Consider the following 72,089-nt stretch of genomic DNA (forward strand, 5'->3'; position numbering starts at 1 on the left):
TAAAATGGTTATGCACTGCTATGCATGCTCCCCCTGGGAATATTCCCACCACCAGGAAAATATTGCTCATACCTGTTCCAAAACATTCACCCATACGTGTATTTATGGCAGGTAGAGCCATTCATTTTGCTGCTTTCTTCTGAATTTCACGGCCATAAACAGCTTCTATGCAATACGCCCGTGGCCTGACACTGTCCAGCTTCGCTTTCCACATCGCTCCTGCACGTTTCCATTGCAATTTGTTTGGGTTTTGACATGCAAGTGCAATCCAGCTGAACCACTGGCAAAGAGGGCCAGGTACAATGTTCCTCTCTGCACAGGAAAAGAGCACGTCTCACTGCTGTGGGAGCGGTAAATGGTGAATGAAATGAAAGAGAGTGATTAAAACTGGCATTTCTGAAAATCCTGCAGCTCCCAGGCACCGTGCTGCTACAGGAAAGGGCAACGTCTGTGACTGTCAGAGATCACAGACCTGCTTTCATGCCTCTTTTGACTATCAGAACAATTTCCCTGTTTAAACATTAAACATCTAGCTTAAATATTAAACAGCCAGGCATCTTTCTTAAACCAATTTTGAAGCAGAATGGGACTGAGTTAATCACTACTGACAGCTCCCAAAGAAGCGAGCTGTTGCCATCGTTAAAAAGGATGAAACACCGTGGAAACACCTCTTTTCACTGGGAATGGAGTGGAGATCTCACCAGGCCAAGGGATGGGAAAGTCTTTGACAACCCTTTGAGGCTGGGGGTGCTTTGGGCACCATTTGTTGGAGGAAGAGCCCTGCACCCCAGTGGCAGATGTGAGGGATGCTCTGTCTTCTCTGAGCGAAGGGTGAGATGGGAGAGACAGGCAAAGATGGGGCAGCCAAGGTGCACACCAAGCACACCAAGTACCTAAATTGCATTTGCACATTTCTAAGGGCACAAGAACCCCCAGTTTGGGTGTCAGTCTCCAGCTCTCCCATGCAAGCCACCAGCCACCTCTTGCTGCTCACCTCCTTTCAGTCCTGCTCCTCTTGGCTGCAGCTCCTGCCTGTGCAGGGTGGCCTTGCCATCCCCTCCCTGGCTGCCACCAACCAGCCCCATGAGGCTGGGGAGCTCCGAGCAGGATGGGCTGGCAACTCAGACCCGTGAGGCTGGAATCCCACCATGTGAGAGGTCTGAGAAGGTGCCAGCTTCACAAGGATGAAGCACTGGATTGCAGGGGCTGTGTGCTTCAGCTCGGGGGATGTGAACCTCCCACCAGTGTGAGCAGCATCCCTCTAGCCGTGCTCATTGTACGGGGCAAAGAGGAGGTCAGCCCACCTTCACCCAGGATGCTAAACGCAGCACATCCAGGTCTAAAATCCAGGCTGGACAAGCAAGTGCTTGCAGCCTTCAGCCTGGTCTCTTTGATAGTCATTCATCAGAGAGACTTTCCAGTTCGTGTTTGATCCAGTCTCCAGTTTCATGCTGTTTGATCTTTCTTCCCCAGATCAAACACACCTCCAACTGTAGGCACGAATTACCATTATATATTTGAACAAAAATACTGCCCAGAGGGCTGTGCCCAATGTTACCCACTTATAACATGCAGGTTTCTGGCCACTCTGTTCCTGTGCCCTATTGATCAGGTTTGCTGCTTAACACCAAGTGCTTTCCTCTGGCTACAAACCATGCGATGGGCAAGCTGGATGCTGGTTATGTGTGCTTTATACAGAACACAGCTCTAATTTCCTAACTGCAGCACCAACAAATAGAAAAATGTACAAATCCAGAGAGTCCTTTTCTGTGAAAAAATAATCTATGTTGGTTTTTCACTTTTTCCTTTTGGACTGTTTCTCTTCCACAAAGCTGTTTGAAACAACCAATTTTGCTTGTAAATGTTCCTTGCAAGAGTCACTTTCCACATACACACACAGAGAAAGCAAATTTCATCTTGGTGAAAATCCAGAAGGGGAAATTAAATATGCTCGCTGTTAGTGAACTGTAACTTTTTATTTTCCCACTCAGCCCCTGCACTTGGCAATCAATGTTTTCAGCTCCAGTTGTATTTGCGGTTCTGCTTTTTTTTTTTTTTTTTTTTTTGGTAGCTCTTGGCTTCTGAGTTTCTGTTCTCTGTCTGCCTCTTTTTACATTTTTAAAAATTTTCTTTTGGCTTTTTCTTACATAGTAGAGACAGACTAGCCTGGGACATGTAGGAGTAGCAAGGAAAAAAGTGTTTCCCTCGGAAGAACACATGACTTAGGAAAGGAAAAAGCTCCACCACCATGTGCAGTGCAGCAGGACAGGTAGCTCATCCTCCCTCTAGGACTGACAAGGAAGCAAAAGATGTAATTACTGCTTGTGCTGGGGTTTGGCCTTCCACGTCCAGACCATTCACTCGAAAACTCCTTCAATTATAGCCTGAACGCCATCATTTTCATCCAAATATGAGCTAAATCCGGTGAATGAGAGGAGGCAGAGCCTGGCGTTTGAGGGGGACAGCTCCTGATGAGCACCAGCTGCAGACAGCTGTGCTGAAAGCTGGCCGCCGCCGAGGCTGAAATCAAGGCTGCCATCTGGTGGCTGCATAACCCCATCGGTTTGTCACCTCACAGGAAAATCTGGGAGCTTTGCTTAGCAGAAAGGTCTCAGTGGGTGTTTCTGTGCATGTTCTCACAAGTCCTGTTGGGTAACCAAAAACTCTGGAATCAAAACACTGAAGGAAAGGGATGCAAGTGGTCCCCAGCTTCAAGGCTTCCCCAGAAGGGGCCGCTTATGTCTTTGCGGCTGCTCATCAGCGTGAAGGAGCTGGAATAAAAGCATGAGCACGGATCTAAATGTATCTGAACACTCCCCTCCTCTGAGAAGGGATCACTTCGGGGCAGTGCACTTTATCAGGATAGACAGAGACAGTGGCTCAAATATGCCACCTCTGGAAAGCACTCTGGCCAAGCTCCAGCTCATAAAGAAGTGATTGGGAAATAACACACTTTCTAATTTAGTTTAATATTCTCATTCTGTTTGAGGGTGCCCAGGCTGGAGCAATGTCTCTCCTTGATTTTGATGAGGTGCAAGCACGCATTTCAATTGTTTCAGATAATGACTGCGCAGCCCAATGGAGCTCGGATCTGGAATAGTAGTTTCCACATCTGAAATTATAATGTAATTTCTGCTAAATGCAACACTGCTGTTCAAAGTGTTTTCTTACAACTTGGAGCATATGCAAATTGTTAGTGAACAGCCTGAGAGCTGACAAGGATGCCTTAGTGCATTATTAATACCTTTCCTTTTCTCCCTTCATTCCCACCTAAGCATCGGAGCATATTTGATTGCAGTGTTGAATGCCATTAGACAGCAGCCATTTGACAAACCCAATGAGCCCAAGGCTGCTGTTTCTGCTGGGTACCTTGTCCTCAAGCACTTCTTCAAGTCTCTTCTGTGCTACAGAAATGGCACCAGCGAGACCCTGAAAAGTTACCATTGGCTTTCAATGACAATATGGCCACGTGCAGAAGAGGCTGGGCTGCATTTGCTCTGCCCCACTCTGCCAGAGGTCAAATAAACAGATTACTTGGACTCAGATGAAATTTTTTCCCCTGCAAAGATGGGGCTGGAGCCTGCAGAACCTGATGACACCAGATGAAATAGAGCTGGATGAGTAGTAATTATTTCACTAGGGCAGTTCCACTACAGAGTGACTGTAAAAATTCCTAACAGAAAATTCCATGTGCACAGCAAAAAACAAACCTGAGTAAAAGCTAACAGCTCATCACTTCTAAAACAGAAAAGGTCTCTCTCACATTCTGTCAAAACACAGCAAGACTGATGTTAACCTACAGTGGATACAAAAGCTCAAAACAATTGTTTACCTTTTTCAGCAGTGCCAGGAAGAATGGAAAGCTGGGATGAGCTAGCATGATGCCAAGTAAAGACCCAATGGCCAAGATCTTTAATGTATGTTTTACAATTTATCAGAGCTATTTAAAATTCTTTTTTGAGCTTTTCTTAGTCCAGCTGCAGAATAGGTTATTGCTGCTGTCTGTATAAATCATGCAAATGGAAATCAGTTACAAATCCTGTTACATGGTTGTATTTTTTTACAGCTTATCTTAGCACTTAGCTACTGATGGCTTTTCTAGCAAGCACCACAAACACCCTAGCTTACTGGAATACCATGCCTTTATTTTTCTTTCCAATGACCAACTAAATCATTGTATAACCTTTCTACAGAGGGTAGCTATGTGTTAACATCCTGCATATGCAGCTACCTCTTAACATTCAGTTCATTAACTGGGATCACAGAAGCTTCACAGCACCTACATTATTCCTGTTTGCATTTCTCCCAAGCTAAATATCCCAACAAAGCATTTAAGTGCCTAATTGTCATCAGCATTTGGTGGAACGTAGAAGCTGCCTTACTTTATATCCACAGCACATCTGTGCCACCTACACATGGCTGGTTGATGGCACAAGGCCTCAGGAAGACCTGCAGCCTTTTGAGGAAGCAGCTGGAGGCCAGAAAAGGTGCCCTCAGATGTCTGAACATCACCAGGCAACTGTTTCGGCTCCTGAATTGCTCACTAGGTGAGTAGTTATCACATATTCCTTGAAAATAACTAAATCTGTTATTAATATCTTTGCAGAGCAAGTGAAACACACATATTGGGTATAAAATCCTTCTCCTATACTGATTTCATTCCATGTTCCCATGTATTTGAAGTGCAGAACCAAGATACTGAAGCTGGAAACTTGGTCCATTTAGGTGTCCTCCACCGAGAGCAAGAACAGGATGTGTTCATAGGCCTCCTCCAGGCTTGCATGGGCTGAGCTGCCAGGCAAGGAGTCCATCTCTCCCCTTCACATGCAGAGAATGCCCACCAAGACCAAACCTCAATTCTCATACTAAAAGTAAGTTTTGGATGGTTTGGTAAAATCATTTTCAAACATGTAGCTGTTCTATCCTCTCCTAAGCAATGAGAGAGATTTTAAATTGGTTTCTCAGGAAACCATATTAGTATCTGCCATAGATGTTACAAAAAATGTATTTTTGTATTAATCTGGATACATTTGAGCAAAGAGTTAAAGAAGGAGTTTAAATTTGACCCAAGGCAGCGATGTTGTAGAGTCACAACCATTTGCTAACCATTTTGAGGGCCCATGAAATGCATTGTTGGTTCTGATGCATTTATTTGCAGACATTTGCTTTATAAAGCATACAGTGGATTAGTGCAGGACATTTGCTTTCATGGTGTTCCTATATAACTTGTCAGTAATACTGACAGTTCAGCCCATACACAGAGCACTGCATGCTTTCAATGTGTTTTTCATGTGGATGGTTAAGCTTTTCCCAGTATTCATAGACAACCTTTTGGTGAAGCACAGGTCTCTTCCCAAGGCCATCTTTGTTCCTCGGTTACAGCTGTGTACCTCCCACCCTTGACTCCTATCATCAGCTACAAAATGTGCCCCTCCTCATTTGTGTCCTGGTAAATGAAGAGCTGTACTGCAGCTGGGAAGAGATTCTCTCTCTAGCACTGATACTGAGCTGCTGGATGAAATTAAGGCAATGTTTTTTGCCTGTCTTTCCTTCCATTTTTTTTACATTTACACCACATAGTATTTGGTACAAGGTCTGTTTCTCCCCATGTTCAGATGGAGACACTCCAAACCCACCTATAGCAATAAAAAATACTTCTTCAGTGTAAGACTGTTGGCCACCTATATGTTAAGAAGAATTACTGCCAAATGTTGTTTTCCTTCTTCACAGAGTTAAAGATATCTCACTGTCTTCGGCATGAAATGTGAAATGCTGTTTTACTAAATAATACTCAACATCACAACCAAATCGATAGGGAGGTTCTGTGTCCACAACATAAACACCTCAAACAGTAAAGTGACATGACAATATTTATTGATTCTAATTAAGGTTAAAAAAAGGTTCACAGCTGTCAGATAAAAATATCTGCAGATACAATTGAAAAGGGAACTTAAGATGTAACCCAATAGAGACAGTCACCACAGAGGCACTTGAGAAAATGCTACAGTTATAAAAGGCACAAATTCATCACACACACAGCATATATATTCCTGCAAAGCAAAGTCACTTTTTTTTTCTTTTTTTCCCAAAACACAGAGGCAGGCATCACTTAACACTGACCCGCACACGGTCACACGAGACACACTATAAGAAGCAGTCTATAACAACGCCTAAACGATTTGACTGTAGAGTTACTTTGAAAACAAGACTGCTTTGGCCATCTCGTTTTTATCTCTAAGAATGGACTGTGAGATCAAGGTGATCTTAAGGTGGAGATGTGAGAGAGAATGTTAGTCTCTTTAAACACAGGTCAGGCTTATTCCTGAGCATTGGTAATCTGTAATTTAAGTGGGTCTGCTCCTTGCCTGAGAGCAGTAGCAGTTCTGTTGTCATTTAATTCTGGCTCCCTTTTGCATCCAAGCACTTCTGTAGCACACACAATTCCTTCTTCCACAAAAAGAGTTTTCTTTCATGTCTCAAAAGAAAAATCTTACAATTTCTGCACTTCTGTGAATTCAATGTAAGTGAAAAATAGTCCCACCGAGGAAATGGGAAGATTATTTTAATAGAAGTCCCTAGCTGCTCCACCAGATCTTGGGTTCCAATTTGGACAATGCTTAGACACTTACTTAAGTGATTAATGTCATTGTCTTATTGACAGCAGATATGCTATCTGGAATCGAGAGTTGCATGAGAAGAAAAATGTACTGGTTAAAGGAAGGACGAGGGGCTACCTTACAGTGCTCATTTCCTTGCTAGTGTTCAGTAGTTTGTAAAATTAACTTTCAAGTATTTTGTTTAACACAGATTTTCCTTCCATGACTTGACATCCTTTGCAGTATACAGTTACTGCTGCAGCAGCATATAAGCAAGTAAACCTCTTTTTGTAGCAAACTCTTAAGACCCTTAAAAATATATGTGATAACAAAAATTAGTTTGTAAGAGACAAATACAATTATTTCCATAGTTGGGCCTACTATACATTTTACTAATCTGGTAAACTCATTTCTCATCAAATGTGTTAAAAAGTTAAAATATAGCACTACTGGTTACCCGTTAAGCGACTTCATCCTTCTCTTTAAAGGGCTGGCACGACGGAATTTTAAAGTATAAGCCAATACTAGCAATTCCCTCTCTTCATGGGAAAGCAGCTTCATTCTCTACCTACCTTTGTCAATCTTCTCATCACACTGGCATACACATATTCAGCATGCCACATACTCATTTTGTTTAGAAGATGTTGAGAAAACAATAGCAAACATATATATATTTTTAATCACACCATGGTCACAAGCTCCACAGCACAATGTAGAGATGTGGCTGTGGAGACAAAGAGACCAATCCTAACACTTAGGTACTCTGGAATGAAGAAGTCAAAGACTTCTGAGTGCTAATACAAATGTTGCAATTCAGACCTCTTAGCTCCATAAGTATAGGTTAGAAACCTCAGGGAATCCAAATTTAATTTGGGATTCCATGTCACCCCTACATTTAGTAGTGGCAAAATAACTTGAAAAATGTTTTGTTTTTTTTTTTTCCTCTTTCCATTTTTGTTTCATTTTGAAACTAAAAACAAGAAAGGCTTATAGCTATACACTCATTAAAAAAAAAAAAAAAAGGAAGACCAACCTCATAAAACATAACATAAATCATAACAACCTCATGTTGTTATGATTCAATCCAGTTCTAACTACACCTAAATTCTTCTTTTCCTTGCATTTTCTGTTCCTATGACATGCAGCTTTTTATTGTTAGACTAGGAAAACACTTTGTCAGATTCAGGAGCAAAAAAGAAGATACCTTTTGGACATGAACAAAACAAATTTATCCTCTTCAGTCTCATGGATTTGCTACCCTTTCCAGACCTGCAGAGTATTTCTGGGGCAGAAGTGGGACTTGAATTCCAACCACTGTTGGCAGGGAAATTATTTGCAAAGGCAGCTGTACTTTATATGTTAAGTATTCATTAACTGTCTAACACTTAGAAATACCAGAGCAAGACTCCCAAATTTAGGCTCCTACACTCATCTTCAGCCTGAGAATTGTCTGAGTTGCAAAAGCTCTGAACTCACAGAGTTCCCGTTCAGCTCTGGGTTTTTAATTCATTTAGTAAATAAATCACGGAGAAAAAAAGCCCACGTAGAAGCACTCTGTAGTAGGCAAATGTCCCGGCCAATTAGTGCTCAATGTGATACAATGAGAAAGGCCATATGTACAGTGCTGCACTGTTCTTCTGACTTAAAGATCTTTATGTCTGAAAAGTTCCCCCATGCATTTTAAAAGGCTGTTATGAGAATATTCATTTGTGATAAAATCCAAGCTGCTGCTACAAGAAGATTTTTAACTGGCACATCAAGTTAAAAAGAATGAAACCTAAGGGCCAGAAACTGATGCGCTGCTCACAAATATTACAACTTTATAGGCAGTTCAGTGGATTTCCATGGGACTATCTGGAGAGTAAAGTACTACTCAGCACAAGCAAGGAGATCAGATGCTAGCCCAGAAAGTCTGCATGAGACTGATGGTAAAGTTCCTCTGCCGTCTGCTCACCCCTATACTTATTATGTTTCCCTCCACACCTTTTTACTGAAATGCTATTTTTTACATATAAATCACAGCTGGTTGAAGACAGAAGTGTAGCAAACGGGGTCCAAAAAATTCCATCCAGGTAACTTTCCTCAAACCACGTGCACTGGGCCTCATCCTGTTCCCAGTTACACCTGTGACTTCCTTTTTTTGTGCTGCACAGATGTTAAACAGCAGAAATACCTAGCTGACAGCTGGGCACCTACGGTATGGGTGGTTTGGTGGTTTTTTTTTTGGCTGCTGTTTTTGTGTGTGTATGTGTTTCTGCTCTCTGCCCTCTCCCCCCTCCTTTTTTTTTTTTTTTTTCTGGTTAACGTTGTTTGAAAGGTTCTGAACTAGGGAGGGCAGAAGCACTGGTATGTGAGTCTCCTATCCCCAGTTACCTTTGATCTCTTCATTATTAAGATCCTTGATTAGTCACCAAAAGTGCACAGTCAGTACAACACCACACAGCAGGCAGAAGTGGCAGTGCAAATCACATCAATATGGTTGTTAGGAGAGACTGGAGCTCTGAATCAGCTGAGCTGTGTTCAGCATGAAGTAAGCGTTGAGAGACAGATAAGGGTATTATTTACTATGCTAAAGGTACATTTCCAAGCCTGTTGTGCCCTACTAGGCAACAGACACCCTCAAGGTGTTCAAAGTATAAACATAAGCAGATAAAAGAAAGGAAGAAGATAAGAAAATGGTGTAAAACAGTTTGTATGGGCAGCTCTACAGCTTCCTGGGATAAGCAGAGGTTAATTTGTTCACTTGTTATCTTACAGCTCCCTTTAGGGATCTAAAGGTGAACCCTGGAGGCAAAGAGATGTCAGAGAAGATGACAAAAATTCAGAAGTCTTTATCTGTATCATCACATTTACACAAAGTTCCCAGTTCACACTCAGGCCCAACAGCCTGGCCAGCCATGCTGCTCTACATACTGGCTGTCCTCTGTAGCCTGCTGGCTGTGAAGACCTGATCCCTCACAAGAACGAACTCGGAGACATGAGGTCTGCCATTCCAGGCAGTGTGAACATAGCCAGGGAGCCTGAATTGCAACTCCTTTGTCAGAGGCAGTAAAAATGTTGTCTTTTAACTCACTGACAAATGACAGATGTGACTTGCAATGACAAATATGCCATAGGAAATACTAACAACCTATGGCCATTTCAGGTGGTAGCCTGACTTGTTCTTTAAGTGCTGCCTGGGCTCTGGACATCTGGGAGAGAGAAAAAAAAAATCATTAAAAAGGTCCTTAGCAGCAATTTGTGTGAACTAATCAATTACACTTTAAGTTAAATTTCTTTTTTCAGTCACACATGAGGGCAGAAATGCTTTGTTTCCAGCTAGGTATGAAGTACTAAGAAGACTTGGAGTTCAGGGCCTGGTTCAGAAGTGTAAAAAACACTGGAAAACTCATTAGAACAGGCTTTATTGAGGCATTTTGTCACCTGTGTTCTGAAATCTGGATAAAAATCTCAAGGTGATAATTCTTGGCAGGGTTTCCTAGAAATTCAACAACAAAAAAAGTTACTGATAGAAGGAGGCCTGGATTCAAAGGATATGAATCCTTTGAATATGGATCTCCATTTATCTCTCCACTTTAGTGTCTTCTCTCTACTCTTTTCTCCTCTTCCCCAGTCCTGATCTGTTTTTGGAGATAGGGAAGTACATGCCAAAAAAACCTCTGACAAAAACAAAACTGTGAGGCTTTGTGTTGGCACCTTATTCAGTTTCGAACCAGAAGTCCTTTTTTGTAAGCAAATAACCCTGCCACAGCCACAGAGGTGAATACAGTGGAAAATCCAATCAGCTTTAGCAGTCCTGGCACAGATGGCAAGTTCCTCTCCCAAAAGGTTGTAGTGATGGGCAAAGCTGGAACATCCTGTGGAGAGAGCAAGCATTACCATCATAACATCTCCACAGTGAGAGGCAGAATGTTAATCAAAAGATTCTTGAGCAGAGAAAGAACTGGGTTGAAGCAGTTCGTGTTACCAAGAAGTACAGGGCATCAAAGTTTTCTACTCAGTTAAGAGGAATAGGAAGAGATACATGAAAAGGATTCATAGCCTAGTTTAAAAGTGCAATTCTTTCTAATCCCATATTACAGAGTTGTCACATTGGTACCCTCTCTTGGTTTCTGTTATGTTCCTGTTTGTTTAGGGATGGATAGTTTTGCTAAGTAAGAAAAAGATTATTTTAATTTAAATAATTTAAAATAAATAAATAAATAATTTTAACTCATCGACAACACCACAGAAAAGATAGTAATCCACTTAACAGAAAAACTTACAATTGACTCAGGTTCTGGCTTCCAAATTTCACTTTCTGGGATTTTCCTCATAGCAAACAGTATCTGAAAATAAATAAAATTTTCTAGTAAGCACCACTCATTTTTTGAAAGGGAAAAGGCCTTGTTTTCAATTTTTGTTTTAAAATAGCATGATTAAGATAACAATTCAGCATATAAATCTTTCTGTATCCAAACTTTAAAGAAAATGCAATCTTTGTACAACACATTTCCAGAGAGACTTGATATTTAAGAAGACACTGCTCCTAGAAGAAAATAGAAACAGTAACAGAAAAAGCTTTCTATGTTTAATTGTTCCATGTGATATCAGAATTTGACTAGTCTCATGTGAATAGGGTAATATGAATACAACTAAGAGTTAAGTATCCACTCATGGCAAAGAGAGGTATGCATAAACCAGCTACTACAAGAGCAACCAATATATCCAGTAGTGGTTTGTTTTCCAAGTTTTACCATGATGTAGGATGTAGAATCCTGTGCGTAATGACAGACCACCACTTTCAGCCAGAGAAAAGCAAGATTAAAAAGGAAACCTTCACAATGGAAAACTGACCATTTATAGTACCAAACACACCAGAGATGAGTGGGAAAGCAAATTATCTGAAATGACAGTAATGAAAGACAGAAAGATGAACTTCTATAGTAAAATAAAATGGAGGTGGTGATATAAAAGTTTCTCCTATTCCACTAGAAGATTTAAAAAGATCTGCCATCTTTTACAATGGGCTTTTATTCTAGACAAGATTCAGGAACAATTATCAACTTTTCAATAAAAGAGAGTGAGAAACGTCTCTGTACTGGATTTTACACATATTTTCTCTCCACTAGCAAGTGAGGGAAAGAAAGATAATGTATTTTTACCAGTCAAGCTCACTTGCCAAATTCCCTGGTGACATCCATGAAGATTGTGCTGCAATGTATATTCTTATATCAGAGAGGTCATAAAGCACTACCTCTGGAGATTTTCAAGAAAATTTTTTTCCAAGAACAGGTATAACCTTCACAAATGGGACAGTTTAGGGACAGATGATCCCTGTCTTGATGGTAGTTTTTAGCCATAAGGTCCCCTTCACCTCATAAAACAAAGATGAAATTCCTTTTGCTGCTCTACACACCTAATGTTTATTAAAATATTTGAGGAATTGGCTTTTTTTCAGAAGTGACGTATTAAAATTCTGGCTTAAGGACTATATGTAAGGTTATATTGATGGTATTTCACTACATAAATGCCGATGTTGTAAACAGTTGAAGGGACTGGCTTGGTCTGCAAACCTGCAGAACTGAGCTGTTCCCAGTGAGGCTAACAGCCGTGATCTCTCAGTATGGTGACTAACATGAAGTGCCCATCTGAGGGAATGATAACTAGATGAGAATCTTGGATTTCTGTTAAAGAAGAATAATGGATTTTGTTGCTGGAAATAGAATAGAGTTTGATCAAACGGACAGAGTTCCTCCTAAGCACTCCAAGTCTAAGGGTTCTTCACTCTTCACCCTTTTCCAGAATGCCTGAAGATGTCAACACGAAGGTCTCATTTTGCCTCCAACCAGAAGAAGATCTTTCATTTTCCATCAGATATTTGACAGTGTTGCCTGCTTTGGGTTTGCGCCTGTACCTCTCTGGCTGCTCTTTCTCCAGCCTGTATGGCCCCCTCCATGTATCCGCTCCACTCTGTGGCTGTCTCTGTGCCAGCAAAGTAGATCCTGCCAATGGGCTGCCGAAGAATCCTTAAGGGGGAAGAAGCATTAAGTCATGTCAGCCAGATCAGGAAAGAAAATTAAATCCTTGGGTGAACACTGGAATAGAAGTTTTTAAAATAACAATGGGTACTTAAAGATATTAACTTTGGATGAGTTGAGATGGATGGGTAGGCTGTCTGCATTACATAGCATTTCTTACAGTAAGTGCAACAGTGTTGGTATTTTCTAAACATTTACACTGCACTTCTTGCAGTGCTATTTCTGGATGTGAATTTAATGTTCATGTAGGTGTAAAAGACAATTAGGTTGAGAGGAGACTTTTTATATCTCAAGACTTTAGCCAGTGTCTTAAATACCGGTGCTAGGTATTACTCGTTCTTCATACTTTTCAGTGAAACATTCTAAATATATACATTCTAAATGTAAAAATATTCTAAAACATATACCCATAATATCTAAGCAACAACCAAAAAAAAAAAAAAAGCTTTTTTTTTTTTGAGCATTCACAATTAGTGTCATTAAAATTACCTTAAAAACTAAGGCCTCCATATATTCTTCATTACAACTGTTTTATTGATCTAAATTCATTTTGAATTGTGAAAACTTGTATTTCAAGTAGGCATTACAAAATACATATCTGAAAGCCAATCACTGGTCTGAGCAGTAAGTCTTTTTCTTCTTGGTAAATCTTATTTCCATGCAAAAATTTATGCCTGAGAGGACTGTAAACAATGGCACACTGATTGCTGTATTAAGCCTTGTCTGCTAAAAGAACAGGCCAAAGAAATCACTTGACTGTCAATGTTGACAGGAATTAACTCTCCACCAGTATTTACAAAACACCAGTTAAAGATGTGCTGGAAATGGTAACACTGATCTCAAATACCCAAAGGTTGTTTTGTAAACAGATTATGAAAACTTCCCAGTTCCTTTCCAAAAGCCTACTAAGTTGTATTCATGAAATAACAAAAAGGAAAAAAAAAAAAAAAGAAAGAAAAAAAAAGAACCCTAATGATACTGTACTCATCCATCATAAAGCCCAACTGAGACAAGTGGAAGGTTATAATATCTGTTTAAAATATTCTCTAGCAATCTCAAAGGTATAAAGCCAACAGAATGACAGAGGATTTATGACCCTTTCTGAGATTATTTATTAACTTGGTCTTATCTTGCTACTCCGAAATCCACTATAAATAGACACCATACCTTCCATACTGAGTCATTATGCCTGGTGGGAAGTAGGCTGTGTAGCATCCTCCAGAATACTGCTCTTCACACCAGTTCTTCTCTTCATAATGTACTGGCTGTAAAACAGACATTAATTCACTCAAGGAAAGGACAAAGTCCTAAGGAAGCTAATAAAAGAACTGAGGAGACAGCAGTGAAGAACAGTTTATGATTTGTTGCATGACGATGCCTGACATAATGAGCACATTTAACAAGTCTCTTAATGCAGCACAGATCGGAAACAATAAAATAAACCTTAATTTTAGACACTGCTAGCTGATGTTTTTATTTATTTATTTATTTATTTTAAAGCTAATCTGGGCACTGTAGAACATAATCCTCTTAATCTGTCAATGTAAATTTACACTTTGAGCACAAATTTATGCTTTGGGCCATGCAAAGAAAAATTAACCTCTGCTGTAAACAGGTGTAATACTTGTAATATATGCACAGGATACAAACACATACTGTTGAAAATGTGACGTGGTGCTTGCATGGTTCTGTGTACAATTATCATTGTGTTTAAAATGATGCAATCTTGAGATTGGTGTCTATAACATTTAACTCACATAGAATTTCCCTTAAACGATATAGGGCTTTGATCACACAATCTAAGTGTGAGTTCACACAAATCCTATCAGTTATTTACCATTACAGGGAAGAGAAGACAAGGGAAAGTCAAAAAGAAAAACAGATGCAGCAATGGATCTTAGCAACTGCTAAGACAGAAGAAACATGTTCAATATGGACTATGAGAGAATTTTGAAACAGTTGAGATTTATGGTGGTAACCATAATGAATGCCACCCTCATCAAGGCAGAGAATGAGGATAGATTTGCCTTTTTAACAGGTTCATAAGCTCTTTCTTATCTTCACTGTTGAATACAAAGCAAGGCTTGCTGTAACGTTCTCTCCACTCCAGAGGAGCAGGTACTTCTGTAGCAAAATGCTACACAGTGCTGTGCCAGAGCACTTCTGCATTCCAGTTTCTTTCTCCCCTTTGCCTCTGTAACACAACTGATGAGAGACACCATGATTTAGACTGTGTGCTTACATGTAAAGCTTCCTCTGATCCCAGAACCTTTGCATAGAGCTCACACAGCCTCGTCTTCCTGCAAGAGAAAAGCAACAGAAGACCTATGTGTAAGGAAAGAGAAAATACACTGCCTCTAATGTTCCAGTTTCAAGAGGACAAGCATTAGTATCTGCTCAAACTTGAGGTTCCAGCTTTTGAGGATCTAATTGTTCAGACTCTGGAGCAGATGACTTCAGAGATCTTTCAGTCAAACTTCTATGCTGCGTAAGTGCCAGTTTCACCAGCAGTTATGCAAGCAGTTCCTTTAAGACATCTCTAGCAGACCAAGTTCATATACTGCACAAAGATTCTCTAATCTGTCGGGAAAATAAGGAAGACGTCGCACTTTTTTTTGGTCTTGGCACATAGTCTAAATTATAATTTGTTCCTACAACGATGCAGGTATTGGTAGCCTGAGGCTCAGAGAATCAGTACTTTATTTCTGTATCTATAAAATCTCCTCCTGTTTTAGTTTATGAGTCTATAAATCCATGAATATACTTCATGCTGTAGTAAGCCCCAAGTGCAATGAAGTTCATTCCTATGAGCTTTTGGGTCTTACTGCTAGTTGTACCGCACCAATTTCCAAATAGAAGATCAAGATGAAATAATGATGAACAATTATGAAAACCAAGCAAACACATAAACACAACACTGGAAAGACATTTATTTGGTTTACTTCTAGAAGCAAATTCTGCCCTCCACAGAGGGCCATGCTGGGCACAAGGGACAGCAATACAGCAGTCCCAGCTCTGCAGGGACCATACTTCCAGCTCTATAAGCCTATGAGGAAACCGTATTTATGCTGACATACAACACAGCCCAGCTATACCCATAAGCAGCTGAGCTCAAAGAATGCTATGGAAAGAAGATGAGAAAAAGAATAGGAAGGTCTGAAGGCCCTTAATGAAGGTGTCCTTCTGTGCAGGCTGGGGCTGGAGCAGCAAACATGGAGGCTGCTGCTGTTTGGGAAGAGCTGTGGGCCTGGCGTGGTGTTGTTGCTGGCACGTGACAGGCCCAGCGGCAGTGTTGAAGGGAAGCAGCCCCTTCCTGTAGCCCCAGGACAGAAGCAGAAATGTGTGGTGACACATAAATTGGCTAGGGGGCTCAGAGAGCTGCAGGATCTAACTATGAACATCTCTCTGCAGTCAGGGGTTGGCAGGGATCCAGCAACAACCATAATGGAAGGGCCCATTTCCTCCACCTCTGTCTCTCTCTCCCCAAGTGAAGTGACCACCTTGCCCTGCAGAGCGCCAGCACCCCCACAGCGTCTGAACCAAATGAAGCCATTTTAACAGCAAAGCCCCCTGCCAGGGTCTGCCCACTGCCCCTCACAAATGCTCACCAGCTACTGCTTTCAAGGCAGCTCAGTAACACCACAGGGCTTCATGGCAAAGTGAGCATCACCTTGGGACCTATCTGCTTCTGCTCCTCCCAGCACCATGACAGGGATGAGGAGCATCCCTCCAGGTCTGCCTGTGCCCTGCCCCTTTTCCACGTATGGGTTGCAGACCCTCCAGGGAGCCTGGAAATGGCACAGCAGAAACTGGTAGGGATTCTCATGTATGGACACAAGCAGGGCTCCAAGACACTGCAAGCCCTCTGCTGTTTGCCAACTATGTTGCAAACACGCATAAATTTAGTTTAAGATAGTTGTGTAAAAGAAAATATTAAGCTTCAGGTCAAGGGCATCTTCAGACTACAAAGAAACTTCAACCCTGGAAGGAATTATTTTTCAATAACGAGGTATTACTTGAAAGAAAACAACAACAGTGCACACAGAAAAGCAGTTTCCAAAGGACTAAATTGTACCAACAATAAGCCTTCACTGAGGACATCCCCCTTAATAGAAGCAATCCTTGCAGATGCAGTGGCCTCTCTGCACCATCAGCACCTTTTGTCTTGGAGCAGTTTAAATAAATTCATATTTATAAATTTGTGGCTAATGCCCATATGGAATATATGGCATATGCAGCAAGTAAAATCCTTATTTCTGGGCCTTGAACTCAGCTGTGAAATTACCACCAGAACTAAATAGGCGGAGTGTTATGCCTGGAGCTACCAAGGTAGGATCCTGTTGAGACCGACACCATGCCCAGTGCTTCCTCCCTGCAGTGAGGATGAAGTGCACATGCAGGCACTCATCTCTCCTCCCTGTTCTTTCATGCCAAGGCTGTGTGTGATGCCTTTGTTGCACAGTTGCGAAAGGTAGGGCACAATTTAAACACTGTAATTAGTCATTGGCACCTGGCCTGGGAACGCCAGCTGGAAGGCAGTGGTCGGCTTCACTCCTTTGGATCTGGCTTAAGCTGTAAAGCAGTTCCCATCCCCTCCCACCACTGCTGTTCAGCCAGGAATTAAAATAGCTTCCATGGACTCTACATCCAACTCCTCATATGCAGTACTGAAAACCTAACCCTATTGTCCATGCCATGATAAAGGGAGAGCCCAGCTATTGCTGATAAGAGAGCACTGTCTCAGGAAGGCAGCTAGTCCACCCTGCTCCTGCAGTCTCTCCTTGCAAACACCAAAGCCCCATCTAAATGACACAAACCATTTGCTTCCTGAACTTACAGTGGGAGAAGACCCAGCTTTGCACTCTGTCTTCTCCTGAAGATTGGTTTCCAGTGAAGAAGCCTTGTATTGATGTTCAGGGGAGGAGCTGCAGTTCAGGAGGCTCCTGCCTTGTCTGACTGTGACCAGGATTGCAGGGGTCAGAGAGGCACCCCCAGCCCTGGCACCAGGGTGCATCTACCAACCGTCGCACATTTCATGTCCATTCTTTACCAAAATGAAGTCCTTCCTATTCTAAGATTTATTGCACAAAAGACAAGAGTTCTAAATCCTTTTGTTTAAAGCTTGACCATAGGCAGCAGTGGTCAGCTGGTCATGCTAACACTTTTAATGCCCAGGGAAGAGTAGCCTTTCTTCAACAGTGCCTCACAAATGGCTAGGACAGCCCTTCATTTCACAGAAATAGAAGCTCTTCTCAAGTACAGCAAATGCTCAGTAATATCTTGTATGTTGACACACAGTGTAAGATGCCATTTGGTGTTTATGATGGCTTAAAATGCAAGGCATGCTGGATTTCAGAATACCTACACTGCTTTTATCGTCAGTCACCTGCTGGGGGTCTATTTCAAAGCCTGAGTGCTGAGGAAAAGAGAGCCTTGTCCATTCCTGCCAAAATTAAGGGAGCTCTGTGGTACCTGGCTGTCATTTCAAAAGCCTGGGATATTAACAGGCCCATCTAGACCCATTATCCACAGACAGCTAGACTACCTGCAAAGCTAATCTGAGATGACTACATCTTCTCTAGTTAGGCTGGCTATTACCGTAAAAATGTTTACTTGGACACAGTATTCCTTGTGGCATGCTTGAAATACAAATGCATTTTTTTCCATGTCAAAATAAGGCTCTTCTTACATCCATACTCTATATGTAGCTTTTAATTTGATCAGATACTGTGAAACCGTGTGATGGAAAAAAAAAAAAAAAAAACTCATTACTTTGTAAATTCTAATTTAATAACAGACAAAAGAGGAGTACAGTATGCACAGATTTGTTTTAACAAGACAGTAAAAAAAACACTGCCTGATAGGCTTTTTTTTTTTCTGCAGCTGAGGATGGAGAGCTAGAAGCAGCTTTTTGAACCCATCATGATACTGAGATCTCATTCACAGCAGCTACAGAAGTGCAAGGGTTGTGCTAAATTACAGATGCTGAAATGACCCACCAGGGTGACTAGCAAAATCAAGCAGAGTGGACAAACCTAACTCTTCTGACAAGCTTTGTAATTGCACAGTGCGGTTGCATTAAGCCAGAGAGGCAGCAGTGGGGATGAGGCTACCCTGGCCCTTCCCAGTGAGGGCAGCAGGATATCTACACTACATCTATAGTCAGCAGCTTAGAGCAGTTCATCTGTTGGACAAGGACTGGCTGCCACATCTGCTGCCATTTTGGATGAAGACCTTACAGAGTTCTCAAAAAAAAAATAATAAAAAAAAAGCCCACCGCAAATAAGAGGACTACTTCCTTTAAGTGACACATCCACCTACAGTCACAAGGTTACAGCTTCCTTCAGATTAGGGCACTTTTTCCTGCTCTGGTTGTTTATAACAGAAGTTTGAGTCTAATAAAATCTCTATCATTTGTGCTTACCTTTCTTCTTTTGTGAGATTTGTCAGTCTTCTACACTTTCGAGCAAGAATGAAACTGTAAAAAAAAGAAGACCACAAAACATTTTGTTTCCATTATGTTACTATGTTCCCTGCATTATTTAAAATGCCAAAACCTTTTGATGAGATGATGTAATCATTATTATTAGTTCTTGGGTCGCTATCCAAACTATCCATTTTATCTTGTTGTGTAACATTATATGCTATACTCACTATGGAAAAAAACTATCTGGAAGAACCCACTCTAAAGTTCAGAGCTCATTTGTATGAGCTAAGTTATTAGGTCCCAGTGACCTAAATTTTATACAAGAGTGTGTGCAGGCATATAATAACAAGAGGTTAAACCTGGGATTGCTTGCTGGGATTGACATGGAAATTAATAACTTTCTAAGATCGATCAAGCAGTTTTTTAATAAAAATAATGTAATGCTAGAAAACAAATTTTCATTTAAAGAACTGCAAGTTTTGGGGAGGCAAAATATTTAGAGAAAGCTGTAAATTTGTGCATTAACCTCATTTTTTCTTTCTCATTTCATTCTGTTTCTCCATTTTTATATTTTGGCGCATGGCAAGGCAAAATATGACAGGCGGAAAAAGAGAAGAAGCAATAGAATTTCATCATTTAAAATTTCCTGTTAAATCATAGTGAGGATTTTTTGGAAAGAAAATTTCATTAAAAAAATCACTATACACTGAGAAATAACCCTTTAACTATCAGAATATTCTGAGTTTTAAGTGATTCACATGATCTGTGGAGTGTTATTTTATTAAAGGATTTTCCTTCAAAAGTAGCAGGTTTTCTGCTTCAGTTGTTGCCTCTAAGACAAAATAAAGAGGTATTAAGTAGATATCTTTTCTCTTACCCTATTATGGCAGGAAAGCTACCATCAGGCTTAGTATCATCAAGTGTTAAACCAATTGCAGCATCCTCGTCCTCAATCATCATGGTACCACAATACCCTGTAAGCACAAGGAGGAAAAGAATTTAGGATCCATGTATTTGGACACATGTGTGAGCTGTGAAATATTCAAAATTTGACCGGAAAATGCCCTAAACAACCTGATCCAAAGGTACCCTGCTCTGAGCAAGGAATTGGACTAGATGACATCCAGAAGTCCCTCCCAATCCATATTGTTCTCTGACTCTGTGTTTCTAATATAAGGAGATATGAAAATGAAAGAAAGAAGAAGGAAACAAAACAAAACCAAACAAACACAGAAAGTGATCCTAACCAAGTGACAAAAATTAGCACATAACCTTCACCAATCTGCAAGGCAGCACACATTGGCTCACAGAAGTGTTAGATCCTATCTTGAAGAGAAACTTTGCATCTGAGATGTGCTGACAATTAGCAGTCTTTTTGAAACAGAAAAGCTTCTGTCTTCTTCTTTAAAGCAGAAAGACAGTAAAGGAATCTATTGTTGAATTCACAATACAAAAATAAACTCCAACCCAGTTAGCAAGATTGCACAGAAATTGCAGAGAAACAGATTGTTCTCAGATACTGAAGATGTTCAAGTGCCTCTAGCACAATTGTTTCCATATGTGACATTTATGTCAGACAAAGGAAGAGATATTTGTAAATTGTTCTGAAAATGCAATTGTTCTTAAAAGAAGAATTTGAAGAAAATAAATTCTTCTTAAAAGAAGAAAAACTGTGCTATCAAAGCACAGTATACAAACTATAGGTTGTACCAGGAAATGAGAGTTACCTTTTGCCAATCCATCCCAAAACTTAATGGCCAGTATATGCCAAAATCCAGAGCTCTTAAAATCATTCACAGAGATGAAGGGTGTGTGACACTTGTAGACAAATAGGTGTGGACTCATTATAACCACAGAAGAGAAATGGGTGCTATTACATCACAGTTTGTCTGAGACTAAGTTATAAAAGAGATCTGAGGAAACATAATGGAAGTATTCAGCATATAAAGGGTGCAGGTGGAGATGTCCACTGGAAGACAAGGAAGACAACCTAACTGAATCCTGCCCAACACAATCAGAAGGCAGAGGTTTTGCAGGCTGACAGCTGATGGGATAAAACCTCTCTCCATCATACGTTTCTTGTACCTTTAGATTAGTGTATGAGTGGGAGAAACTCATAAACAGGTATCTCCAACGGAAAAGGAGAGGACAACAAAGAACAACCAAAGCAATAAGCAACAAGCGTGACTGTACCTTGCCCTCTCCCTTCATGCCTACCCCTTTCTTTTTCTTCTCCCAGTCTTCCAAAACTCTCCCTCAAGTTTCTCAAGGAATGGCATGGGAGTATATGGAATCTCCTTCTAAGAACCACCATTCTCTAAACTCAAAGTCCACTCTGTTACTATGTACTTTCTCCCTCTCTATTCCACTGCTACTACTGCTACTATTCCCTTTAATTAAAATGTAATACCCTTCTTCCTCCAGAAGGTTTCCTTGTAGTACACAATGCATTTGATGACTGAGCCCATTGGGATTCGGTTGATGAGCTGGTTTCTCATTGGGGGCAAAGGTGGGTTGAAATGAATCTTCAAACCAAGAGCTGGGGGAATGGCACTGATCACATATTTGCCCTGCAGAAGAAATTATACATAAGCCAACAACATTCTCCACTACGTCAACCTAACTATATTGCTCTAATGATTTCAGCAGACATCTGGAGAGGTTGCAGGGTGTATCTTCTAAAGCAATTTTGGCATTTAGTACAAGAATTGCGAAACTGAACCCTCACAAAATCCTGGTTGTTAAAACAACAAACAAGCATTATGTAAACAGCCATCTGTTCCAATGATGGGCAGCTGCTCTTTTCCCAGCACTTGAAAAAATCCAGTGGGGAGATTTTCTGTGTTATAGGAGTCCGTTGGTCGTCTTTCCATCTGGACTCCTCTGTTACAACTTGGAAGCAAAGCCTGATTTTTTTTTTTTTCACAGGAAGTTTATTACTAAGCTATAGTATCATGTTCACCTTACCACTACCATTTAATTCTGAAGGTAACTGAACACAAAGAAAATATGGTAGTGAACGATGACTTTCAACAGACACTTTGCTTTTCAGATATCATTTTACAGTTCCGTCAGTGCTATTACGCAGGAACAGTCAGAAAACGCAACCCTCTGTCGTAGTCGCTTTGGTCTCTGCTACATTTTTTTACAGGATTTTGGAAAAGACAAAAAGGAAAAACTGAAAGTTTTCTATCTGTCCCAATACAAATGGTTGTTTAGATGTATGAGGTTTCATCACCTCATATAATTCATGATCTAAGGTTTCCACTACGACGTTTTCACCCGACTGGTCAATGCGGACTACTGGCTTCCTCAGCTTCACTCGGCTTCCCAGGCGCTCCATTATTTTCTCACTGATCTGTCCAGAGCCTCCAACAAACTTTCTCTCCTGAAAGACACAAAATGACAACTCAGCACAGAGGAATCAGCAAAGCTGTGCATGCAGAGCTCATATAATGACAAATATTTTGCTTGGGGTTCAAAACAAACTTCATTCTTCTGTTGTTAACAAAGTTTCTTCAGGAAGATTAGCAGTCTTGGAAAAAGTCTCCACATTATTTTCTCTTTCAGTGAACTCCTGCACTTCCCATGTCTGACCACCAGCCAAAACTAGAAGTATCTGTAACCTCATGAGAAAAAAAAAAAAACACACTCTCATGTGATCTTCAAATGGATTCCACAAACCTGTGTGCATCAGCAACACTGATCACATATCCTGAAGTATGTAATCCAACTTAACTTAAACAACCTCCAACTTACTGGAGGATTCAAATAATATTTTATGCATTGTATTTACAATTAAATTATCTATAATTACTGATGTATCTATGCATGTTTATCTGCATTTTTATGTGTTGTAATTTTTATCTTTGTATTTTTTATCTTTTTTTTATCTTTTTTTTTTTTTTGTCTTTGGGTATTTATTTGTGATTAAATAACTTACATTGGTAAAAATATAATTATTTCAAACATATTCACTAAAATTTGCATTTCTAAAGTAGAAGACCATTAACAGAGTCTTTAGTTTTTTGAAATGTAGAAGCAGCACCAAGGTACCAGTTTTGCAGTCATTTTAGAGCAATACTATACTTAAGCAGGGCTCTTCATTTTCTTCAGTCTGATTTTAAAATCTTTACAGTTTTAATTCTTGGAAGCTTGAGTCTTTAGGAACCCAGCTCCAGGCTACAATTCCAGTATTGATTTGAAGTGCTCTGCACGCTGATGCAGCTAGCATTACCATCCTCATGAAGTATTTCTGAAGCAGTAAGCCTGTCTTCAGCCTTATACCAGAAGGAAACATGATATTTTCCTTTGTTTAAAAAATGAATAAACAAAATATGTATTCCAACCAGAGCCCAAAAGGAAGACAGTCGGGAACTGTTACAAATCTACTGACCCTTAGGCCAATGCCTTCAGCACAGGAACAGCCTTCAACACGAGTTTAGCAAGAGTTTGATTAATGTGTAAATGCGTGCAACTAGTTACCAATGTGCTACTAGGTCAAAGTCATGGGTGTATCCGTTCACCCTCTGAACTTAAATAAACAAGCAGAAGAATGAAGCTAAACAAGGGTTCATTGCAAGCCGCAGAAGGTGATGGCTGACAATACCTGCCCTCCATTGGTTGTTGAGAAGATCCTGGCTGTCCCCCCACACTGCTTCACATACCACAAAAACCAGAGGGCAGAGACCTCGTGGGGTTCAGAAGTGACATCCACGTTCACAAACAGAGTTGCAAAACTCTTGGCAGCACTGCAGCAAAGACAAGAAAGTAAGTAAATGTAAAGTTTGGAAAAGGGTGACAATCTCATTCTTTAGTAGGGCAGAGACTGTCTTTGGCAATCTCTTCTTCCACTGAAGATAAGGGCAAAGGCTTCCTTGATTTCAGTGGAAACAGGAAAAAATATCAATTGCTTTTATGGAACATTTTTCAACGAACCCTGTAAAAAAATGTTAATTAAGTGCTGCTGTAGACCAGCCAAATTAGGGCTCCAGGAAACACAAAGGCCAATGAAAGCTTATAGCATTTTTATGCTACCAATACAAAATTAGTTTATCATTCCAGACTCAGGATTAAGGGAAGCAGTCTCTGATGTCTTCACTGGACTGCAAAACCAATGCGTCCTCCCATGGCTCCTGGGTGATATTCAAGATCTGCTGTTCTGTTTGCACTTCCTGAATACCTGTCCCTCAAGCACTCAGCATATGAATTATTCAACATTTGCCATTGAAAAAAGTTAAGCATATTATCTAAGCTAATTATCTAAACTCTCTAGTTAGTCAGCACCCCTTACTGCTCTCTCCTCTGCTGTGCTCTGGGAGGGTGCTGCAGCAAGAACAAACCAAGGAAAGAAGAGGAGTAGAAAGCCATAAGTGAGGCTGCAGTTTATACAGATTAACGCATAAATTTGGCAAAAAAAAAAAAAAAAAAGAAAAAAAAAAAAAACGAAAGGATACTTTTGGTCCCACAACTCAGTATTTTAAATGGTGGTCTGGTACCCAGTGGTGATGAACACAGAAGTGGAAAAGTGACCTGTGTCTGAAGAAGAATCACTGCTTTATGTTCTCCAGTTGGTGCTTTCATTACAGGAATAAGCAAAATGGCAGCTTTACTGGAAATTATTGTATAAACCTGTACAATATTTTAAGGTGAACTAAGACAGTTAATTAAGGCTCAGGCAAATATTCCTCCTGTGAAAAGTAAACACTTCCTCTGCCCTCACTCTGAGAAAGATTTAAGAGTGACATGGAGAACATGACCAGGAGATGCTCAGCTGAACTGCATTGTGAACTACAGTGACTGAGTACCTATAGGTATTTCATATGCCAAGCACTAGGTAATCAATAACTTCTAAAGCCAGTACAGAATTCACTTTCAGTTGTTTCTTCCTTTTTTCAGTCTTTGAACTTCCAAAAAAAAAAAAAAAAAAGAGAAAAGCATAACTCAAACATAATATTTCAAACTCAGCTGTAGTTCTACACATAAAAAAGGGTTTAATGTCCTTGCTAAAAATGTACAAAGCCCTGCTGTAGTAAAATGCTGCCTCATTTTCTAAAATATGGGTTCATTCTGGCTTCATTCTTGACAGCCAAAAATAATACAGAAAATATTTATCATTTTTATCTATATAAACACATACTGAAAAATATGATCAGCTCTGAAAGATGGGAGAATTAGTGTATGTACTTATTAATATTTCATAGACGGAAGGTACTAGGCAGTGGTTAAATCTTCATTGTTTCTGCTGCCTTCTCCCACTGCTTTTCAGTATTTCAGTTTCCCAGTTTCTTCTGGTGTTTTACCTAGTAATGGCAGAATGATTTCAACAGGGCATTTCCAGCATGCAAGTCTAGCCAAAAGCAAATCTGTACAGCCTGAGAGATGAGAGGAAATAGTAGAAGATTACCCTTCTGGATGACTACCTTCTGGGGTGGGAAGTTTCTACACAACGTTATCTACATCTTGAGCAAACTGGGCAAATCAAGCTGAGATGCACATATGAAATTTGAAAAGCATCTTGGAATTAAGGGAAGCTGACAGTTATGCCAATATTGAGGTAAAATGTCAAGTCTTATTCCATCAGAGAGTCTGAAAAAATATGACTGTAGTCCTGTGACCTATTGGATATTGAATAGCTACCAGCGTGCAGTGTTCTGCTAACCCGCATAGTTCCTTACCAAATCAGAGGTTAAAAAGGCCAGCAAGATGGACAGTATACATTTCTATTTCCTTTCACTGAATATGCATGGTGGCATAAATGAGAAATGTTTGTGTACAGCTATAACTTTTGTTGCAAATGAAAGCAAAATGACCAGAAGACTGAATGCTTTTGCACAAGAGCCTCCTGTTCTTTAGCAATGCCCATGTTCCTCTCTAAAGGCTGGCTGAAACCATAAACATGCCCCCCAATACCGCTGGCAGTGTCATTCTGAGAGGGTGCTGTCAGGCTTTTGCACTAAGGTTGTGCCTGCTCCCTGCAGCAGGGTGTTTGATGCTTAGAAATTCTAACACTGTTGCTGTAGAAATCAATCTGCTTTACAGCAAGGCTGAATTCATGTTTTTTTGCTTCAGTGTGAAGAAAACCAATCAAACTGCTCTTGAATGGCAAGTAAAGAAAAATTGCTTTGATGTATACATAAAAACAGGAAGCATTCTCAGTTTCCCTGGGTGGTATATAGTGCAGCAGTTAAACAATAGAACAATGGATGTTAGAGTGATTTATTGCCATTTCAAGACAAATGTTATAGTACTTTGGAAAAATCAGCTGGTCCATTACAGAATAGATGTATGCTGTTCCATCAAAAATATAATTCAAAAACCTTCTGTAGCCAGAGCATTTTTCCTTGAATACTTAAACACATAGTAATATGTAACAGACGAAGGTATTACCCAAGTATTCAGAAGTAACCTCTCCCACAAAACCCATTTTCCTTGTATCTTTGTATTAGTCTAAAAAGTTACGGATATGTAACAGAAACTATTGCGTGTGCTGATAGGTGTTGTGTTCTACTGTAAAAATATTTTCTCATCACATTTCTTCAAAAAGCTGTATCCTAGTGGTAATTATACCTGTTTGCCAAGTAGTAATGTCTACGTGGAGTTCTAAGGTATATAAATATAAGCTTTTGTATCTACTTCCATATTAATGAGTTTCTTACTTTGTCCAGCAAATTTTGTCTATGAAATCTTGCATAGTCATTTTGTCCCATTCTTCTGCATGTGGAGCCTTCCACGGAGCTTCATTAGGAATCTAAGGTAACATAAAATAGTATTCATCAGCAAATGAATGAGTGGCATAAGAAAAAGACAACAAAATGAACAGGTTGATTTCAGGTTAAAATAAGAGGTCAGGACTGTTGTTTAGGTCTATTGTCAAAATAACCTTGATATAGTGTTTTAATATTTTTTTTTAATAACTCATTCTGAATGTGTTATTTTCATAAGAAATGGTTACCTCTTTGGGTTAGAATTAAAAGTTCAAGCAAAGAAAAAAAGGAGAGAATTAACATTAGAAGCTGAATGACTGCATGAAAGAGAAATATGCAACACAAGAGGCAGCAAACAGAATTTATGCTTTATCCTCAGTATCTGCAACACTGCAGACATAATCTCATCTTTACATGATAACTCTGCCTGCAAATTCCTGACAGGTAGTACAGTGAACTTAACAGAAGATGCTTTTAAGGATTGTTCTTTTTCATATATGTATTTTTAGGTATAAGAATAGAGAATAATTTTAGAGTTAAGAGCTACAAAGATAAAACACAGTGCTGAGGAATGGTTCTGGGTTGTTCTATAGCTCTCTTGTTCATCTGTGCCAGTAACAGCCACCTCTTTTTAAAATCTTGTAGCTCAATGGAAAATATGCACTAATGGTAACAAAAATGGTTGGTATGAATTTGAGGGTGGAGAAGGACATATTTTACAGGCCTACAAGCCTCTTAAAATGCTGCTTACTCAATTTAGCATAATGCTAAAATCACAAGCAAAAACCCTGATGCTCGTTAAAATAAAATTAAAAAAAAAAAAGAGAGAGGTAGGACTGCAGACAGGCTTAGCAGCATGGCTTTCAGAATGAGAATGCCAGGATGCCATTTATAAATGTGCTCTGACTACCAATGTATACCAAATTACATGTTTTAATACTGTTCATGGGAAGAGCTAGGCATGTTCAAGCTAGACCAGCTTTGCCTGTCTACATCCTAGTCCCATCTGCACTCTGCCCCACTGATCAGCTTCACACGGAGACAAAGCTGAGCTGAAATGGTCAGCTGCAATTCCTCCTGCCATACCTCCTTTCCCATTTCATCCATAGTCCTCCACAGGTTGTTGTAGTCCAGGTAGGCCAAAGGATTCCACAGAGGAGGAAATGCACCTTTGAAGGGGTAAGATTTACCCTACAAGATGAAAATAAATAAATAAATACATAAATAAATAAATAATAAAATACAATCACTGTACTGATAGTTTCTATGTGCGGGAAACCACACCAAATGGTTAAGTTCTGACTAGACAAAAGCAAAAATTGAATCAATACATGTAATGGCTTCTGACAGATGATGTCTGTGGGCCCACACTGAGCCACAGGAGGCTCCATCTGAACACCAGGCAGCACTTCTGTGCCGTGCAGGTCATGGAGCAATCTCCCAGGTTATCTAGGGAGGTTGTGTAATCTTGGAGATCTCCAAAAGCTGCCTGGACATGGTCCAGGGCAGCCTGCTCTGGGTGGCCCTGCTTGAGCAGGGGATGGAGTAGGTGGCCTCCCTTCCCACCTCAGCCGTTCTGGGATTGTATGTATGCAACTTAAACTTGACACACAGTTAAGTCAGTTGTGTGCAAAACCGGTAGTGCCTTGTATCTTGAAAGTTTTAAATTGGATACTTCTGGGCAATAAAACTAATATCCTGCAGGAGAGTCACTAATATCGGAGGAAAAAATGAGACAGAACAGTATTGCTCAACTGAGATGAAAAAACAGCTATTTTTTTTCCTGAAAACAAGAAACATATGTTACATATTTTCCTAATTGTTCGTGAAAAAACTTAATTGGTAATTGCATTTAGTGACTTTTTTTTTTTCTTTCAAAATCAGACCAAAGCAGCTGTGATGAGCTTTATTATACACTAAAATCATAGCTCAGAGACCTTCCTGGAACAAACTCTTTCCAGCTAACATGCACATCCCCAGCCCTATAGAAAATGTAGTATTTACTAATGATCACTATTTCTCCCATTCAACAACCATACCTCTGGCCATACATTCTCGATAATGACAGTCTGGCCAACATGAATGTCCTAATTTCATCATTATATATTTAATAGTTAGGTTTTAATACATTCAATAAATGTCGCCACTACTATCAGTCCAGAAAGTCCAGTTTAATTAAGGGCAAAAGACAACAGTTAATTTGTAAAGCTTTTTTATTTGCAAGGGATTTCCTTGGCTTACTATATGTATGGCAACATAACAGATATAAAAAATCACAATTAAATGCACATTAGCATTGTATGGCTACTCATTTCTTCACAACACATTCTGGACTCCATAAAATTGATGACCAATAAAGGCCATATTGTGTTCCATCGTTGATTTTTCAAAACTTAAATTACCTATTTAAGAGGGCACTGCATCAGTATGAACGCCAATTGGTAGAATCATTAACTTTTAATAGATATTGATACAGTGCCACACCAACTGATCACTCTGGCTTCAGAAGAAATGCTGCATCAGGATTAAATATTTGGAGCCAGGTTACAACAAACAAAAAACACTGTGTCTCATTGAAGATAAGTATACAAATACCGTTTACATGAAGAAGCATCAAGCTTGGTTTGATTTAGCCACTTAATTAATAATGTGAAAGAAGGGACAGAAAGTACATTATTCAAACCTGCAGGTGTTGCAAACACCAGAAGAGAGAGTAAAAGGATCTTGAGAGACTAAAAACTTGGTCTGGAAATAACAAAAATATACACAACCTTATAAAATGCTGACTTATAATTTTGAGGACTTCTAATTCAAAGAGAGAGAAACTTAAAAAGCAGAAATTCCAGAAATGAAACCTCGGGATAAGAGTAAGAGCAACTTAGAAACTAATTTACAAAACAAAACAAAACAAAACAAAACAAAAAAAAAAAAAAACACAGCAAGTTAGAGTAAATTAAGAAGAAGCTTTTTTTTTTTCATGTAGTCTTTGTAAGGCCATGAGACTGTTATGAAATTCTTGTAAGAAACACTAAGGTAATGAAAGTTTGGAAGAAAGCAAAGTGAAGGAACAAAGGAATTAATTCTTCAGAACATGTGAAGAAGTAGCTGCAAAACAACAATTCCATTTTGCAGTGCTTTTGAGGAGAGATTATGGTTTGTAACATGCCAAAATGTCAATTTTAAAAAAGTTTTCAATCCGCAGTTTCATAATAGTTGGATTTGATCCCCAGTCACTCTGTGAAGCAGAGGTACCAAGGCTGAAAACCTTGCATTTCCAATCTTGGAATGCACATTACAGCACATGTTCAGAAATACTGCAGAAAATGTCAGGAAAGGTTTGCTTTCATTCAATATGGAACAAAGTGTATCTATACAGCTCTTGTGCTCAGCCATATGAAAATACATCTTATTGGAGTCAAGCCTATAGATGGAGATCATGAACCGCAGCAAGTTTATCCTTCACTTGGTCCTGAAATAGACATTTTGGTACTATTACGGAATCTCTTAAAATGAAAATAATTTGAACTGAGATACATCTTCATGGTCTACTGTCAAGGGGCTTTGAAAGAGCAATAGGTCACAGACTAAATAACCTCCTACCCCAACGAGTGAAATCTGAACCATGTTGGTAATTACCAACACCAACTACCAATGAGCTTTTTTGGGCACATACAGATTTCATAGCAGCCAGACGTCAGTTTTGCTGTGCCTTGTTCTGAGCACTGGAGCTACCCTTCACACGCATACAAACCTGCATAGGTATTCCAAAGAAAGAATATATTGGTTTGGTTTTTAATACCTAACATTTCCCAGATTCAGGTTTATGAAACATGTATACTGCTGTGCCCACAAAAACCAGGACAGCATCAGAATGGGTTATTCCAATTATTGATTTTGTTCTGAGCTTCCTGCTCTGCCAGAGGCAATCCTACCTGAGTTATCCCCTCTGAGTTAACTCAAGTCTTATGAATTCCCTGTGGTGTTTTTTCATGAGTGCACGACTAAGAGACACATAAAACACATCTTTGTTTTAGTATTCTTCTATTTCACTGCATTTGAACTGCTGAAAGGGAAAACTTGGGTATGTCTCTTGTGCAGAAATCTGGGGCAACAATACTCATAAAGCACAAGAACAAATCTCAACCTGGAAAAACAAAAATAATCACTAAAGTGAGGGAGTCTCCTGTGAATGTTACATTTAAGAGCTCCTAAGACATTATGTAAGGCCTGATCCTTATTTCCTATGTAGACAAAACTCCAGGAGCTGCCAGGCAGAACTCAGTCTGAGAGTGTAAGACTACGATCTATACAGAAACAAAAAGAACACAACCAAAGAAAGACAACATATTTCTGAGTAATTTCAAAGAAAACAAAACATTTCAGCTTTGCTGATGAATTTGTACTTTTGCAGGTACAACAAGCTTTTTGATACTTAGGCAAAATTTGCCAATTTCTATCATATTGCTGGGAATAGCAGTCTCCAAAACTATTGGTGCTGCATAATCTCTAATGAAAAACAAAACATGTATATGAAAAACATGCTCAAAAATGCACAAAACATTTACTCTTCAAATGTTTTTAATACCCAAATCAGAGCAGTATATAAACCGTAATAATAACCATCCCATCTAAACATTTTGATAAAACATTCTAATGCCAATACTGTTTGTGCACTCGGTGGCATTTAATAGAAGGCATATATAGTTTTTAGAAACTGATTCATAATGCCACGTGCAATGCTTCCAAAAGCAGAACACCAGCACTGGCAGCTGGAGGTCTACCCGCTATTGCACGAGTCACTTGCTGCTTAAGAAGATTGTTGCCGCAGTATGGGCTAAAGCATGCTAAAGGAGCTGAAACAATAGGGAGCAAATTCTAGTAACCTAGCTGTCTCAGGAATAAACAAACAGGGAAATGAGGAATCCAATGTAAGATGTCACAAATATTACAATTCCTGAAAGATTTTTCTCATTTATCTGTTTTGAAGAATGTCACGTCAACGAGTGTTTGGCTTAGTTACACTAGACCCATGTAATCCAAGTGGTATGGAAATAAATTCTCTACAGACATCAGCTCTGCCTCAGGGCAAACAGACAACATAACTAGAAATGGCTTACTACTACAGAGCTGGGAAAATATACAGCATGGTAACTGAGTACCAGCAGCCCCTTGAGTATCAGCCCCAGCACCTGGGAGGTCATAGGGACGGGTCCCACACACCTCCTCCTGGGAGAGTGGGAGTGAGAGAATGGTTAGGGGAGAAAGGACATCCTCTGACAGAAAGTGTCATCAGTATCTCACTGCACATTGAGATCTCAGAAGAAAGACTGGTTTTGCAGGCACAAGACCACTTTGTGCTCCCCTAAATGTTGCGTACCCAGGCAGTATCCAAGCTGTATTCCACATCATGACTTGCAGCCCCTCATGCCAATGATCCGTGAAGTTTTTAGAGCTGAACATGAATATAGCCAGATTTCAGTGTAGGAAATAAGACCACATGATGCAATCCCTGCACCGGTGAGTGAGCACAGATACCCCCTCAGCTAAGCTCTCTAAGCCTTGGAGTAGCAGCTTCTAACTTCACCAGTATGTCAGTCTGCATGTTAATCTGTGGTTACACAGCTTCACGGGCATGTAGTGCCATCTGCTGATTCATAAGCATCACACACCTTGTTTTCTCAGCTTAAAATCCTGTCATTCATGTAAAGTGCAGAAATGGTAAGATACGAAGTCACGAGAACAAAAAAGAGAAATAGCAAGGAGTCACATCAGGCTGGAATTCAGGACCTTCTCACGCTCAGTTTGTCATCTGCTGCACCATGGAAAACTGTCCCCCCTTTTTTTTTTTTTTTTAATCCATACTATCTATAACATGTCCTTGGGGCTCAGCCTTTGATTAATCATAATTCTCAGTAAAACGTGGCAACTAGCTGGAACAAATGAAATCTCCAGCAGCTGAGACAGGTAAATAGCTTCCCGTTAGTAATAGGTAAATAGTTCCCTTCTCTGAGAAACTGTTCTGTTCATAAACTTAGCTGATTACTATGCTGGCAGGTATCACAAAAATAAAAAGATACAAAGATGAGAAAATATAAATGCAGTGCAAGAAAATCCAGATAACTAATAGTGCAAATATGCAATATTAAGACGTGCCAAAATACCCTCTAAATATATTTCAGTATTTAATTCTGGATCATCGGCTCTGGATGCCAGTGTGTTTTGTGAAATTTGATCATCAAAAGTAATTTCATTTTAAGAGTAGCATAGCCAGACACATTGGTCTGAAACATGCCTCTTGAAAAGGAAAGGAGCTAATTGGGAACAATGTATTTCCTCTGTATTATGAAGTCCATCTTCAATCTGCCACCACATAAGTCAAAAACTCGAATACGTCTTGTCTGAAAAAAGGCAGAATAAGGAAAACAAATTGCAATGAGGTATTTTAGAAAGAAAACTTGAGGTTCTGCTCTGAATTTAAAACAGAATATAATCCTTTGATCCAACCAGCTGAGAAAAAAAGTTGACTAGAACCAGACTTCTTATTTACAGATTTAAGACACACTTTTACAAAAAGTGCTCAAGTGTCTTATGAAGTACATATTTCAAAGGACTAAAGTACATATTTCAAAAGTTCTAAATGCTCTTTGAAAGTGGACCTGCACAAGACTTTCAACACCTGAATTAAACCTCCCAACAAAGTGGATAAAATCAATAGAAACCTTTCCTGAGTATTTCTAGAGTTTGTCTTTAAAAAACCACAGCTCCTTCCCCTCCCAAAAGCAGATAAGTGCACAAAAATACATAAGAATAGGAGAAAAGAGGAGTTTTATTTTGGAGAAAACAATGAAGCCAGCTCTCTGCCTGCCCACAGATAACATAACTGAGCACAAATTCTCAAAATGAGAATGCTGTAAGAATGCTGTATTTAACACAGGAGAAAATATTGGACTCACTGGTTTTGTTTCTGAGATATTCCAGGTTCTAAAATTTCTTACCTAAAAAATGAAACCTTCCATAAAATTTTACAGACATATGAAACCCAGCAGTGTCAGCCAGTTCTTTCAGTATGAAATACACATGTATTCTGTATTTCTGTAGACCTCAATCAGCTTCCCAAGGGAAACAAAAATCAGTTCTTGTAATCAAATGCAATTGAAGCTTTTCTCCCAGCAGCCTGAATTAAATAAGCTAGGTGGAAGCAGAGCTCCTTTTCCTTATCTCCTAGGAAACAGACCCTGTGGTCTGGGAGGGCTGAAACTGAGGAAGTTTCTTTGCATTCAGTTTTAATTAAGAAATGCATACTTTATTTCCAGTTCATTTTGCCTTACTGCTTTCATCCTCACGCTGCCATGAGGTCACAGCTGTCAGCCTTCCAGCCAATTTTCCTGATCAATAAACATCTCTTGTAAGACCCTTTTTTATGGTCCCCTTTGGCAGAGATTGCTTTGCAGATTTGCTGTACGTTATCTTGACCCTTTTAGGCTGCTGTAATACAAATATTAACCATTTTTAATTAGAAAAAGGCCTAATTACAAACTAAGTTATTGCAATTACTGCCAGGTGGCTGGCACAAAAAAAGGGAAAATGTCCCTTTACGTACAGGGCAGGTCCAAGAAGACCAGCCATTTCTATATTCCTGCTGATGATCGCTTTCATTCACAGCATGGAGGACATGCCTTGTGAGTCTAGCACATACTCTCACCTACCTCAGCCTAGTCAATGCTCAGATCGTCTCCTGAGGCTATCAGTGAGTGAATAATGGCATGGTGTTTTGTGACAGGAATGCCTGCATACTTATATCTATGAAAGAGTTTAAGCAGTGCAGACCCATATTCCAGCAAGTACACATGAACGTGCCAAAGCCCAGTAGTAATTTCAGTGTCTTCAAATTTACTTAGCTTCCTTTTCAAGACACTGAATGGCCAGCTTCTTCATGATTGAGATGATTCTCCCTAGTTCCCTGAGTTCTTGCTTACAAATTGTCAGGGAAAAAAGAAAAAAAAAAAAAAGATATGATGACACTTCACCTCACTTAAACTGATGGTAACTCAGTCTCTCATACTTTTTCTTCTCTGAATGCACTCTAATTAAGATACACAAAAGAAAAATGAAAGAGCTTTTATGCAGTTATTCAAAATCCATTTAAGCTGTTACAGTATGTATTATATACTATACCAAGAGATGCTTTGCAAAGAAGCAGGGCTGAAGCTTAAATAAATCATGTTGCCTAGCTTTAATGCATGTATCAGTGATATCACAGAAGAAACCTCAGTAAATTCTCTAACTTTAGATACAGCAATCACTTATCCTGCTGCTAATTAAATCCCAATACAACAGGGCCATCACATTTTTATTCATGAATGAGACCACAGCAAACTGCATTTTAATAAACACAATAGCGCTGAAAATGAATGACACCCAAGAGGGCTGTAAATTTTTTCTTCTGCATATCTTTGTAGATCAGTATGTAGCCTGCTAACATTAGAGCAGATTTGTGGTCCTAGTTAAAAGTATTGTGTGTATAAGACTAAACATTCATCTCCAGTGATATCCTGCAGACTGAGTTCACCTTAGCAATCTCCTCAGAGTTGCCAGGTTGTATTTACATGCATGAAGGTTGCGCTAACCTTGGAGAGGGCATGACATGCATTCAGATACCTCTAGCCAGTGCTGCTGGCAGAGGAACATGACGAAAGTCCATCCTCATACGAAAACTGAACTGTGGTAATGAGGGACCAGCAACTCTCTGCCAAGATCCTGTCTGCTGACTAGAGAGGGGATGTTTAATGTTTCACCCAGCATTTTGGCTTGAAAGATCTCCCTGGACATACACAGTATTTACGTCTGCCTTTCGATACTAAGGAAAAAACTAGCAGGGCTTGTATCAATTATCATCACGTGATGAATGTTCCACCTGCAATGTACTGTCCAAATAACTAGCCACCTAGCTAGCTGTTAGCACTACCTGCACTGAGAAAACACATAGACTTTCTAAAAACAATGCTGCTGTCTGGGGAAATTCCAGAAAAGATCACGGTATTACCCCATGGACAGTTGTGGTGGAAGAAAGATCTGGAAAAAACAAACGACAATGAGCATCAATGGCAGTGGGGGATCTACCACAGACTAATGATCAGATTTTGAGAAACAGGTTTTGTTGGTCTCACATAGGCAGTAAGAGGAGTCTCGTCCTTCTGTGTTGCCGAGTTTTCATGCAAGCTCTCCATCAGTGAAAATGGGATCAGAGTGTGCTCAGCTAGCATCACAGCAGGACAAAAGGCAGAGCAACCTTACTGTATATGAAGGAATCAAGCTCTAAAAAGATTAATTCAGCAATCCAGTCATACAAACAAATGTTTCTGTACACAGAGTTTTGGTAGCAGAGCAAACCACTTCCATAGTTACCTTGCTTTGCAAAGGAACCTGTGTCACATTTGATAACACAAGGTCTGTGCTTTAAAGTGCAGTAAATTTGCATAGCTATTTGGACTGCACAAAAGTGAAGTGCAATTTGGATTAACCAAGTAAATCTGTTCTCAATTAAACCTATACAATGATTTGATATGCTTTCATATTTTAACACCTCTTTCCAGAGACTTTTACATAGCAAAGGTAAAAGTTACCTGGACTGCATGAAGTTTAGTTTGGTTTTCGAAGACATTTTGGAGAGGGAAATAAAAAGTGCTCAAAAGCTGCAGATCTACCTATCTAAGGTAGGGCCTTGAATCCTCTCCTAGGTAGATAAGGAAAAATTATCTGATTTAAGGAGCATTTCATATCTGCTTACCAGTCCGGTGAGATCACTGTTAGGAGATGCTGACAACTCAGATACTTCTGCTTTTACTTCTTTAATCTGGATTTACAAACTTAACTTCAGTCATGCTATCAAAAAGCAATGGTGTTCAGACAGCAATTTGCCTACCAAATACAACTTGCAGAGCCATCCTAATTTTCTCACCGAGGCTGATGAACCAGCACTTACACAAATGAAAAGAACATACTAATCTCCTTTCAAAGACCATGAAAAAGGCCATTTAACCAGTGGAGGGAATGAAAAAAAAAAAAGGCAAGAAATATAATTTTGAGTTTCTGTGAAGATATCAAACACAACATAAGCAAGGCCAAAAATATTCTAGCAAAAGAACCTGGCATTAAAAAGGATTAAAGGGGAAGAAAATACACAACCTAATCAAGTTGGTAAAGCCTAATTAGCAGAGACCCTCCCAGAGATCAACAAAATGCACTCTTTTCATTTTGTAGTACAAAGAAGCTGCATATATTACTTGTATTAAAAAGCCTCTAAAATGAATTTAATTAACTATGAAAGGCTTGATTTTGCCTTGGGGTATATGTAAAAACAGCAGCTGATTTTACAAGATGCACTGTGTTGCCTGATAGTGTAGTTAGAGGAGAATTAATACCTTTAGGTTTCATTGCCTTTTTGGATTCAGAGAGATTTTTTTGGTCCAGAATTTAATTAAATTTGACCCTAGTCATAAAGCTTGGGTCAGCAGGTGAATTCAAATTCATGCCAGAGTGACAGACCATTATATATTTTGGAATCTGTTTTATAAGGTATGACTTAAGAGTACCGTTAGGATTTCAGGGAGCACATAAGAGTACTGTCCATATGCAGGGAAAGCAAGGGCAGGCCACATGGCTGAAAGTGAAAGACCTGCAAGGAATGGATTACAGTAACATGAAATGCAGACGTTTGAAGGTTATTACACTCATTTGGCCACACAATGATGCATATATTTACTGTATAGTGTTTGTCTTCTAATTCTTTAACTGCAATTCTTTAACTATTATAATACTTTCCCCACAGTTGTGTAAACATAGTAGCAAAAATGAAATAGATTAAAAATGAATGGAATTAGGAGATTCCAATGAGTAGCTACTGACTGTGTAGTATGTCCTCTTTCACTCCTTCTTGGCTACCAGGGAGTCTTGGCACACACTCCTCTTTCTGACCACTTCTCTCTTGCCTCCCCTCAGGAGTTCTCCCACAAGCAGCCACCACCAAAAGGTGAGACGTCTCTCCTTGGAGATTTTCAGTACTTGACTGGGCACAGTTTCAAGAAACCTGCCTAATTGTGAGGTAGACCTTGATCCAAGCCCAAGTTGGAATGGAAACCTTGAAGGTTTTCTTGTGTCTGTGTAGCCATGGTGCCAATCTCACACATACCTGCCAGGACTCTGCCAAGCTACTTGCCTATACCAAGTTATCACAGATGCCCCATCGCCCTGTTATACCTAAGGACATCACCCATGTCCTACCAGCATCTACCTGCAGGTCTCAGCACAAGCACATGGGTGTCTGTGTGAGTCCAGGCCCTCCTCATACATCCTCCAGAAACTGCTTGCAGCTATAACTCACAGATGCAGGCATCAGTCAAAGTGACAAATATCCCATACCCCAGGCTTGGATGACTTTAATGCCTCCTGGAGCAGTCTTCTCTCAACTCTGGATTTCCAGACAGGATTTGTACTGATGCATAGGTTCTCTTGACTTGAGTCCTAAGGCCTGTAAGGACACTGCTGACTCAGTCCTCAGCTGGGGATAAGCCTTAGTGCAGCAGTGCAAAGCCCTTTCTCTGCCCAACACACAGAAAAAGCCAAGGCATATCCTCCTCTGCCAGCCTGGATATATCCCCCAATGCCAGCAAGTTCTGTCAGTGCTGGGTAGAGAGGAAGGCTGAGAGCCTTGACTCACTCCAGAACTCCCAGCCCTAGGCTAAAAGGTGTCCACAGATGATGGCAAAAGGCTACGCACAACCTGACCTGCCTCTGGCAATTCATGTAATAAGACAATTGTGATCAAGCAAAAGACAGATTATCCTTGACAAGAGCCCAAACTCCTACTTTTGTGCTATTCTCTGTTTTCCTCACTCTAAAAGCCTGTTGGAAAACAAAACATCATTTCAACCAGCATGCTAATACCAGTATCCCTCCTAAAAACCTACTTCCTAGAGACCCAAAGAGGAAATGGGGTCTGAATTACAAAACTAGCAGCCATGCTTGTGCTTGCTGCTGACAACAGATGAGGCCCACAAGTCAGCTTCAGAGTTGGCAGTACCAAGTATGCTTCAGTGACTTAATGGCATGGAGCTGGGACAGGGGAGGGTCACGCTGGGTGCTAGGAAAAGGTTCTTCACCAAGAAGGTGGTCTGGCACTTGGACAGGCTCTCCAGGGAAGTTGTCACAGCACCAAGCTTGCCGCAGTTCAAGAAGTATTTGGACAATGCTCTCAGACAGGATTTGATTTTTGGGTGGTCCTATGTGGAGCCAATGATCCTTGGACTCAATGATCCTTGTGGGTCCTTTCCAACCCAGGTGATTCTGTGATTCTCTGACTTCTGGTAGTATTTTGGAAAACCCCATGCTAGGACAGCAAGGTTGTCCTAAGAGATGGTCATCCAAACTGGCCATGTCAGTTGTCTTCTATCATTAATTTTCCCTTCATGGCACAACTTCCTGCTGGAGGAGACTCTGAAGGCTAAATAGTGTGAACAAGCAGAAAAATTGTCTTTGAGGATGATACCAGAAGCACACTTAACAGAACAGTGAGGATGTACCCATCAGTTCTACCACACCAGGAGTAATTTTTGGTAGTCATCGTACCAAAGTGCTTTGAGAACATACTTCTTTTTTTTTTTTTATACATATAAAAACTGAGAGGGAAAAGTTCTTGAAAACAGGTGGTAAAACACCTTTTCTCTATCACTGTCAGTTTAAATATGTCAACATTTTCCTTAACCTTTGATCAAATACCAACTACCATCTGACAAATATTTTGCCAGTCATTGCACAATGTCTTTTCATAAGGATATAATGAAACTCAATGTTAACTTCCTCAGAACTAACATAGAAAGTATCTTTTCTATGGAAGTGCAACACTGCTCTGTAACAGAAAAGGAGGAAGAATCCACTTTTGGATAAAACATAGGATGAAGACTAAGAAAATGTAGGCTTTTTATCAGCCTTACTGTAGCTTCCTGTCCCAGACTGTTTGGATCTGCCCACACAAGAACACTGGATTGCCAGAGACATTCACTATTCCAATTGCAATGCCTTTTGCTACTCTGGACTTTAGTTTCCCCATCCACAAAACAGATTTATCCTGACATGTTTATTTCAGTCAGGATAATAGCTGCCCTTGATTTAGAAAGCCTACCCTCAGAAACTTTCAGCCTGATTCCAGATACTCTCATTTCCCAGACTTGTGAAAGGACCTTTCAGATACCTTGTGCATGTTATATGAAAGCTGGCATGTACACAACAGTCACAGTTGTACTGTTCAGAAACACTGAAGATTTTTGATAGCTTTTAACTAATAGCTCAGACTTGAACCAAAACATCAGTTACCAGGATGCATATACATCCAGATGTGCATGCATATAGTAATTTGTAGGAGTTCTTCCTTACCAGCACACTTATTTTTCTCCAAGAAACTCAGAAGATGCATACTGAAACTGGTATACTCCAATGTAGCACAGCTGGTAAATGATGAGAAAGGGGATCACTACAACTTGTCTGTCTACAGCAGCAGGCTTGAGAGCATCTTACCTTGACATGGTGTATCAGGTGCTCAACTTCATTCACTTTATATGTCTCTATTCCCAACTCCTTAGATAACCGCAGGAGACGATTCTGTGTTGGCCCCACATAGGCTCCTCCAAGGTCCACATATTTAACTTGCTTATTCTAGTTTATCACACACAACACACAAAAGGAAAAAAAAAAAAAAAAAAAAAAAAAAGATTAGAAAAATAAGCCTTTTGCAAACACCAGACAAATTAAAAGAGCATTCCAGAAGAATTACTCAATGGAAACATTCCTAGAGCATTTTGGCAAAGATTCCTCTCCCCATGGAAAACTCCATTTTCTTGTTAAGGGTTCAGGAGTGGCAATTACCAAGAATCTCAGACATGGAGCTCATAACCAGCTGTTATAAGACTGTAATGTAAAATTGGGTTATTCAACAAAAATGAGAAGACCCTGGCAGGCAGACAAAGAAAGAGTTAGAGAGGTTTGTGCAGTTCTTCCTTGGTCTCACCAGCGACTAGTTCAAACAGACTATACTGGTGAACAGCAAAGCTGAGGCTTTCTGGCAAGCAGAATGGGAAGGGATCTCCTGAGTCCAGGTAGGGCACACGGTAAAGGAGTGAAGGAGACAGGTTGGTTCTAATCACCAGCTACCTCTGCCATGCCTTTAACCAACATTGCTCCCCACAGGGTGTGTTACAGTTCAGCTTGAGTATCTTCATGGCACAGTTGGCTTTAAAGGTGTCTTTTCATAAGGATTTCACCTGAATCTCTCCCTGGGAGAGGATTCTGAAACTTAGCTAATCATGTTCTTCTTCCCAGAGGAACAGAGTGATGAATCCAGAGCCTGCAGATCACATGGGAACAGTCTGTCCCATCACTCTGCTTCTCTTTTTCTACTCTTGCTTGTACAGTATCAGGAAATTTCCCACCTGCTAGTGCTCTGGCAATTTTCCCTTAAGTAGGACCACTAGCAGGGAAGTTAAATAAATGAATGAATAAAATTATATACACTATTCACATAGCATATTTATAATATACAGATATATATCATACGTGTGCATAATTTTTCATTATACATGTGTATAGTATACACTATGTGTGTATAAATAGAGCACAAATGGGTTTGGAGATAATTACCCTTACAGTGAAAGTTCTTCCCCCAACCCTGTCATTGGCTTCCAGCAGTACCACATTCAAGCCTGACTCAGTCAGCAGTTTGGCTGCCGAGAGACCTGAAAGAAAAGAAACGATTAAAAATTGGGCTAGGAACTGGTTTCATTCCTTATCAATTTTCTCCACACATTTTTCTTTCATCTTGTTATTCCTGATGCTGAGACACCAAAAAAAGAAGCAAAGGAAATACAGGAGGGAACATCTCATTTTAGTTTTGATGGCATAAATCCTTACAATTGCAGAGAAAATATCAGTCAGGCCCTCCAGAAACGGAGTCGAGACACTATGGGAATGATGGGAACTACACAGGATGTATAACACGGAGGGAATGCAACTTGCCATCTCTCAGCTCCATAAGATCACCTCTGTCTTCCACTTCATCACAAATAAACAGTGATTTGTATCAACCAAGGTTCTCATTTTGGTCACATGTAGATGACTTTCTGGTGGGACAGCAAGAGATGCATTCTGAAAGGTAGTGTGGTCCTCTTGCACTGGTAGGATACGTTGAATAAAGTTGAGCACAGACCAGGCTAGAAGCCACACTAACACAGCATAATTTATTTATCCCTTCTGGGTCTCTGCTTCGTCACCATCAGAAGGCAATTGGTTTCCTCTTGATGTCCTAGTACATGTAGTTTTTGAGGAGGTGGAGGTAAAAGTGGAGTCAAAGGAGATTGTTCTAAGCATAAGGCAGCCACGGAAGAAACAGCAAAAGCACTGGCAGGAAAAACAGATGGGCAAAGCTAGCATGGCACAACTGAATGAAATGGCATGACGATGATACAGCCTTTATATAGCAACCCTAGATAGACTGAGTATTAATGAGAGCTACTAAAGGTGCTAGAGAACATCCTGGTGGTCAGACAGTGGCTTGGGACCAGGAGACCCAGGTCCTGTTCCCAGCACTTGCAGTGAACCAACCAAGCTAAGCTGGTTAAATCACTTAAGCTCTTCGCTTCCCCACCTGTAAAGAAAGACAATGTTGTACACCTATCTTTTTAAAGGACTTCAGCATTTTCTGGGGAAAAAAAATAAATAAAGGCAGTAGATGTTTCCATTAAAAGATTATTTTATCCTGCTTTTATTTCCAGCTTCATGAACTTATTTATCTTAGGTTTTCACAGAAGTCCTAGTGAGTAGAGAAAATCAATAATGACACTGCTATCAAGGTCTTTCCATACTTCCTTATTGAGGAAATTATATTATAAAAACATCTGGCTGAATCAGTAGTCTTGACGACCCTCACAAATATTTGAGGATGCCAAGGAAGAACAACATACAGTTAAAATAGTCATGGTGTGCAAACATGGGAAAGATCTCCTATCAACTTTTGAGAAGAGATTGGTTCTAGAAGGAAAAATAGACAACAAAACTCCTAAATAATATTGCTTACTATGCAAAGAAAGAAGTAAAAATGTTGCTTTTTAGAAAAGACAAATATTTGATCAGCCAGGACAAGACCAATAGTATTTATTAATAATTTACAGAATGAATACATAATTTGAAGGCTGCTATCAGGAAAGGCTTCTGCTGGCTTATCACGCTAACTGATATTGACTAATCAATTAATAATAGTCAGTGACCAACACTGATTAAGCAGAATAAGATTTGACTTTCTTTATGAAAATCTAATGAATAAACATATCAGTACAGCTGGGAACAGAGCAAGATTATTCCCAGGAGCTGAACAGAGAAGCATGTGAAAGGAGAGTTGGCTAGACTCAAGTGGATGTTTGCACAGGTAACTGCTGCCAAAGGCAGGGGACACAGCCACCCTCCAGCTCCTTTCCCACAGCACTAACAGAAATGCCAAACACATAACACCAGGGATAAAGGGGGAAGAAGTGAAGGCAGGGGCTCCGGAGGTCCCGATGGCACTACAAAGAACCAGATCAGACCTTGTGGCATGTGCAGGACAAGACTGAATAAGGCAAGACTGCTCTTGCAAATACATTTCAGCACAGTATCAATAGCTAGGTATCTTGCTGTTTTTCATATCTCATACATTTGTCATCCTGGTATTGCCAAGGTACAGCCACATTGCCCCTTCACTCTTTCTCATGGAGCTGGACCATAGACCCCCAAAGGGGCTGTTGGGTGTTTCTGAAGTAACAGCGAGAGGGCTGGGTGCTGCAGAGAGAGAGCTCTCAGCCACAGCGATACAAGGACAGATAAGGTGGCAGAAGAGAAAAAAAAAAAAAGCTTATTAAAATGGAGATGAATACTGGTGGACAAGCATCAGGCACGTGGCTGGGGCTCGCTCCTCAGAAATTAAGAATTGCTGTGGGAAACTCCTTACAAACTACAATCTCTTTTCTGGCCAAGAGCCAGAGGCTGGGCGAGAGGCTTCTCTCTGCTCAATACTCCAGTAACCATAAAGCATGCACCGAGCCTGTCAGGAAGTCTGGAAAAATCTGTCACACAACTGTCCTGTAGGTAAGGTCTCATCCTGAGAAGTTTAACCCTGCACATCTTTCAGATGTTTCAGTGCTGTCCCCGGCTCACCTGTCACTCTCCATCACTAGCAAGAGGAAGATTAAATTTATTTATATACTTTATATTGTCCACATTGCTAAAAAGGGATGAAACCAACCACATCTGAATGCTAAGCTTATCCGAAAATGTGACTAGTGTTGTTGTTACTCCCATTTCTTATACAATGTTTTGCCACACAGTGACACCATGCTCTCCTCCCCGGGAACATTTCTACCAAACCTGATCTGAATTGCAATGTAAGCCTGGACCACTTCTGCCACTTGGCCGAGGACAGGAATTTGGTCCAGCATCTATGGCAGGACAGCTCACAGAAGTGCAACATAACCTCATATACAGAATACATATATGGTATGTGGTTATGGTATATGGTTAAGCAGCCCCAGCTGCAGCTCCGCTCAGAGAAGCAACATGCAGGCAATTAATGCAGACAATGAAGAAGCAAGGATGCACGGTCCTATTTGAAGCCTCAGACTATGTTAAAGCAGGGAAGCCTTCGTCAGCTACCATGGCAATCCGGTATCTAAATGCTCCCACTGGAGATACTGGTAAGCGATTGCCTTCCAGAGGATGTTATAACGTAAGTTCAAGCTATGAAAATTGTTTCTCCATCACGCAGCACTTAGCATTCACGCAGATCTTACCCAGATGTAATAATCGCTAGGATTATTTCATCTCCACTTCCAACTTCTTTCTTTCCCCTCTGGTATCTCTGTGCCTACTCAGCACCCTAACTGCACCGTTGGATTAGACGGCTTCATTACCACCTCACTTCCTAACCTTCACACCTTCCTTACAGTAAGAGAGCAATTAATTTGTATTTGGTCTTTTAAATGGTAATCTTGAATTTCTGTACTGGGGCAGAATCCATACTCAGATTTGGACTGACAAGTGTGACAAGAGTCACATTTTTCCTCTGGACCTCACGAATTATGGACTGCAATGAAGTCCTAGAGTCAAACAGATCTATTTAAAAGCATTTCTAAGCACATGTTTAAAAAATGGATCCGAATCTTGTATCACTGCTGTGATTCTGCTTGGAATCAGCAAATTTACTGAAATACCTTTTAAACCTTAGCATTTCCACAAAATAAAATAAAATAAAATAAAATAAAATAAAATAAAATAAAATAAAATAAAATAAAATAAAATAAAATAAAATAAAATAAAATAAAATAAAATGAAAAGAAAAGGACAATGTCAGAAGTTGCATCTCTGATACTTCTCCAAATTACATTTGCTTTTTCCTCCATTATTTTTTTTCATAAGATGAAAAATCATCCTATGAGAGATCATATTATCTCTCTTCTAGGAACAAAGCATCTATCTTCTCTCATATACATAATCGTAAAAATCACCCACAAATTCTTAATTTTTATTCCGGGTGTGGAGACATTAAAAAAAAAAGTCTCTAAACCAATGGCATTCACTTAATACTTTCCAACATGACTGTCAGAAAGTTGTTTATTTTTATAACCTTAAAAATTTCTCTCTCCAACTAAAACTATAGGTTGAGAATGAAGAACAGCTGCCATCATATTTGTACTGTACTTGCTTGGAAAATTTGTAACGCTGATTTTGCATAGTCACCTACACAACTCACACCTGGATTTCCCTGAATTCATAAATATCGCTGACATTCCTTTCTCTTTATTTACTTATTTATTTTGGCATCAAAGGTATGTTTACACACTACTGGCCAGGGGAGTTTTAAAATTTGTAACACATACCAGACATTTGCCACTGCATACAAGCATTATCTGTACAGGTAAGCTAGAAATTTTCACCGCCTCCAGAAAAGGCAAGGAGCTGATTTTTACCTTTGTTGAGCCCCCACAACTTGGATATACATAGTGAACAAGCTCTACGCTAGCTCAGCTCGTTGTTGACAGTGTACCTACTCCTTGACAATGGGTGTTTTAACATGGGCCAAATTCTAATTTTTCCACTGTGTTTTTGCAGGTGTGCCCGCACTGCAAGTCATCCTCCAGTCCAAAGCTGAAGATATGTTTCTTTAAGTCCTCTTCTTCATGAGACCAACAGAAAACAAAAAAATAAAAAATAAAAAAATACCATAACTGATTATATATAAACTAGTAAAAGTTGAGTTCAGGGTTGCTACGGTCAATGAACTCAAGTATTTCTTAACAGAGACATTCAAAAATATTAGTCAGACCACCTTGGTCCATGGACATTCAAAATCTGCTACATTAGAAACCTCAAAATTTGCACTTGTCTTATTGATTTGAAGTCTTATTTTGAGCAGAGACACAGAAATTTTATTTTCCTAATGAAAGCAATGAGTTTCAGATCATCATGAAAACTGAAGTAGGAGCAATAGGACAGCAGGAAACAGCCTCTAGTTGCACGAGGGGTGGTTTTACTTGGATATTAGGAAGAATTTTCTTCTCAGAAAGAGTGAAAGTAGTGAGTAGACATTGGAATGGGCTGCCCAGAAAAGTGCTGGAGTTGCCATCCGTGGGGGTATTTAAGAGTACAGGATGTTTAGGGACATGGTTTCATGGTGGGCTTGGGACTGTTAGGTTCATGGTCATACTTGATGATCTTAAGGGTCCCTTCCAATCTAAATGATTCTATGATTCTAGCTGAAATGTTAACAAAAACAAACAAACAAACAAACAAACAAACAAAACATCAAATCTGTCAAAACCTCCACAAAGTTACAAAGGTAGCAACAGTGCTGTGGGATGAAATGGGAAACAACTGCTCTGCTTCTAGATGTCTTCACACAGTAACCCTTATCTACCTGGTCTGGTGTTGTATTTCTCAGGAATACATACAAAATGCACATGGCAAATAAATGAGTTTGACCAAAATGGTGCTCTGTGTCCAGTAAAACAAAACACACCTGACTATCAAAATACACCACAGAAGACATTTCAAGGAGAACCCCTTTGTTGGTGGTTAGCATAATTGCCATGTTTGACTACAGGCAATAGGAAGAAATAAAGAAGAATATGCCCTAAGCGGTTAGGGTAAATCCTGGGGGAAGAAGAGAAACACTCCTTCAACCAGAAAATCTCCTGTGTTAAGTTCCTAGCATCTAAAAATTAGATCAGTTAATGGAAAAATTCTGTTTGCTGCTGCTTAGACCTAATTACTCTAAAATTCAAATTAAAAAAAGCCTCCTTGCTTATCCTTAGGGTTCTCTGACCTCCTTTTAAGAGTTGTCCCCAATTCATCCTGTATTTTCAGTGCCATTAGCAGGACACAGTTTGCATGTCACTGCGATACTGAAGTAAAAGAAGGGATGGAGACTACAACCGGAGGAGAGACGTGTTCTTATCTGCATCCAAGCAGCCATTTTGCACCAGTGGCTTTTCTCCTTGAAACCTTCTATGGCTTCTTTATTGCATTAGTGTGTCAGAAACTGCAATTTAATAGCATTGTTTTTGTTTGTGTTGACCACTCTAATGAGCACAATCTGATTACTGCTCCGCTGCTGAGAGATTGAACCTGGCACTGGTCACCTTTAACTCCGTCACTCATCATTAGTCAGCTAAAATATTTTAATTGAAATAATGGCTTCAGACAATGTAATGCCTGTAAGGCAGTATAGGTAAAGACTGTAAGGGAAAAAAAAAAAAGACTTTGGTCCGGGTCTCGGTGAGATAAGGTGATACAGGCGTTTTTTGCAGCTTTCCTCGCCTCACAGAAAGGTCAAGGGATTTTTGCTTTTGTGAAAAATACTTTCCCTTTATAAATTCAAGGGACATGCTCAGAATCCTAATGGGAGGTCTACAGAGACAGCTAAGAGCACAATGCTTGAAACTCAGTTCACATCAGACCGACAAAGTGCTTTCAGAAACAGTGAGAATGCACAAGAGTGAGCTTTCCTTCTTCATTGCAACCTTAATCCTTAGTGCAGACAAGGTCTGCAGTATCCAGATCCCTCTAGAAGTTCTTGATGGTAATCCTTCTGAAAAGCAAAGGGCAACAAGGATAATGAGGTACCGCAACCCAACAGTACCTTTTATTAACTTAGTTTTTCTCTTCGATCACGTATGCTTTCAGGGTGAAGGTACCCTTTTCACCTCTCCAATTTGGGCTATATCTACAAAGGTGTTTTAGATATTTTACTCAATCTCATGGAAGAAAGAGACAAAATCATAGTTCAGAACCTCTGCACAAGGTAGAGCTGGGTCTCTGTAAATTGTCAACTTGGTTATTCTCAATACCTTACCTCCGTGCACTGAACAGCACAGTGAAAGGTATCAAAGCAACTCTTCTGCTGCAAGTAGTTGTAGTGTGGGGAGAGATACTCTGTCTTCCTAAGCTTTATCACTGTGTAGTAATGCTTGATAGCATTAACATGAATATCATTCACCTACAACACTGAAGATCTTAAAGCAACAGTTTCTGAAATCCCAACGAGCAAAAAAAAAAAAAGATATTATCCATCTGCCTATCTGTTTAAAACGTACATTTACTTAAAATATTTGTACACAGGACATAACATTTCTGACTAGGATACAGAACTCCATGAATAAATATAATTTACTTTTGTTAGCATTTCATTGTTGAGCTGAGGCTATGAGATTTTCCATTTGAGAGCTGGCTCTGTAACCTGTCACTGAGGTCAGAATGAGCATCCCATTGAGTTAATGCGACTTTACGTGAGCATCAATTCTAGTCCCAGCCCTCAGCTTTCTGTGATCTTTTCCTTCTGGCAGTGCTTCTAGATGATTCATATCCATAGTGCAGGGAGCTGTGTTTATTAAGTAGAGTTCTTTAACATTAAAATCATTCTATACAAACTTGTTCCAGGCATCACACCTTGGAAGTGATACAGAGCCCAGCCAGCGATGAGTGAGACAAGCCAAGTGGTAGCCCCTTGAGCTCAAACACTGCCATATGAGGACAGTTCATGGCATTTGTGTGGAAACCCAGTGCCTTTGGTGCACTTCTGCCTCAGCTCAAACACTGAAACCATATCTGTCCTGCCCTTGACCAGGAATTCTCTTAAGCTCCTGTTATATTTTTACACTCAAAGTTTTCAGTGAAATTTTAGTTTGACAAAACTGGGCACTCCAGCATTTCAAAGGATGAATATTTCTAGGATGAATAATCATATACTCAGTATTTTGTTCATATTATGGGCTATAAATATAAATATTCTGCATGTCCTTTGTTACGGCCCCAAGATATGCTGAAGAGCTCATGTCAATTGCATTATTATTATTATTATATTACTATTACTATTATTATTATCTGTAGTGCAGTATTATCTCACAATTTCAACGCCAGGACCTCCTTCAGCTTAAATCATCCCTTATCCTACTACTTTACAACTTAGGTTGCTTCTGAACACAACAGGCAGAGGAAAGAAGCAAAGCAGACGCAGATAACTGAAAGACAAGGTAGTACTACATCAAACATATCCTAGCATTAGAACAAACAAAGCTTAGCACAATGACCGGGGCATAACTCAGTCCCTTCCTGGCTGAGGCACTACAAAGATAGTTTACTAAAAGTACCCTTTTAGGTATTACTGTTACAAAAAGATATAAAAGCAAATAAAATACCAGCCAAATTTACTCTGGAGAAGACGTCTTCCTTCCATACACAGGAAAATGGGGAAAAAAAAAAAAGACTAACCTAAGTTTGGAAAATTCTGCAAAATTATGAGCAGCTGCCTCAAAAGAGAAATGCTTTTTTGTTAAATCTTGCATGTTCTCAAGCAAAGAATTCTTCTCTATTTTTTTTTCAGTCTCCTAAGGAAAAATATAAATGCTCAAAACACTTGATCAAATAGATTTGAATTTAGATGTTAAAAAAAAAAAATAAGAAAGAAAAAAACAGACTACCACTCTCATATCTTGACATTAAGGAGTAGCACATAATTTCTCACAGCTCTCAGTAGCTGGTTACTCACAGGCATCCATTTAGAGAAGGTCAAGTCACAGGGCAGATAGCAAAGCTAAGCAACTACATACTCATTCTGTGGCTGTTCATTTTACTTTATCTTTTGCTTGATCTTCAGTGAACTTCTGTCACTCAGTTGCACCTAATAATTATGGATTTATGTTTCCAGAGCATGTCCCAGTGTCAGTGTCACTTTGAAATATTCACTGTGCCATGCCCTAGCAACTCTATAGAAGCTTGTATCATCTACTTATACATAACACGTGTACAAGAAGGTACACACATGGACACACAGCCTAGATAATACTAGCCTTTACAGTTTACAAGGATTAGTGAACATTTTATCTATTTAAACAACAGAAAAATGAAGAAGAAACCCACTATTGACCAGCATCCTTGTATAAACACCATGCATGCCTGCCAGCTCTTTGCTGATATTCCAAGAGATCACTTCATTTTTTGAGGGCCAGCTCAGGATGAACTATTCCCAGGCTGAAGTAAACGACCAATTGGGCTGAGATACCAAGGGCTAAGAACACAGATGTCATCCAGAGAAGCACAAAAGACAAAAACTGAGTAAGATTTCCAAGTGACTGTCTTCCCTCCATCTCTAACTGCAGGCAAGAGAAAGCGCAAGAGCTAAGCAACTTATTCTACATCTATGCTATGACATAAAAAAATACTATCATCAGATTTGAACCATTCTGATAGAACATGTGGGGGGTGGGGGGGAAAGGTGAAGGAAGTACAGAGGTACAAAGAAGCACCCAGATAATAAAATAAAATACTTTACAACTTTTTCCTCTCCTCACCTGTGCTCATTATTTAGCATAAGTTACTGATTTAGCCTCTGGGCAATCTAGCTTCATAAATATTAATTCATATTGGAACAAAAGAGGTGACTTGCTCCAGTATTCAGTGTGTTCAAACACAGATCTGTCACTAGAGCAAACACTGCAAGTTTACACGCACACTACCCAGGTCATCAGGATGTATAGTATGAACTGGCTGTTTAATCAGCTGTTCCTGTGTGCAGTCAACCAAGAAGACTACATTTGATGTTCTAGCTTGATGGTATAATTCATATATAAAAACTAGCTGGCTGAGCAGCAGGAGGTTACAAAGGATTTTTGTTTGGTTGAGGTTTTTTTTTGCTTCTCACTCTCAGCTGAGTATATTGGTAGAAAATGTGATGAACAGTACAGACATAAACTAATAGATAGGGAGGCTTCAAATGGATTAAAACTTCATGAAACTCTTTAACCTCTCGAAGTATGAGATATCAAACAATGGTCACCATCATAAACTAATCATTGTAACTGCAAGGTGCCAGAGGCCCTAATGAACCAAGGCCAGACTCTTCCATCTGCTGCTGAGCACATAGAGTAAGCACAGCAAAGGTAAGGCAGTAAGGGCAAAGCTACATACTCACCTTGCTCAGGTATAAATCATTATACAAGATAACAGCATAACTTTAGCATTGAAATTATACATTGAAATTATTATTTATTTTTTTTTTTTTAAGACATATCTGAGGCACACTCAGATGGAAATTAACCAAGCCACTAACTTTCACCCAGAGACTTTTCAGTTCACCAACAGTGCTGCCTGTTCACCAGGCCAGTACAACTTCACAGATGACGTATATGCTCTGGCTTAGGTCTGTGTTTCATCTCATCCTTACATAGTAAGCTTTCCGAAGCAGGGACCATTCTGTCTCACACTGAGACTAGGTGTTACACTGTGCATTCCTTATTCTTAGCTATGGCACCAATAAACAGTAAAAAATAAAAATAAAGAATTAATCAACCATTTCACTAATGCAATCTCTGTAGTATAACATCATTATAAAAGCCGGTGTTAAAAATCGGCAGATCTAAGATGTATGTAGCCATATATAACATGACCAAAAGTAGCTTCAACTCTCTAGACTGGACTGCCTTTTCTTCCAGGGATGGTCTATACTCTGTGTTCCCTCATCCCATCCCCTGCCCTTCCTTCTTCTGTGCAAACAGACACAAATGCCCTGAGAAAACTCTGAGGCCCATCACGTCCTTAAGCAGTTCCCCTGCTCTCCACCCAGAGCTGCAAGGCAACTTCTCTGTGGCTTGACAGGCACTTTCCAGCATTAACTTTTTTGCTAGGCCACCCAGAACTCAGGATCTCCACAAATGAGACACAGAAAACTGACAGCACAGAAGCTGGGCAACGTACAAGTGCATGGATGGGTTATTTAAAATAATACAAGACACTAATGATTCATATAACAAGGTACTATAGTGTGCTCCTACTGACCATTGAAATCAGCAAAATATATCTTTAAACAAGGATCATACGTTACAAAATTATAAACCTTAGACCCATCAGTCTGTATATAAACCAGTCAATTGGATGAATGATCACATTTTGACAAACCATCTCATAAGGCTGCAAGAACCTTAATATCTGACATAAGTTTCCAAGGATGAAATAGGTTATCGGCCCAGGAGGAAAATCACGTTAAGTTCGAAGATGGCTATATAAAAATTAAATGATTGAAACTGTAATGAAATGAATGCAATTTCCTCATGAAATTAAAGCCCAATTGAATGATGACTGATTTCAGAAATCGTATAACTGAGTGCTTTGTAAGTACATCAAGATACGTTCTCTGTAAAAGGAAACTAAAGAAAGGTTTTCAATGCACAATGGCTTCGCTTAGCAAACTTCTATAACCAACGTAAAATTTACACTGTATTACTCTGTGAAGTATCTGCTGCAGAAGGGAGACAAAACACAAAGGCAAGCTCCTCCTGGAGAAGGGCAGTGACACATTATTGCTTTTTATCTTTAATTAACACAACTATTTCACTACAGCTGTCAATTGTGCTACAGAGAAGCAAAATGGAGTGGTGGGAAGCATGCCAGAATCACACAGATTGTTTACATACACAATAGTAACTTCTGAAGAAGAAAAGCCTTCCTGATTGACTAAATTATGCATAAGACCTAATTCATTGTCATTAGCTACTGTGTGAGATATGCAAATATAGAGCAAACTCTCTGCTGGTTTATGATACTACAAGCGGTGCTATAAGCTTACCTCTGGGACTACCGGGGCTGTCTGTGCAAGCCTACATTGCTCAGACTGTCTACTAAAGCAGTAAAATGAGCCTATCTGGCTTTTTGCCACAGTTTTCCACCTTTTCGTAAGACAACCAGCACCCACCTGCTATCCATAAATCCTTGCACACTCCCAAGCAAATGTCAGACATCCTGAGCACACCAAGAATGGAGCCAGAGCAGCGAGCTCCTTGTCACAACCTCTGGGACTGCGGGCACCAGAGTTTGACCTGGACTTCTATCTCTGCGGTGAGTAACATCTTCCATTTGCTGGAGACAGACCCTACAGTCACTCACTGCTTGGGGGTAAGCAGACTGAATTATGTGTCTTTAAAATTACTCCTGTCCTTGATGAAGGCAAGAAGTAAAACTGACAAATCAGAATTCATAAATATGCAGAACTTGATCTTTTGGCAATTTCTTGATGTTACAAGATGAAAGAAGGAAGAAGGGGAGGAGAGAAAAAAGTAGGCAAGGAGAAGACAATAAGGATGGAAACGGGATGCACGTGCACATCTGTGGTTAGGATGGCAAATTAAATTACTTTTGACTGCACCTTCATTGAAGAAGAGCACTAAACTGAACAGTTTTCTCTCTCCTTGTTACTACACTTGAACTGCAAAAATTAAAGTATTCCAAGAAAGCAAGTTTGCAGTGTTTATGCTAGTAAATAGTATGGGACAACAGGAGAAGATTTGCAGAGCAAAACAGTTGTATCCTGAATACCTGGTGTCATATCCATGAAAGGTGCTTTATTTCAGACTAGACTTCATAGACTACAGGCTGAACATCCCATTAGGGCTTGGAGTTCAAATGGTGAGCTCCTAGAGCATGTGGTCTCATGCAAAAAGGAATCCAATGTGCATGCTTGGAGCTTTCTCTGTGATACATGCCATAGAGCAGTAAGTAGGGTCAATCAGGAAATCTGCTCAAGGCACACAACTGAGCTGGACCCATACATTAATGTATATGAATATCTACTACCACCTCTGGTGTGGTTAGGTGGTAGTCCAGTGCTAAACTAGACTCAGACAAGTCTACTGAACTAAAAGCACCACTGCAGGTGTTTGCCTAAGTAAACAATGCACTGAACTTTCTTACAAAGGACTTTCAACCTCTCCTCTGTCTAACCTTGTTTGTCAAAAACATCTAATTCAGCAGTACAGATAAGAAAACCCTGTGAACTTTGCAGTTTGTAACACTGACATCAACTGCTATGTGCAAACTTGGGTTCTCCAGCAGTTCTTCACATACTAGTTACTCAGGAATCACTTACACAAAGTTTTGTTATCCCGATTCACCTTTATTGCTCCTTTCAAGGTGGTTTTCACATTTTGTTGAGTAAACACAACAAACTTGCCCTAATACCACCCTTTCGTAACAGTTAAATAAGTTAATGGAAAAGCTTTTCTTAATGATGTACAGCTTTGAGCCTTAGGAGATGAGATTGTTCCTGCAGACAGAACAGAAAGCTTCTTATCAAATCAACTTTCAAACCTGTTAGGAGGTATCTATCGGCCAGTGACTTACAACTACTGCCCCTGCTTCCTAGGCTACCAAACTATCTCAAAACATTACACAGCTGCTTTCTGTACTTTTGCTGTGTATTGCCAAGGACTGTGTGATAAATCTAAGTCAAGTGGTAAGCTCCAGCTAATTGCCTCATGTTCTTCTGCAGTAGCCAAGAACATAGTTGAAACCAAAAGGAAGAACTCCTGGTAGCAGAGATAGGCAACTGAAAATATCAACAAAGACCTTCACAGTGCCAGCTGATAGAGAAACATCCCAGATTCTCTTTGCCTTATGCATCCCAGAGACAGCAGCATCCCTCTGAGAGGGACTTGGAGATGGTCACAGTCCTCCCACATGCATCATCCCACCCAATGCATCATCGACACTATTTCATCCATGCCTGTGTTTATTTTGTTTTGTTTTAAATAGGTGTTTAGTATAGGACCACTATATTAGGTATGTTCTCCAAAAATAGTGCTTTGTTTGGCAAACTGTAACTTTCCAAAGGATGACTACTATGACAGCATAAATTTCTTCCAGGGAGCAAAAAGAAAACATCAATTAAGTAGTGCAGGCTATGAATCTCATTGATACTTTTCTTGCAACATCTCAGTTTTGTTTCAAATAAGAATTTTGCCCTTGGCTTCAGTCTCTTTTAAAACAGATTGAACATCTTCAGATAATAGCCCCCAAAACACTTGACCTGTTTTATTTAAGTAAATTGAAATTGTCTCACAGATGGAGTGAGAGGTACAGTAATTATACAGTGTATTAAGCCTTCATGCAAATGAAGAGCAAGACTTACGAAGAGCACAGAGCAAACTGTATCTCAGTAACACAATGATAGGTATGTAAATGTTTTATAAACCTAACATTTAAACAGAAATATTTTATGTTACAGTAGGTTTTGGTTCTAAACTTACAAGAACACATCAGGCTGATTGAGAACAGGAAAACAGTACGCATACAAACGCTATTCACCAGAATAATTCAAAAAAGATTTCACTTTTGAGGAAAAATAAATTAACCTCACTTTGATTGCAAAATCTACACACTGGTAATTTACACGAAGCATTTTCTTAAGTACGACTGGAGCAACACTAGGTTAAAATCTGTTAAGTTCTTTTGAAATAAACAAAGGAAAGAGGTCTCCATGGCAAAAGCAGGGACGGGAAGGCAGTTTTGAAAACATGTGGAGGAAGTTTTTAAATGAAATATCTGAACAGATTCCAAAAATTGATTTAAGAAAATTTCTGTCACCAGTGTCTGATTAATTAAGAAAATAAGCAAGTTTGATGACACAACCCCATACTTTTCTGAATCATTTCCATCCTCGTGCTTCACGAGTCCTTCACAATAATAATGGTAAAAATAAAATAAAAAAATAAAAATTAAAAAAGATGCTTCTGAACAAACAGAAGATTTTTATTTTTTTTTCACCATGCAGGTTTCAACTCTCTGAGGAACTAACTACTTTTTACATTTCCAGACTAAATATTCCTTAGTACCTATCATATTGCATACAGTTTGTGGGATATGTTTTTTTTGTATATATATGCATTTTTTAAGTTGAGAAGTTTTCTTATAAAATATTACTTTTTAATTCAGGCCATTCACAAAAGATGTCAAAACCTTCCGAAGACATTTTACCAATAAAACAGAACCTCCTTTGATGCAGCCCAGCATATGGTTGGCTTTCTGGGTTGCAAGTGCACACTGCTAGCTCATGTCCAATTTTTCATGTGCCACTACTTGCAAGTGCTTCTGTGCAGAGCTGCTCTCCATCTGTTGATCACTGAGCCTGTATTCATGCTTGGGACTGCCCTGACCCAGATGCAGGTCCTTGCACTTGGCCTCGTTGAAGTCCATGAGGTTCACGTGGTCCCACCTCTCAAGCCTGTCCAGGTCCCTCTGGGTGCCCTGGATGGTCTGGGTGGTCCCTTACTTCGATCGTATCAACTGCACCACTCAGGTTAGTGTTGTCCTCAAGCTTGCTGAGGGTGCACCCAATCCCACCATCTATGTTGTTAGGTTTTTCACAGCCATCTTTTTTCCTCCCCTACATAGGAAATATAGAAAATATATTTCCTCCTAATATATTAGATGATACTACCTAAATCTGAGTAAAAGATGGGCAGAACTGCTGCCAAAGAGGGTGAGAGCAGTGCAAATGGAGTTTGTATTACCCTAAAATAGTAAACAAATAGAAAACAGAAAACTGAATGGTGTGTCTGTGGCATGTTTATTCACATCTTCACATCAGCACAGCAACTTCTTGTTTCTTCTGTGATTAACTTCTGTGTTCATGGCAGTAACAGCTAGCTCAAGAACTCTGAAGGTCAAGGGAGCAGTCCGCTGTTTTACATCAGTGCACCTACTGATGCCTCCCTCACCTAAAGGCACTAACAGCAAAGTCTCAGTTGGCTGCTCCTGAGTCAGCTTAGAAACAGCGACTTTCCAAAGGAATGCACAAATCAAATCTGGAGCAATAACAAACCTGGTCTCCAAAGAGTGACCCATTCCAAAAATCATATGCTTCATTTTCCAGTCAACAGGAGAAAGATCTCAGCAGCAGTCTAGCATGTCTGCAGGAGTTTTCAATAAGAGCAACGAGATGGAAAACCATATTTTTATCACCTGGCTGCCAGACCAATGATTTTTACAAAGAAACTTGTGGATAGAAGACAGAGGTGAATCAGGAGTGGTTTATAAAAGGTGAAGGAAAGCCACTGAAGGCAGTTACTGATTTTTATGTGTATCTATTTTTCCAGCCTCTGTGTGGGGGCAGGAGAAAAGTTGCTACACCATGAGAGCAAAGTGTTTTGGAAAAGATTTTGTTTAGAAGAAAGTGAATAGAAATTTGGTTCCTCACAACACCCTGCCACTTGCTTTTAGCTGCAGGTAGAGAAGAGCAAAGCACACAACTGAACACAACACAGTACTGCTGCTCTGTTCTGCTCCAAGAGTGTTTTCAGGAAAACATACGGAGGCAGCGCAGGCCTGCCATGAAAATATTCCCATGGCAACAATGAAAAACGAGTTATTAAAATCTGTTACACTAACTCTTTGACTCCAACTCATTAAAGAGAAGGAACCTGTAGCGTTGCATCTGTACAAAAACATGCCACTGAAGATGTTTTCATTTAGAAGACATGAATAGATAGTTCCCAGTGGTTAATTTTCTGTAATACTGTCATTGTCAAACAAGTTAAAAATTAGCCATAATGCTGTGCTTACAGTCATGTTTCACAAAACAGCGTCAGTTAATTTTTGCTAACCACATGAACAAACTTTAAACATTCAATAATTATTCAGCAGTTTCTTATCTGAGAACCATCCTTAGAAAATGATGCTAATGAGTTTAAAGGACCAAACTGTCTATGGAAATAATCAGTGCCTTGCCAGCTTGTGGGTAAGGCCTGGGGAACTAACACAGCATTATTCACTACATAATCCCATGCTGCACACCTTAATATAATGGTTGCATAGAAATTCTGTATAGGAATAAGTAGTGGAAAAATTAAAAGCCACAATTAAAGAAAAAGTATGAATTAAATCATATGTTTGGTGACACATTTTGAGTAATTTGTTTGCAGGTTGGCAAGAGATGCTGTTTGGATCCATGGACAGCTGCACATTCACTACGCACTAATGAGATTAACGTTTCATTAGCACCAGGTCTATCATATTGCACACCTCCCAACAGACACAGGCCAAAAAGCAGCTGTTTGATATGGCGAAGGCACAGAAGAAAGAAACAATTGCACATAACACGATCTATTTGGGCACGTGCATCTGTGAATAAAACGCACGAGAGTTTCTTTGTGAGCACGCACAGGTCTTCCAGCAGGATTAGGCTAAAAGCAGTAGATTGCCACCCGGTGCAACACGGCTTCCAGGCCTGCTGTTGCTTTCTGCAGGGCCGTTCACAGTCTTAAATCCATCATACCTGTGCTGGGGGAGGAACTTGAAACTTGCAAAATGATCCAGCTCTTTTTTGGCATTTTCCCTTTATGGGAAAATGCTCTAAACAGAAAAGACCCCAGGATTTTAAACTAGTGATTTGTGACTGAGGTGCTCTGCATAATGCTCCTGGGCATAGTGTAGAAGCACCTATCCCTTGTTTGCCCCGAACTTCCAGGGGCAGGAATTGGGGGGGATTTGGGGGATGCTGGGGCTGGACAGTGGAAGAACCGGAAGAATAAAATAAAATAAGATACGGTATGATAAAATAAGATAAGATAGGATAAAATAGGCTAAGATAGGATAAAAAAAAATAAAAATGAAATGAAATGAAATGAAATGAAATGAAATGAAATGAAATGAAATGAAATGAATAAAATAAAATAAAATAAAATAAAATAAAATAAAATAAAATAAAATAAAATAAAATAAAATAAAATAATAAAACGAAGCCTGCACAACATGACACTCAGCCCGGATGACGGTGACTTTACAGGTAAATCAAGCCACCAGCGCAGCCCCTCTCCCCCACCGGCACCGGGCAGCGCCCAGCTCCCGGGGCGGTGGAGTCCCGGCGCCGCCATCCCCACCGCAGCCCACCGAGCGGCCGCCGGGGCTCAGCTCATCCCCCCAGGGTGGCTACCGGGACCCCGGCCCTCCGGACCCACCTGAGATGCCGCCCCCGACCACCACCACGTCGCATTTCTCTGCCATGGCGCTGCCCCCCCCGGCCCGGCCGCTCCTCTCCCGCCCTGTGGCGGCGGCGGTGTCTCCCGGCCGGCTGCGGTGGGCGGGCAGCACCGCCCCGCACCGCACCGCACCGCCCCGGGTGAGGGGTGGATACAGCTCTCCCTCGCCTATCTCCCGCAGGGTGAGGGGAGAGAAGCCCCTGGTGTAGCGGAGCGCAGCCCCAAGGTTGTAGTCACCGTGGGCTTGCTGGTTCTCCTAAGGCTATGTTGGGATCTGGGTCCTCGGCATCTGCTCAACGCACCAGGGCCACCAGTGGGAACCTGCGGCAGCCAACACCGGAGTTGTCGCCTCTGGAGGACCTGTAGGATCAAGTGACTGCGCTCCCCAGTTAGGGCTTTCCTTGAAAGCTCGTCAAAATAAACTGCACCTCATGCCAGCTGCAGTTTGACCTGTGCAAGAGAGCCTTGCTGAGAGGTGGGGTCAGCCTATGCGCTGAGCATCGTCTGCCTAGACCCTCAGGAGACTGACCCGGAGAGAAAAAGGCTGGCCCATCCAGAAATAACTCCGTCAACAAATTCACCTTGAGCCTTTAGGCTGGTTCCCTAGAGATCCAACAGGCTTTTCCATTTCTTGGGTTTTTACTCGATAACTGAGGCTCCAAGAGACTGGAGGTGGTGTGCGCAAACATGCTTCCCCAGATATATCCATACAGATTACATCTAGAAATTATGTCAGTTATACTTGACCTTCCACACTCAGCTAGCTCAAGGCAGAAAGGATCCAGCCCTAAGACCCTTCCGAACCAAAGACACTTGGCAGTCTATGCCATTCTTTCTTTCTTGGTGCCATACATTGGAAGTAAGCAATGGCAGTCTGGACAGGGTTCCCTCTGCCTCTTCCATAATAACTCGAGTGATAGATTGTGGTGTGCAGAGACAGGGACGGATATGATAGGAGTCACAAATATTGACTACAGCAGATGCAGTCTTGCCTTTTTAAGGAGAATGAGGAAAATGTGGGAGTTTGGAGGCAGAATAAAGATGGGTCTAGGTCAATTACCTACAAAGTTCATCACTTATGGACTCATCTTCTCTTTTCCCTTTGCCTTTGTGTTTATTGGTGAGGCCTTGATGTGGTGTTTTAGGGGGGCTGAGGAGGCACTGGATCCTGGTGTGTGTCAGAGGCAGTAGGAAGACAGGCATGTGTATGATTCAGAGAGATGCTGTGAGATGTTTGCATCTAATTGCCAGCCCAGCAGAGCTGTGTCACCTTCACATACCCTACGTGGGGCCCAGGAAATTTTCTGTTCCATTCTTGTTGATCAGCTGTCTCTGACAGTTTTACATCATTGCGAGCATGGATAGCAGTAAATGTGCCCATCTCCTGCAGTAAAAATAAATAAAATAAAATAAAATAAAATAAAATAAAATAAAATAAAATAAAATAAAATAAAATAAAATAAAATAAAATAAAATAAAATAAAATAAATAAGAAAAAAAAAATCTCACAGCTCCTCACCTCACTTCTTCTCTATTTTTCTATTTCCTTACGCCAGGTTCTCTAGATTTTGCCTAGCTGCTTACTTACCATCCTTGTGTCCTTTAAGAAGTGAACTCTTCCTTGTTAAAGTCATATACTTATCATCTTGCAAAAGGAAGTAGTCTGATGAGACCTTCTATGTATTTTTATTTTTATTTTTGTATTTCTTCCTAGAAGCTATGTGAAGATATGAACATTTACCTCATTAAAAGTATCATAAATATCTCCCTCTGAAAACAGTTTTTCCAAGTGATACATGCCATGTCTGAAACAGTGCTGCCTGACTGATGAGAAGTTCATTATTTTTGAGAGAAGTGATTAACAATGAAGAGAGAAATTCAAGCAACCTGAACAAAAAGTTCATGGGAAGCTGCTGAGGCTGAATTAACACAAGATGCCATTGTTGAGTTTCTTCTCAGAAATATGTATTCTGATTAAAAAAGAATCTCTCTGATTCAAGGAGAAATCAAATTCCAAGACCTCTTCATGCTGAGAGACATAAAATTATCAAACAGTTGTCAGAAATAATAGTTGCAGAGATTATTTCAAGTCCCATGTGAAACACTGATATGTGAGGGAGGCTATTGCAAAAGCAGAAGTGGATCATTTTATTTGGTCAATAAGCAGGGATAGCTATGGTTACATTTATGTGCCTAATACCAAATGCCCCAGATTCCCAATGTCCACAATACATAGCACTTAGGACTGGTGTTCTTCTGGTCTCTATCTTCCTCATGGAACGTCAAGGAATAATTAATGCTTTTTAAATGTGAGTATGTGGAACAAGAAAGGGCTGTATTGCCTGCAGTTGGGTTATATGGTCCATGCCCTAGAGTCATGTGCAGGTCCATGGGGGTGTTTGATAGCACAAGCCATCAAAAGGCTGTTGCTGAGGTACAATACAGTGAACATCTCGGTCATTAAGTCTGGTTTCCTAACAACAAGGACACATAATCCTTCTAGTTAATAAATCTATCTCTGTCTAGAGCAAGCCAATCTCTCCTACAGCCAGGTCGGTTGTTTTTCCTCCTCTCTCCTGCAATAAATCCATTTCAAAGCTTCATTTTTTCATCCACGACTCTTCTGCTTCAAAAATGTTTACACAACGATGCATTTAAACAGAGATCATATTCTCCCTTCTGTTTTCCTATTCACAAGGTTGCTGCTAGTCAAACCCATTAGTATCCTCCCATGGAGGTAGACACATTTGCTGATCCTAGCAAACTTTTTCTACAACTGTCTTAGCCCAAGTGTATTTATCTTCGACACATATGACCAGAACAGGAGATGTAATTCTAATGAAGCCTCTTTGATGGCAAAAAGATTTGCTTATGCACAGAAACAGCCCTTCTAATCACATTAGTATTCTGTTTCTGTTTTTTAATGGCCCTATTACTTCTCAAATCCCATGTGGTTCTAACTAATTAAACAAACAAAGGAATCCTCTACCTGGATTTTGGTGCACTATCCTTTGAATACATGACGTTACAAGCAAAGCAAAACTTTTTGAGAAAACAGAGCAGCTGAAAGCCTCCACATTTTCTCAGCTTGGAAGGGAACTCGTCTGAGATGTGTACAAAGTGTATTGTTACCATAAATTTTGTTAGGCACTTAGACACTGTGGTAATGAGATAGCATAAATAGCTATACTGTCTGGCAGAAAATGTACTGACAGCCTTGGACTACATTTTGAGAAATTAGTGGAAAGATGATGGAGTAGAGGTCAAAGCCAAAGATCTCCAAATTTGCAAAGACTAAGAGGTAGAATTTAGGCTCATGATTCATGACCGTCTGGTCAGTGGCTGGTGAAAACCCAGTGTGGCATTCTAAATTACACATTCTCTCAGCTTCTGCTCCTTATATAGCAGTGCTTTTAATATGCCAGCCTTCTGTTATTTATGTTACCGTTGCTCTTCATCGTCTTTAGCTGGAAAGTATCCGCTTTAGGAAGAGACAGTTTTCACTGCTGAAATGTCCTGCTGGCAGGTAATACACACTGGCATTGCCTTTAACCAAAGAGGCAGAATAGATTCCTCCATTATCAGCAAGCTGTATTAGCACCTGCATCACCAGCATGCTTCAGCACCAGCAATATGATCAGAGCCAAGAATTCTTCTAAAACCCTGGGTCCAGATGTCAACCCTCAGTGTACCAGGTCCATATCTCTGAGCCTTGGGCACTTGTTCTGCCTCCCACCCTTTCCCACCATCCTCTACAGCACAGGGAGGCAGCTCGAGCACACAGGCTAGATGGACACTATTGGCACAGCTCCCAGACCTTCATAACTGCAGACAGGGCACAAGGACCCAATAGGTTTTAAGCTGTCTGAAGGTCAGAGGATCAGGCTTAGGAGCACACGTAAGTCTAGACACAGTCTTAAGGAGTCACAGTCATGTACAGGAAAACTGCGTGAAGAGAAAGATAAAGTGATTGGTTGTGAAGAGTGAGACTACATCTTCCATCAGCCACGAGCGTATACTGAGACTTGGTGCTTCCAGGCACCTGGTAAACTTGGTTCTTATGGTTCATTACCTTTGAAGGCATGGGGAACATTGCCTGATACCTCTTGCTATTCTGCAATGAGGTTATGCAGCTGTTCCAGTTAGCACCTTTGTTTCTGTTCAGTATTGATGTTACAGAAGACAGGCATGTTTAAATACACTTTAAGCATACATGTTACATAATTTCAAATTTCTCTACAACGATCAGTGTAGAAATCGTGAGAGCACATGTCAGTGCTTTTGAAATGCTGTGCAATTAAATGAGCATAAGCTCCATGCCAGGCTTTCCAATAAATGAAAAGTGCTGCAAGGAGTCTCAGGAGGTTGTCTAGTCTATCACTTCACCCTAAAGCAGCATCAGCCAAGACCAAAAGGTATTTTGATTAACACAGAATGTTAACCTAAGAGCCTAAATGTTAATAGCCAAGATTTTTAATCCAACATACAACAGTCTGACATTAATCTAGAGCTAATAAGCAAAACGTGAATATTTTATCAGCCAGATTCCATTCAAAGTAGGACTGATCATTAAACATAAAACCTATAGCATTAATCCCATTAGTAAATGTGATGAACAAATATAAACTTGTTTCTCTGGAGTACACAGAGCCACAGCACAAGAACAGGACAAGGGTCCAAGTACTAAGGCACAGCAAGGCCAGACACTCCCCTGGGGCCAGGACCACTGGTGGTCCCCATGGGGTTGATCAGGGCACAGCCTGGCATCCGGGGCCCATTCCAACACCCCACCAGGAGCATGGCAGCTGGGGTCATTGGGGCAGCCCCAACCCCAGCACCATGCACCTCCCCGAGGGCTGGTCAAGGACAGGCCTGGATATGCCCTGCTGGGCAGGGCCTATGGTGTAGCAGGGCTGTGGGGAGCTGGAGCTGGGTCTTGCTGCGGCCTCGCTGGGGCAGGGATTGGCATCTCTGGGGCTGAAATGGGGGCCTGGGCATGGGCAGTTGGGGTACAAATTAACAATTATACATGATACATGTATATACATATTTAGTCATATATAATATAAATATAAATAAATATAAAGCAAGGAAAAAACATTAAACTCCAACATAAATTATTTTCATTATCACATGATCATCCCTTCACTATGTTAATCTGTTTCTGACTTAGCTATAGTTCAGGGTGGTCCAATTTCCTAATATTTTTGTCTTTTGCAAAATTTTACTCCAAAATAAATTCACTGGCAAGTTTGTGGTGATGTTTGCTATTGGTATCAGTCTGAATGAGGTGCCCCAAGCTCTCCAGTTTACCTCTAGCCTAAATGACGTTAAAGAGACCATCAGGCAGGGCATGACCTAGAATGGCAGAGAGTGGTCCAAATAAATAATCTTCCTGCTTCAGACAGAGACAGATTTAGTTTTGTAATCGAAGGATACTGCTCCAAAATAATCAGAGTTTTGAAAGCAGAAGACATATTTTCTGACTTAAAGATCAACAGTCTTAGCTATGTAACATCTTTTTTTTTTTTCTGTCTGAGCACTTTTGTTGTTGTTTTCTTGACCTAGATGGGCAAAGGCTAAAGATGCAAAGCAGATTACAGCAGTGAAATTTCTTCACATAAATCTACAGTGTCCTATGTAACATGCATTAATTAATAATGACATAACTCAGAGCACGTAAGGAAATAATACACTTTTAGCCATTGTCCTATATCCTTGCTGTCTAATTAGGTCTTGTCCCCAGTAAATCTTCTAACACTTCATTCCCTAAATGTTATAGCAGTGGTAAAATAGTCCAGCATCAGTAACAAGACTCATGTTCTTCTTCTGCAGAAAAAAAAATTAAATATATATATATCAATATGAGGGTTATTATCACTGAGGAGGCTACTATGTATGTATATATGAAATATTAACATATATCTATATGGTAATGCTGCTGTGACTACTAGGGGGATGTTGTTCACATTTCCATACACATTTCCATAGTCCAAGAATGCTCTGTGTAAATTGGAATAGCTTCAGTGAAGAGTTCTGAAAATAATTAATGGTTAGGGAAATGTGCTTTCTAGCTTTCTAGTGCAAAATCTAGATTTGAAGAGGAAAGGGTTAAAATGTTATAGTTTTTAGAGGTAGAGTTCATTTTGTCTTATGCTAACCACCTGTACTGGCTGACAAACACCGTCTCTGTGAAATGGAAGAGATACATAGGTCTTGAGACTTATTTGTGCTATGCTAAGATAATTAATCAAGAGAGATGAGACAAGCATCCTCCCAAGACTCCTGTCTCTCTCCATTGACCACCAAGGACACCTAACTGAGTTAGACTAGTGAACCTTTCAGATGATTAAAACTAGTAAACTAAGTTCCACGCCAAGTATGTAATTTGGGAGTAAAGAGCTACTCAGAGAGTAGCTCTTTGTGATAGAAGTGCTAACTAATATTTCTAACCTAGAACAAAGGGAGAAATCAGTGCAAATCTTCCCTGGAAACTTACTGCTTGGGTTATTTTGTATAGACCATAGGATCTCATTGTTCCTGAAAAGCATCAGGTGGCTGTGATTTCAGGATTGGATTAACTCCTGGCACTTCCATGAACTTTAGGACTACCCCTGCAAAGGCTCTGTGTTGTGCTGGTCACCCTCCATGCCTTTCATTAGTGTCCTTTGGTGTCCCGAGGCAAAGTTGATACAGCTTCTTAAACAGGCATGGAGATCCCCTTTATATAGGAAGGCAAGGGCCTTGCTAATTACTAACATCATAGCAAAAATTTTAAGCACCCATGATGCAGACAGTCAGCATTAGCTGTACGCTGGACCAGAGTCAAATTTTTATCTTGTAATTGCCCTTTGCACTCTGCATTTTCTAAACACTCAAAATCCCAGCCCTGCAAAATGCTGAGTTTAATCCAAGTATTTCTGTGCTAAATCCTGTGGGGTCAGGACTTGATCCCATTCCCTGAGGTTTTGGATAGATTTTCCATACTCATACTATTTTTCTTTCTATCATTATGCAGTTTTTATTCTTTTCAGGCCTAGGCTTTCTTCAAAATCTTTAATTGCCTTATAAGTCCCAAGTCCAGCTCTTCATCAGTTTTTCCTTATATGCTTCCTTTAAAACATTTTCATAAATGACAAACCTCCTCCAGAGAATAAATAATTAAATAAATAAATATGCACTTGCTAGCTGTACAATAGTTTAAAATCTAGAATCTAAATCTAAGATTGAGTAGGGCTTATTGTGCTGTCTTCTTTTTAACTTTTGTGTATGTATTTAGGTCTGTCTTTGCATTATTGTCTTCAATTTTATAGCCTGCTTCTTTTGAAACACTTGGTTATTTTAATAAGTCTAGTTTGCAAACTTAGATTAAGTTTTTATTGAAACTGCCCTGCATTGCAGCCAGGATCAGTCATAAGTACTTTTTTTTCTGCAAAATGAGCCTGATGCTTTCACTTTATGTTTATAGATCTCCAAAGCCCATCTCCTCTTCTAGTTTCAATAAATTCAAAATATTTTGAATTTAGGTGTATCACAGTTCTCACTGTGAGAAACCAGCTGGACCACACTAGGGGACTCATTCCTATTTCTCAGTGCAAGGAAATCTAATTTCTTATTGCTGGTGAATACATTGAATGGATTTGTCAAGGATGGAGAGCATGTTCAACTATTTTACCTAAAAACCTCTCCTGACCCAGCTCTATCTTCATAAGCTAGATTCTTAACTTATAATATCATCTAGATAGGTTGTGGTGTGAAAACAGTTTCTTTTGATATTGAGGGGTGGAGCATGTCATGTTCACATACCTAATCCTACTGTCTGCATGTCTGGGAGAAGAACTGCAGTGATGCTTCGCCTTCTGGCAATTATCAATTAACAGCAGATGGAAATAAAAAATCAAGGCATGCCTTCTGTGATTTCTCTGTTGTAATTAAACCTTGTGTGGTGGCCCACCACACGGACTTCACTGCTTGCCCCCTTTCAGTGTGCTATGGCCATTGCTTTCTCTCATGCCATTTTGGGGGTGGTTAATATCTAGTGGTGGTGTGTCGGGCTTCTCCTTTGTAACTCACCATATGCAGGTACTTGCAGCCACCTCAGTAGGGTGCTCAGCAAGGCTATTTCCATCTGCTTTGTCTGTTCAGACAGACATCTTTTTATTTTAAGCATTTTATCAGAACCCCAAATGATGCTCTGGGATCAGACCATGCACTGATCTGAGTTTCTACACTTTTTGAAATCTTATCTGCTTCCCTAACACCATTTTGGTCTGTCTTGTTTTGTGTTATTGTCTTCAGGTTCCCCATCATTGGCATTTTCTATTGTTGCTGACTGAGCCTGAACTTTCTCAGTCTTATTCTTGTTACCTGTGTGTATCTGTAGTGTAAGCATAACAGTCAGGAAAACTCCTCCTGTATGAGTTCTGAGCACAGTAGCACTGCTTACTGCTTTTGTGTATGTTGTGCATATAGCTAGTTCAGGTGTGGGTTGTTTCACCTGCTATGACTCTCTGCTAGTTTGGAGACAGGTCATAAAATAAGTTTGACTGTTTGCATTTTTTTTTTAGTATTGCAGGCTGCAGTATGAAGGTGCTAGTCACCTGCAACTTCTGCCACATCTTTTGCTTGTCATATTTTTTAATGACCAACTTATTTTGAAATCTTGTTCCACTGACTGCTGGAGTCAGTGAGAGATTCATACTGGAGTCAGGGACTATTTTCTGATAGCCTTTGTTGGGGTCTTTCTTGCTATTGTAAAACTCCTGGCTTTAAATAAATAATTAAATAAATAAAATTATTTGCTCTTCTTGTATTATTTTAGATTAAAAGAATATGAATGTGTGCAAGCAATTAACTGAAGTTAGACAGACTTTTGTTTAAGCCAGGTTTCTGGAACTGATACCTGCCCAGAGATACCTGGACAGACATACAAGAAATACCACATCTGGTAATTACTATGGCAAACAAATGTGACTTTTCTGTTGTGTCAATCAGGTGAAGCAGTTGAAGCAGTTATGTCAGTCAGGTCTTATGAATTCACGGTCATAAAAGCCTTAGCACTGACTTAAGATTTTAATAAACCAAGTATATTTGCATACTTTCCTACTTGGAGGATATGTATTGTCAATGGCAGAAAGAAATGGCCTTTTGAATATTGGCTAGTGATTTCAAATACCCTGAGGTCATTAGAATAGTCTTTATCTTGTCTGGGATTGACTGACTAATAAAAATAGTAGAGAATAAGCAAAGTAAACACACCACGATTAATTAACTGACATTTTCATAGGAGACTCTGGAACTGTAACCACAAGGCTTGCTTAATGGTGGAATTTATTCTGAAGTGAGATTCTTTGACACACTTGTACCTTTTTAATCAACATCCCTATGAACACTGGCTTTTACAGCATTACAAGTAAGCACTTCCTTGAGAAACAGCTGCCAGTTTTCCTCTAAAGAAGGTGTTGCACAATGTGGATTAGCATTCCTTTCCACAGCTGTGAGGCTTTGTGCTCTGTAGACTTGGTCCCACGGTACATGGTGAAAGATCATGCAGAATCCAGCATGTAACCACTTCCTTATACACCTTCGAATCAAATTCTTAAAACCCTCTGCTTCTACCCTTGAACTGTATCCCAGAGAAAGCCAGCACCATTTTCATGCCCTTAGGGCATCACTATGCTTAGAACTGTTTTCTAGGTTGCAGTGCTAGTGCAAACTGTGTTGCAGATCTGGACTGATCGGTAGTGTCTGTATTTACTTGGGCTGATCAAAAGGCCAGAAATAAACTTGCAGTTTTTACATTACCAATGTGTTGATGGAGGACCAGAGTGATCCTCGGTAAGGCAGGATGATGGCCACATTGATACTATTGCAGGTGGTGCTGGTACTGCTGATACTGCTGATACATTGCTACTTCATGTGAGGAATTAGTAAGACAGAAGGTACAGAGGAACTCAGGAAAATATGCATTATTGTTACTCCCCTTAACAGTCTTTCCTGCTGCTCTGAATGGGGAGGCAGGTGGCAGTGATGTCTTAAACCAGAGAGTCCTTCCAGGGCACTGTTCTGTATCTTAAAAGTTCATCTCTCAAGATCACATCGAGAATTTTCCAAGTCATGTTTTCCTCTGCAATAAGCCTTTGTAAAGTAAACAGTAGGCATGCCTTATAAACTGTTGAGAAATTTTGTTTCTAGTTCTCATCTTGTTATGATACGGCAGTGTTGTAATACCTAATTTCACAGTGGCTTGCTGTGCTTGAAGAAGAGATCGCAGATGTACAAGGCTTTGGCTATGAACAGAACACAGTGAAGTACACGTAAAGCTTGGGTGAAGGACTTCATGGTGACAGGAGTTTAAGATAGCACATCTATTGGCACAGGTATGAAGAGGTGTGAATATAATGATTTTTAATTGATGCAGACATGGGATACAGACATGACAGCTGTTTGATGTTGATTGATTTCTTCATTAGGAAGAGCTGTAATTTGTTTTTCACTTCCCTCTGAAAAGTGTTCATGATACCAGCCTGTGCAAAGTATCCAGAGCTCCAAAGGACTGTTGACCACAGAAACAGGTATGTCACCTGTGGATAGGACATGCTCTAATAAAGATAACTGTGGAGACTCTGCAGGCCCAGAACATAATTCCTCTATGGATATATGCCTTGTGGGCATATAGTGGGTCTTCTGTGGCCAGGGCACACTTGCTGGTGGATTTGGAGAGCTTTTCAACCTTGGAGACATTGGAGTCTGGCTCTGGGGTTTATATTTTAAGATGGCATTGAGCATTCAAGCACTTCTTCAGAATAATATTTCCCCAAATGACAAAGGTTAGATAATATGATGCCATGGGCATCAACTGCAATTTTAAAAAAATGGTTTCCAAAATTCATAGCCTGATGGCCTTTATCATTCCACTGACTATGAAATGCATTATGAACAGGGACCTATTCCAGAGGTAATAGGGTTGCTTATAAGTCACCAAATAATGTCATTCTGAATTTTAAAAGCTTTTAAATGACTCTCCTTAACTTGTAAATGAATTCTGAGGAACTGTTTGTCTTCAGAGCATGGTGTTCTGTGAGATTGTGGCAAGTGATTACTGAGCTAACACATTTGCAGAATTTGCAGTTAGAACTCTGTGCTAACATTTGTTAACTAAACAATACTCATGCCTTGTAAGCAGCATTGAGAATTATTTATTTTTTTTTATTGTCTACAGAAAATGTGATTGCCTACAGAACTTGTGCAAGGTGACATGGGCCTGAAGGAGAAAAGATCTGGAAATCAGTGAGCAAAAATGCCAGAGACCTTAACCACTGGGTGCTAAAGAGAAGTGACAATAAAATATAAATGAATATTAATGTCTGTGGACAGCTTAACGATACAGCATAAAATTGAAATGATGTCATTAATTCCTAAGTATGGGACAACATTCTTTCTGAGAGGAATTGTTTTGATTATGATTAGACGTTTTAAAAAAAGAAAGCTTTTCTGTCCATATATGTCTGACTTTCTTTGGCTGATGAGAAGTGCATGTCTCAGTTCTGTCCACTAGAAACAGTGTAAGACTTCAATGTCTTATTGCGAAGGAATATTTCGAGTGCTTACAGATGCAAACTACAGCATGAATTCCATACATGACACATGCAAAATCAGATAGCTTATTTCAAAGGAGAGTTTTCGCTGCATATATTCTGCAGCTAGCATTAATGCTATCTTATTCTGTGCTAATATTATTCATTAGATGTTGCAATTTTAGATATATTTCAACATTATCAATGCTCTACAATAGAAATTCCCTGTAAATATTTGTAACAGCAATAAATACCAAAGGGGAATATCACAGGAGCAACAATTTACATTTCAGGCGTCATGATTTGTTAGTTATTTCATCTTGTTAGCATTTTGATCTGTGTTCACTGTAAGACAAATTGTATTGTCACTATTTGTTTGAAAAAGCAAGGAAATGGTTGATGTGTCTCAGCTATGCTATGAAGAACCTGTTTGTTTTCTTTCATGTGAACAGTGTGATCTTTTATTACATTTTTTTTTTTGACATCGGTTCTGTTGTAGCAAGATTCCTGTTCTTTTTCCAATATCTAATCATGCTCTCATCAAAGTATCACTCCCTGAGGGAGAGGGAAGGGGGCTAGAAGCACATACACTCATACACTGCCTGCCAGGAGACAGAGAGGCTGGATATTTTTTTTTATAATGAAAGTGATAGAACTACATACTTTAAATGTATGAGGCAGCAAAATGGAAAATCTCAGCAATGACATTATTTTTTCCTACATGTGTCTAGCTTTGGTAGTTTTGCCTGCTACTCAATGATGATTCATAATCCAGTGAAATCAGAAATAAACCTTGGAATACAATTAAAATGATATGGTTATTACTGCACTCCTCGGAAGCCTCAGAGTCTGAACACACATCCAGTACTTAGATCTCAGTACAGAAAAATTTTCAATGCTGGCATTTAAAAAGGCCATGGCAATTAAATGAGATACAAGCAAAGTATTCCAGTGGCTGGTATATACTTCTCTGTAAGGTTCATAGCCCTAATGATTTCAAGGCAGATTACTGATAAAGTAATCTTCAAGGGAAGTGTAATAATGTCACCCTATCTCCTTGTTTATATTGGTCATATTCCAGATCATGGTTCTTGTCCAAGAGAGCCCATAGGGCCTGCACTTTCGTGAGCTGTAAGGGGCATTTGTGCTCCCCTGCAGACTGTGTAACTGCCATCTCTTTGTGACTGAAGGATTTATACTTGGTACAAAAAAAGAGAAAAGCCCCCCAAGATTATCCTATTTACGTGCTGCCTCCCACCTCCAATTAGCCTGTAAAATACAGCTGGATGGAGCTAAGCACCAGGCAACACAGAGAGGCTCATTGCTTCAGTCTCAAAGGTAGCAGGGGAGCAATGAGAAAGCATGGTGTGGCACAGCATTTTATAGTATGGT

The 72,089-nt window shown here is 39.9% G+C and overlaps 1 protein-coding gene across 1 annotated transcript; it reads right to left on the reverse strand.

Moving 5' to 3' along the window:
* Positions 1 to 5,863: 5,863 nt before the first annotated feature.
* LOC311218727 (amine oxidase [flavin-containing] B-like) lies at positions 5,864 to 59,215 on the reverse strand. The gene is made up of 15 exons (XM_084301548.1): positions 59,101 to 59,215; positions 41,438 to 41,532; positions 40,319 to 40,456; positions 27,836 to 27,940; positions 26,702 to 26,793; positions 23,653 to 23,794; positions 22,282 to 22,431; positions 21,454 to 21,613; positions 19,921 to 20,017; positions 19,041 to 19,094; positions 14,859 to 14,916; positions 13,784 to 13,881; positions 12,493 to 12,604; positions 10,862 to 10,924; positions 5,864 to 10,453 (listed from the first exon to the last, which is right to left on the reverse strand). Exons 1-15 carry the CDS (start codon positions 59,144 to 59,146, stop codon positions 10,298 to 10,300), a joined length of 1,566 nt encoding a protein of 521 aa, XP_084157674.1. The 5' UTR covers positions 59,147 to 59,215; the 3' UTR covers positions 5,864 to 10,297.
* Between the last annotated feature and the right edge of the window lie 12,874 nt (positions 59,216 to 72,089).

Source organism: Netta rufina, assembly GCF_964035555.1.
Source record: "Netta rufina genome assembly, chromosome: 1".
NCBI lineage: Eukaryota > Metazoa > Chordata > Aves > Anseriformes > Anatidae > Netta > Netta rufina.

Coding starts and splice junctions, on each gene's coding strand:
- LOC311218727 (XM_084301548.1), bottom strand. CDS start 59,146: ATGGCAGAGAAATGCGACGTGGTGGTGGTCGGGGGCGGCATCTCAG. Junction 20,018..21,453: donor AACCTTCTGGAGGAAGAAGG/GTATTACATTTT, acceptor TTGTGCTTACAG/GGTATTGTGGTACCATGATG. Junction 13,882..14,858: donor GATCAGAGGAAGCTTTACAT/GTAAGCACACAG, acceptor TCTGTTTTACAG/CCAGTACATTATGAAGAGAA.